Source organism: Megascapheus bottae, chromosome 22 (genome assembly GCF_031878675.1).
Source record: "Megascapheus bottae isolate mThoBot1 chromosome 22, mThoBot2.hap1, whole genome shotgun sequence".
Lineage (NCBI taxonomy): Eukaryota > Metazoa > Chordata > Mammalia > Rodentia > Geomyidae > Megascapheus > Megascapheus bottae.
The window spans coordinates 4,064,395-4,122,140 of record NC_143530.1 but is presented as its reverse complement, the minus strand read 5'-3'; the positions used below and the strand labels follow the sequence as shown (position 1 = coordinate 4,122,140).

General features: G+C 45.1%; 4 protein-coding genes across 6 annotated transcripts; all 4 read right to left on the bottom strand.

Annotated features, from left to right (window-relative positions):
• Positions 1-6,037: 6,037 nt before the first annotated feature.
• Positions 6,038-19,221, bottom strand: Rhag (Rh associated glycoprotein). The gene is made up of 10 exons (XM_090355292.1): positions 19,039-19,221; positions 15,599-15,782; positions 14,678-14,828; positions 12,611-12,758; positions 11,878-12,044; positions 10,203-10,340; positions 8,995-9,116; positions 8,215-8,288; positions 7,810-7,883; positions 6,038-6,940 (listed from the first exon to the last, which is right to left on the bottom strand). The coding sequence occupies exons 1-10, from the start codon at positions 19,184-19,186 to the stop codon at positions 6,866-6,868; spliced, it is 1,281 nt and encodes a 426-aa protein (XP_090211418.1). The 5' UTR covers positions 19,187-19,221; the 3' UTR covers positions 6,038-6,865.
• A 4,343-nt stretch (positions 19,222-23,564) lies between these two features.
• Crisp2 (cysteine rich secretory protein 2) lies at positions 23,565-34,395 on the bottom strand. Of its 3 annotated transcripts, none has more exons than XM_090355505.1 (9): positions 34,277-34,395; positions 33,106-33,142; positions 31,361-31,460; positions 30,481-30,597; positions 29,032-29,119; positions 27,588-27,733; positions 26,993-27,090; positions 25,061-25,149; positions 23,565-24,107 (listed from the first exon to the last, which is right to left on the bottom strand). In XM_090355505.1, the coding sequence occupies exons 3-9, from the start codon at positions 31,427-31,429 to the stop codon at positions 23,980-23,982; spliced, it is 735 nt and encodes a 244-aa protein (XP_090211631.1). In that variant the 5' UTR covers positions 31,430-31,460; positions 33,106-33,142; positions 34,277-34,395; the 3' UTR covers positions 23,565-23,979. The 3 variants fall into 3 exon arrangements, with proteins under 3 accessions (XP_090211631.1, XP_090211630.1, XP_090211632.1); XM_090355504.1 differs by having other exon boundaries at positions 31,361-31,431; XM_090355506.1 differs by lacking the exon at positions 33,106-33,142 and having other exon boundaries at positions 31,361-31,431.
• Positions 34,396-36,883: 2,488 nt separating this feature from the next.
• Pgk2 (phosphoglycerate kinase 2) lies at positions 36,884-38,501 on the bottom strand. Its single transcript, XM_090355503.1, has one exon. It carries the CDS (start codon positions 38,381-38,383, stop codon positions 37,130-37,132), a length of 1,254 nt encoding a protein of 417 aa, XP_090211629.1. The 5' UTR covers positions 38,384-38,501; the 3' UTR covers positions 36,884-37,129.
• A 2,566-nt stretch (positions 38,502-41,067) lies between these two features.
• Positions 41,068-49,065, bottom strand: LOC150047592 (cysteine-rich secretory protein 3-like). Its single transcript, XM_090356514.1, has 8 exons — positions 48,998-49,065; positions 48,512-48,581; positions 45,688-45,804; positions 44,739-44,826; positions 43,659-43,804; positions 43,214-43,308; positions 42,337-42,425; positions 41,068-41,618 (listed from the first exon to the last, which is right to left on the bottom strand). The coding sequence occupies exons 1-8, from the start codon at positions 49,063-49,065 to the stop codon at positions 41,470-41,472; spliced, it is 822 nt and encodes a 273-aa protein (XP_090212640.1). The 3' UTR covers positions 41,068-41,469.
• Between the last annotated feature and the right edge of the window lie 8,681 nt (positions 49,066-57,746).

Genomic DNA, 57,746 nt, shown 5'->3' with positions numbered 1-57,746 from the left:
CCCCTTGGACTATTCAGCAAATGTCACAATCACATCACTACCTTATGTCAAGAGAGCGCCTATCCCCAATAAACCCTTTCTCCACAAGTCTGCTCACATTTTACATTCACACCATTTAGCTCCTATTGTTGTGTATTGTGTTGTGCTCAGTGCTAAAACTGAGCACAACTCTTGAAAAGAAGGAAAAAGTTTTTATTAAAAGAACATGTCTGCCCATGCAGAAAACTTTGAGGAAATACTGTTTTGTGAAGGAAAAGAAAAATAAGATGAAAGAAAAACTTAAAAAGGTTCTAAATCTCTTCTAATATTTGTTATGCTTTCAGTATGTTTTTTATATTTTATTCTTATATGTATACATACTTATATACTTATCCTAAATATACAGTTAGACCAAAGCTCTGGTACATTTTCTGAGTATATAAACTAACATACATGTCAAGTATAGTTTTGAACCAATGGCAGTGGACATTTTCAGCAAGGCTTTTAGAAAAGTAGAATTTCTAACTTACCCTAGATCTCCTTTGTCGGAGTTTGTATGTTGAAATCCTCCCTGGATTATTCACATCCAAGTTTCACCTGCATTCACATATTTTCTATATTTAGTTCTATCTTCACTAATGATCAGAACTAGAAAGGATTTTTTTCTGTATTCTCCATTCTTTAGAATTATAGAAATCTTTAAAGCGATCACAATTTGTAAGAAGGAAAAAGGTTCTCTAAAAAAGGATCCCCATGTCTTTGTGAACAGTTTTATTATTATTATTTTCCCTGACCTGTTGATTGATGATTTCAAACTAATGCCTATTTGTAGTTCTTTCATTCTCCAAGAATGTGAGATAATCTGCTCTCTGATCCCTGAGGGGAACTGTGGCAGGAAGTTATTAAAGAAGGCGCTATTGCAACACTTGTGGGGGCTGGGTTGGAACTTGTCAGCTTCTCACAGTGAATGGGAAAGGTGGAGCCTGCATTGCAGTCAACTGAATCAGGTAAGAAAACAGTGGGGTTGTGACTCCTGAACAGCCTGACTTCCTAACCACAGTCAGTACTCTGCCCTTTAATTTATGGACTTACCTCCTCTAGATGAAGATAAGAACCTGGATTACTTTGGGGAGAGTCGGGAGTTAAGAGTGCCAACACTCACCAGCCAAACAGAAGACTTGGTCACATGTTTCGGGTCAAGAATTAAAGTGGAATGAAAGATTTCCCCATTTAAAGCAGAATAAGAGTATTTCAGGGAGACTGTAGAATTTGTTCACAGACTAGGGAGAACAAAGGATGTGTGTTCAGAGCTTGTATGTCAGGGCGTCGGCCTGCATCTCTGGCAGGTTAGGTGAACCTCTGGAAAGCAAAACTTTCCTCTGGTCACAAAGGTAGATTCCATACTCACCCTGGGCTCTGGGCTTCCTCTTAGAGCTTGCGGAACCATTACATGGGGAATTGTCTGCTCCTTTGAGGTATAAATCTGCTTTCACCTCTTCCCAGCCCCTCTATCTTCCTCTGGGGTTTATGATGCTCTTCAAAATGGAATCACCAAGGAGCAGAGAAACTATGATTCTCTGGATTCCATGGGAGACTTAGCTCAGTGGTGGAATCATTTTCTGACAGGCAAGATGTACTGTGTTGAGAGCTTAGCACTGTACCACTGCAAGAGCTGAGAGAGAGACAGAGAGAGAGAAACAGAGAGACAGAGAATAGAAGGAGGTTTAAATAGCTACACATTGGATGTGCTTCAGTTGCACTGTCATACCTTACACATACAGGGCAAATTAGGGAACAATCAGATGTGATAATTTTTTAATATAAGTGTGAGTATGTTTCATAGGTTCCTTATTTTACCGGATTTGGGTAGCCTTTCACTGAAATTTATTTTTTGTTGGTCTTATTTGATTTTGTTGTTTTTACTTGTTTGTTTTGGTCTGGGGCCTGAGGCTTGAACTCAGCTTAGGTTCTGTTCCTGAGTTTCTTTGCTCAAGGCTAGTGCTGTACACACTTCTGGCTTTTTAGTGGTTAACTCATAGCCTTTGCTGCCTCGATCCTAAAATCTCAGCCTCCTGAGTAGCTAGGATTACAGGTGCGAGCCTCATACCCAGCTCTTGTTGTTGTTGTTAATTATTACTATTTTTTTTGCCAGTCCTGAGCACTGTCCTTGGGTTTTTCTCAAGGCTCGAGCTCTACCACTTGAGCCACAGCACCACTTCTGGCTGTTTTCTATGCATGTGGTATTGAGGAATCGAACTCAGGTCTTCGTGCATGCTAGGCAAGCACTCTACCACTAGGCCAAACTCCCGGCCCTGTTGTTAATTACTTTAAAAGTAAAGGACCACATCAAGAACAGGCTTTTTCCTGGATACTACAATTTAATTTTAATTTATGCATCTACAGTCATTTCTGTCCTATTGAGGTTTCTTTATTTCTTTACGACTATGTACCTAGAATTATGCTGATACCAGACTTTAACCAAAAGTTCATAGTTACTATTTGCTAACTTTCTGATTCGTAGTAAACATGATTTTCTCCTCTGTTTCTGGTAACAGACATATCAAGCATGCCACTGCCCCCCTGTAATCATGTTATAAAACTGGAAATGCTGATAGGGTTGTGACTGAAACTCATACTTCCTGATCTCTAATCGAAGCCACTAATATTCCCCAGGAAAGAGAAGCAAGTCTACCAATTAACTTTAATATTGATTTCAGAATCAGATGATGTATTGCCTAATCTTAAGCTAAATGCAATTAGAAACATAATGCAGCTACTCCTGAAGTGTATTCAAGCAGTAAATTAAGGTTAGTGGGTCCCATTTCTTCATTATTTATGATTTTATGGCAACTCCCCATTTGCCTTATTCCCAAGATGCCTTAAGGAGAATAATGGCTCAGGACTGACTGACTAGAATGGTTTATCTTTCCTCCTAGACTTGTTTTTCTCCTGGCTTTACCTTAGAAAACTTTGACTTGTTCATTCTTTGACTGTGAGATATATCTTTTCGTTCTATGGTTTCTTTTAGCTTTCACAGATCAAAACTATCTTTTATAAAGACTGTGGACTCCCTTTCCATTTGCAACGGAAGCCTCTAAGAAGAGAGCCCCTACCTCCTCATTTCTGTGGAAGGTAGAATAATAAATCCACCTGTCGTAATCAGTAAGCACAGAGGACCTGGCTTGGCACTGGTGTCAGTTCAGGAGTATGTCAGTGTACTGGTCAAATCCCACCCTCTCATCTCCTCCAGTGTCTTCCAGTGCTTTTCTGAAAAATCCCTCGTGCTTGAAGTTGCAGTGAAATGGAGTCCCAACCAAGCTTATTACAATACCTTTAAATAAAGTCTTGCCTGACTATTTGTCTTGGTCCAGTATAAGTCCTACTTTGTTGAGTGTTGGGTAAGACCAGGGAGAAGTACTTAGCAGATGACTTCATCAAGTCTAAAGATGCTTTTGTGTGTCACAGGTTTACTTTGCTAACAGTGCCCCTTAGTATGACTTCACTGGGATTTCCAAGCACTGGACACAGGGCTGTTGGGTTTTCACATCGCCATTATGCCAGGGGCTCACAGCACTCATCTGCCATTAACCCCTGGGTGCTTAGTCACTGCAGGAAAACGGCGCTCTAAGTGCCATTGCACTTAGCAGGAGAATGTCCTTCATTGTTTTGATGATGATCATCAGTGTCCCAAAACAAAATAACATCTAGTCTCCTGCACGCAAACAGCAGTTTGAGCTCTTGGTTGGTGGTATGCAGAAGTCCTGTGTAGTTCGCAGGATCCTGTCAGTTTCACCTTTGAAGGGAAAGCTCACCAAAGCAGCAAGCAGAGGTTGCTTTCCTGGAATGTCCTGGAATGTTCATGGGCTGTCTCGGAAAATCAGAGTGATAGGGAGGTTTCTCCTAAGCAGTTGGCACAGGACCTCGGTCTAATCTGGCCTCAGACCCCCTGACATGTTTGGTAGAACATCATGGCTGGCAAAATGCAGGCAGGGGAAGAAGAGTTTCCTAATACTGCAAGCCCAGCCCTGAGGCCTGGGCTTCAGCAAGCTCAAAGGCCAATCTCATGACACAGCACAGGCCTTACACGGCGCCAGCTGTGTGATGAATGTACAATCTCTAATACTGGAAACATAAATTCTGCCTTCCTTCCTTTGCCAAGACTCCACACGTCTTCATTTTCTCCTTGGTAGGTGAAACAAACTTCAGTCAACCTTAATGCCGTACAGTTTTTCACATTAACCCACGGGCACACCAGTGGCCTCTAAACATCTTTACACCTGTGTCTGAGACCACAGTACTCTGAAAGTTCTATTTGTAACAAATTCTGGAAATCATATGGTGGCCATGAGAAATTACCTAGAACCCACCCACGTTTGTGTTTCTTTGGTAGCAAATCTATTCACTTCCTTTTCCACTCCAAAGATTCCTCTAAAATACTTGTACTAGGTACTACTCATAATCTTCTATTATATTCATTCACCAAATCTATTTTTTTCTGCTCTATAATTAGTGTTTGAATCTTGCTGATGGGAAGAGTCAAGTATTGCAGTCTTATTTTTTCTGACAATGTAAAACTGACATTCTGTTATTTCTCTACTTTTCTTTTAATCTAGTTCCTTTTTTATGTAAATGTCTGATGCCTTGAACTTTCTATAGCTGATAGTCTTTCCTCTTGCCATGCCTCAGTCTTTAAGCAACAAGTCTATACCTTGTTTGCACTACATGCTATAACCCTTTCAGAGCGTGTGCCTGTATTCTTACCACACGTCTTCGTATTTCTCCCCCCTAACTGCAAGGGCCAAACCTAAGGCTCGATTGATGTGTAGTAAAAATTTGTAAGCAGCCCCACAATGTTTCTCCAGTTTCTTTGAACGTGAATCACAAGGGTTCTGAATCCCAGACAGAAAACTACACATAGGGAAAATTTTTCTTACAGTGCTTCATGACAAGACAGCTCTCTGCTTCAAGTAAAGTGAACTCAACCCACAAGCATGTTTAATGTCAATGAGATGGAGTATGGAGCTTGAGGAAGACTGCTGTTATTATCAAGGATTATCTGTGCAGTGAGGACTCCAACAGGTAAATGACTAACTACAATGAAATTCACAGGCACCAGAGCAGCTGCGGGAGGATCACGGAATCTAGGATTTGGGATTCCATGCTTTCACCTGCTCAGGAATAAATGCACAATCGTAGAGCTATCTAACTGGATGATAAGCAAAGCACCCAGGCTATCAGTTACGTACTTTATATTTCAGCTTTAGTAAATTTCCTGGTGAGATGTTAGCTCTCCAACAAGATAAAGCACAAATTCTGATAGTTTACTCTTAAGAATAGGTGAAAACAGGAGGGTAATCTTACTTATTTTAGAAAGAAATGCCCCATGCAAAATTGAGAGTGATCTTGGAAGGCAATCAAAGACATTTAGGATCCGATAATCCCTGCACAGAACTGCTCTAAGTTTAGCAGGTAATTAACACATGGTAAGGAAAATACTTTCAGCACAAACAGCAGTGGGGATGGGAGGATGTGGGGAGGTGGTGGCATTTGTGGTTGATACAGAATTGATTGAATAATGGTTTTCTCGTGATGACGATTTGAAGATTGTTTTAAGAAAATAGTATTGCACCTTCTGGGTTTCCTTGATGAAGTCAGGTAAGAAAGTGTAAAAGTGTAACTCCTGCCGTAAATGAGGTGAAGACCTTTGAGATTAGGTCATTTTCCTAAATTCGGAATATTGTTACTTATCTTGGCACCCACTACGGTCTCCTAGGTCCAGGGTGAGAAAAATCAAGCCCCAGTCTGGGTACAGAGTTGGTTGCAGCTCAAGAGGAGGAGGAGTGATTAAGGCACAGAGAGCATTATCATTGGGACAATGGAATCCCTCTACATTCCTTGAATCCTAACAGCAGGCACAAGCTGCCCACTGATAATCAGGTCTGAGAGCTGAACTTCTGTGTGATAAAATCATTGCTCCACTTCTTCTCCTTGGAGAAGTGAGGCTTGGAGTGAGACATAGTTAATTCAAATACATTCCAGAGACCATGGCATCCTCCAGAGACTCTCCATGAAAAGATAACAAAATGTCTAGAGGAATTGTTTTTCTTTAAGTCTTGTTCCAGATATGATATTGTAGTTGTAATTTAAAGTCACGATGATAGTAACATTTTCTCAGAAGTCATTGGTGTGGGAGGGAGGGGAGAGACAGAAAGAGAATCAGAAGAATGATTTGTACTAGACTTTTTTCTATCACCCGGCCTGGAAATGACTTTTGTGAGTTTAGTCAAGTAGCATTTGTGCTTTTTTTGGAGATAGCAAACATTCAAAAAGGAATTCAGAATAAAGATATTCAGGCAAATGTATAATGTTACTAACTTGACTAGTTTTAAAATACAAAAAGTGCTCAAAGAAAATGATACTACTTCTTTATATACACACATCTCTTCCATTTTCCATAGTTTTCTTGCATACATTGTTTCATGAACTTCATTTTTAGAGTCTTTGGATTAAAGACCTGATATATACATTAAAACTCTGATAAAGCTAGCAGGCACGGTTTTCTATGTAAATCTGTATACTTTCTATGTAAATCTATATACTGGGGAGACATTTTTTAGAATATACATCCGATGTTCACTCTGAACCTACTCACTGGCAAAATTATTCTTGAAGTCTTGGGAAAGATTCCATTTGACCATCTAGATATATGACTCCCATCCCTTCAGTGAAACAATTCAAGTGTCAAGAAACAGCACAGGATATAAAGACATTTTTTTCTACTGGCTGTTTGGAACCAATGTGTATCCACTTCTGGATCCTGCCCTTTTTGTTTATTTAAACTTGGCTCTTGATGATGGTGAAGGAAGTAGGAATACAGGCATGGGATTTAGACCTCGGGCTTCTGCTGCATGTGGTCCTCAGGTTCAGGGAAATGACTGTCAAGTTCTCTGTGTTTAGGGACCTAGGAGGAAAACAAGATTGGGGCATGTCATAGTTTCTGTTCTTGGGCCTGTTTGAAGCTAGTATTGAAAGAGATATTTTCTGATAATTGTTCTCTAAGCTTAGAATGGCTGGGAGTAGAAATAGTTTCAGCTGAGGAGAAATAAAAGAAGAAGAATATTCCTTCACCTTGCCTACAACCTATAATCCCTGAAGATTTGGCTGAAAGCTCTTGTGAATTTACCCCTCTCAATCTGTGCAGGAAATCCCTTTTGAGAAACGGCCAGTGGAGTGAAGCGGCAAGAAGGGCAGGACAGGAAGAGACTGCTGCCTTGTTATTGGGGGCACCCTTTAAGATGTCCCTCTCTGCTCATTTTCAACCTTAAATATCCCATTGCTTTTGTCTGTTAAGTTTGGAGTCATATTTCATGCTGTTTCTCAGGACCCCTACTGACTTTAATGATAAGATATTTTTAAGGATAGGAATGAAATGACTTTTGTCAACTGAGTTCTATCTTTTCTTCATTGGATTGCCGCTTTGGGGAAGTACCATGAGTAACTCTCTTACTAGGAAATCAATTATTTGATTGCATGTATATAAAACCAGGGGGATTGAAATGAAGATAGTAAATCCAAGTTCTACCATCTTGCCATCTTAATAGAAAACTCCATCTTCTATCAGCTTCTGTCAAGATGGGAAGATGGCTGTGCTTAGATTTCGTATCCTTGTTTCAAATTCTGCAGTTTGGCTGACAGGGCACATTGTGTTCTGTCTCTGAATAGGAGGCTCGTTTCCTTTCAACATTCATATGCCACACAGGTGTCACGGTGAGTACAACTGTCACCAGCCACACCCTCATCTACATTGCTGTTTGGAATTCTGTTTAGTACCTTCCAGTAAATAGAGTCATCATAGCAGTATTCGTCAGGTGCCTGGTCCCAGATAGGTATCCTTAGAATCAAACCTGTGAAGATAGAGGGAAGAAAACAAGTCAGAATAGGATGCTGAAGTGGAAAATCCACTTGCATAATAATGAAAATAGTCTATGAACTCATCCCCTGGAGCTGTCATGTTTACCACCAGAAGTGTAGAACCGTTTTTGAATCTTCAAGTGACTTATCATTCATTCATTATTCTGTCAACATGAAGGTGCAGGGGAATGTTCATTTTTTTCTTCTGTCTTTGAGACAAGGTCTTTCAGTGTGGGTGCAGCGGACCTGAACCTCACAGTGTTCTCAGTCTCCAGGGTAGCTGGAAGGAGAGCCACGTGCTGCCTCACCCAGCTAAGCATTCACCTGTAATCAGGCCCCCGACAACTGCTGTTCCAATGGAAGAACCCAGGGCAGCTGCCTGCTTGGCCATGGAAGACCTAAGAAGCCAAACAAGAAAGAATGATTGATTTCTTGAACACTAAGGATGAGAGGACAGCCCTGCCCACGAGCCAGCTTGTAGCGTGGTGTCAGAATGGTTGTCTTGATTATATTTTTTCCTTGAAACACCTGAGTGGAGTTAGAAAAGGTCCTAGACACAATCAAAGAAAGAACCATTTTTTTAAAAAAAAGGAATGTAGCCTCAGGACAAAATAAGATCTTCCTCACAGAGAAGTTAACACTCTCCAAAAATCGATCATCTGAACTGCCTCCCTCGTAAATGCCATTGAAGACAGCTGTGTGCTGGCCTCACTCCTAGATGAGGACAGTGGAGAGATGTAAAACACGACAAGCTGGTTTCACACCCACTGAAAAGATGCCGTTATTACAAAATTCAGATGTTATAGAGGAAGAGCAAATTACCAGGCTATTTGACAACTCATTAATGATGTTTTTGTATATTCCTAGTGCATTTCAGTGGGATAGCTTGAGGTGAAGATTTTCTACAACTGAGGGAATGGTAGGATGTAGTACAAGCTGAGAGGCATGAAATGCCCTCCCACAGCAGATAATTAATGGAGCTGCGGAAGCTGAAGTAAATGGGGAGCCGAGGAAAGCAAGTGTCAGCAAACGTTAATTCTCTTCTCTCTGATAGGCGAGGAAATGGGGCAGGAGCAGTGAGAAGGGAATCCATTTCTTACTCACCGGCTGGGTACGTTCAGAGCTATCGCCACAATGCTAGCCAGGCCGCCAATCACACCAGGTAAGCCGTGCAGGTTATGGACACCACACGTATCTTGGATCTTCAGCTTAGAAGCAAGCAGTGGCTAAGAAGGTAAGATGAAGTAGCCTCATTATTTTGGTAGCTATTCAGGGTTCACCGACGGAATCATTTCAGAAGCTTTTTTCTTTGGGGGTCAGGTAGGCTATGGGGCTTAAACTCAAGACCTGGGAGCCATCCCTGAGCCTTTTTGCTCTGGGCCAGTGCTCTACCGCCTTAAGCCACAGCACCACTTTCAGTTTTCTGGTGGTTAATTGGAGATAAAGGAGTCTCATGGACTTTCCTGTCATGGCTGACTTCGAACCACCATCCTCAGATTTCAGCCTCATGAGTAGCTAGAATCATAGGCCTCCTATTATTATTTTAAAAATAAATTGAATTTCATTGTGGGTATACAAGATAGGTCACACAATGTTTATTAGAATATATATATATATATATATAGCTTCTCTAAAGAGATTCCTACAGTGAAGCAATGAATCATCTCTACATACATCTTTATTAGTTTGGGGGCTGGAGGAGCTAAAAAATACCCACTCAACATGAATTCCATACATTGAAGAGACCCTATGAAATGCCATGGAACATTTACAAGATGTGTATGTGTGTTCCTCACGCCCTACGTTGCTTCTCCTAGGTCACTTCAACTTCACATTTTCCCATTTCCATATTAATCCCAAAGAACAGAATTTCATCTGCAGCCAGCTCTCCTTCATAGCTGAGATGCACCCGAACCAAATGATTGGAAGACACGGATGGGAAAAACTGTTGTCTCTGCCCATGTAGCTGCGTTTGGGGTGTTGTGATTTTAGGTTTTATTCCTGTTCACCAATAACCAGGCCCCCCATCTCTTAAAAGATCACAGAGCCCTTTATTATACAAAGCTAATACAACATCTCCAGTAGGACATCCCTGGAAAAAAGCGGCACACATGTACTTACCACTGACTTCGTTCTGGTCCTGTTGCCCACAAGTCAGTTTCAGCCACTGACCAAGATGTTGGGTGGGACCTCAGAAAGGGACACAAATGGTGTCCCCACAGGAGAGCTTCCTGGGGCAGGGGATTGATGGTCCTGCGAGAAGAAAAGGCTGCAGAGGCCAGACTGGGCTCAGAGCATGCGTCCTCACTTACCGTCAGGAACCTGTATCCAAGCACGGAGACTATTCCTGCCACGCTCCCGATGGCCAGGGCGACGTGCGGCTGGATAGCCATGTCTGCGCAGGTGCCCACGGCCACGCCACCAGCCAGGGTGGCGTTCTGGATGTGCACCTGTGGGGAGGAACCGCCTTGTAAGTCCACCCCCGGGGACTGGAAGAAGGCAGCGCTCAGAGGACCACCGGGGCCGGCTTTCCATTAACTACCCGTGCTAAATCATTTAAAATTACAAAACCAATGACCTCACCAGAAGATTGACACTCGCCATCTGGCTTTCCAGGATGCTTTAGGAGTGAATTAGTCTCCAGATTAATAAGATCACTGGTGAGAAAAATGAAAGAAAGTGTCCCAGGAAGAGAGGAGTACCCAGAGAAATACAGAGTAGTATAGAGACTGTACCTAACAGGGTCTACCCACTCGTGCAGCTCTCAGGCAACGTGGGGCCCATGATAATCCAAAAGAACACCCTGCCTGAGGTGTGCTTTTTGAAGTCTATGATAACCCAACAGTCAAAGAACAAATGTCAAGCCACAAAACAACACTTGAGGATGGGGAGCAAAGAATCCATTCCTGACAGCAAGACTCTGAGAAACCAGGCTTAGGAGGGGATGGTCCCTAATTTTGAGAGAGAACCGCAGATCTGTAGATGAATGACTTTATTCATTTACTTTTAGTGTTCCTAGTGCTACAGCTGAAAGGGATTTGAAATGCATGTCCTCAACCATGCTTTTCTTTCCCACAGGAGAAGAGGAGAGTGATTTCTTTAGCTCACAGGAAAGAAACTCCAAGAGACCAGCTGGGTGGATTTTGAAAATAGGTTGCACTAGACATAAAAGTTGCAAAAATACTAAAGTTTCCACATATTTCTCATCTATTCCCCCAACTGTTGTCATATGTTACATAACCATGACAGAGGGAATTAGAGTTAATTCAGTACTATTAAAGACACCAGTTGAATCTCACCATTATTCTCACTCGTGTTCTTTTTCTTTTCTGCAACCCCGCCCTGCATTTGGTTGTTATTTCTTTGAGGGGAATACTTCAGCACGCCTCATCTTCTTGTATTTTCCTCCCCGCCAAGTCTTGCATCTAGGGAAGATTTTCTAAGACCTTGGGAGCAGTGATCGCCCAGTGGGAGCTTGAACTCAGGGCTGGGCATGGTCCCTGAGCTTCTTTGTGCTCAAGGCTAGTGTTTTACCATGGGAACCCATTTCCAACTATTTTTTTTCCTGAGTAGTTTATTGGAAATAAGAATCTCACAGAGTTTCCTACCTAGGCTGACTTCAAACCGTGACCCTCATATCTCAGTCCCCTGAGTAGCTAGGATTACAGGCCTGAGCCACCAGTGCCTGATAGCTATCTCTATTATGAAAGAAAGAAGCTTTTATCTCTGAGTCTCCAGGCCTACATTCTCCACAGGACTGTAAATTCTATAAATCTCTCAAGAGCTCTTCAGTTTGTTAGAATGCAAATCTGATGAATGAATGAATGAATGGATGGATGAAGGAATATTGTATGAAAGTCCTCTCCCCACATGGTTTGTTTTGTGATGTTTCCTGCAGATCAGCAGCAATGCAGCAATGACCTAGGTATCTCAGCAAGTCTCAGCCATCCTAAGTGAAGCGTTCATTGGATGGAACAGAATGCTTACCATATCCAGCTTGCCTCGGCGCTGAATGAGGCTGGACAAAGCATAGGCTGTGACCACGCAGGCAGCAAGGGAGAAGTATGTGTTCACAATGGCCCTGTACTGCTCTTCTTTGAGTTCAGCGATGGCTGAGTTGAAGCTCGGCCAAAATATCCACAGAAAAACAGTCCCTGCAAAACATCAGAAGGGACATTAATTCTGGGGGAAGACAGTAAAAGAAAGGCATGGATCATATCTATAAGAATGCTCAATTATGAGCTGGGCATGGTGGCTCATGCCTGTAATCCTGGCTACTCAGGAGGCTGAGATCTGAAGATCAAGGTTCAAAGCCAGCCCGGGCACAAAAGGACCTGAGACTCTTATCTCCAATTAACCCCTAGAAAACGGGAAGTGGGGCTTGGCTCAAGAGTAGGGTGGTAGCCATGAGCTGAAGAGCTCAGGGATAATACCCAGGCCCAGTTCAAACCTTATGGCCCCCCCACCCCCAAAGAAAAAGAATGCTTAATTATGTAACAGAACAGAGGAGTGCTCAGTCACCATAACAGTTTATATTTCCTATTTTTCTCTCTTTTATACATTTATTGGTACTTGATTGGAATACAGGACTGTACACTTGCTTGACAAATGCTCCCAGCCCAGAGATTTCCCTCTGGGCATCTTCAGACCCATGCTGAGATTAACTTTCCTTCCAGGTCCCATACAATAGACAGGACATAGGCAAGTTCTCTCCACTCACCAATCATTGCAAACAAGTCCGAGTGATACACCGATTCTTCATTACAATGTCCTTTTTGCAGGCTAGAACGGTATAAGATGCCGGTGACCGCCAAGCCAAAGTAAGCCCCGAAAGCATGGATTGTCATGGAAGCTCCCACATCAGAGGCCTGCAGGAACACAATGGCTCTCATGTCAAAAGAAGTGGAATTGAGTCTTTGTGCAGGAGGAAGGAAGATGTCAAAACAGGTTTGTAAGTAAAGAGGGATAGGGAAGGGGGGGGAGACTGTCAGAGAAAAAGAGAATAGTAGTAGTAGGGTAGAAAATACCACAGGGTGCATTTTCAACTGAGGTCTGGTGCTCCCTTGAAATGTGGCTAGGAAAATGATGAACCCTGGATCTTCGGGCTGTGAAATGGGGCTACGCCCAGTGTAGGAACCCTCCTTTATTTCATCTTGGTTTCAGGAGATTGAGAGGGGCAATTAATTGTGCTTGACTTTACAAGTGCCATGTAAGTCTGTGCTTCTCTTTAAAAGTTTGAATATCTGTAGGTGAAACATATTCTTTCCTTCCTCGATCGCTCCTCCTTTCCTCCCTCCCTATCCCCCCATCCCTCACTGCCTTCCTTTCCTTTTCCCATCTGCAGCCCTTTGCCTAATCTGAATTCTTGCCCTGATGACTTCATCTTGTTCCTGACAACTCATCTCAGCTTGCCTCAACTGGATTAAGATTTCGTGAACGGGTCAAAGAGGGGTGAGAATATCGAAGGGCTTGACATTGATTAAGATGCATTGCATGCAAAAGCTGCCTTATTAAATGGCACCTCCTTTGTACAACTACTTAAAGATAGGAAACAAACATTTTAAATGATTTCATGAATGAATTAATCCGTTGGTGGATTCAGACTTGAAGGGATTATTGGGAAATGGTGGAAACCATAGGTGGTGGGGCCTAGTTTCCGTCCGTTACTAGAGGTATCTCCTTCCAGGTTGTATCTTTTGCTTTGTCAGTTTCTCTTGCTATGCTTTTCTCTTGTGGCGAGCTGCTCTCCTCAGGATGGTTAACATCAGGGTGAATGTGTATTTGCTTGATTTTTCTGCCCCTCACTAGCTGACAAGCTCTTGTGAAAACAGGAACTTTAACCTTAACTATTTTGTTGATTGTCAAGTCACCAATACCACAAATGCTAAGGTATTCGTACTCCAATTAGATGCAAATATAAATAACAAGATGGTGGAGAAAGACTAAGAATTCCTCACTTTCCATCCTTGGGATAATCAATGACATTTTTAAAGAGGAGGAAGAAATTTGATCTAGTCCCCAACAATATCGAATAGGGTTATTTACCTTTATAAAAAGGAAGTAACCATTGGTGGTATAATAAAGGTTTGGGTGTGTTGGAGACTGCCTCTGGGTCTCTTAACTTGTTGCCTAGGACTTTAATATGATAGGCTTAGGAATGATTTAAGTTGCTTTGATCTGCGTTAAGAAACATCTGGACTGCTATCTTTCTCACAGACCTGCTATCTTTCTCACAGACCTGCTATCTTTCTCACAGATCCATTATCTTAGTGACTAAATTGCCCATGTCCTGTTCCCATGGACTCATGCTGAGGAAAATTTTTTCTACTGAACCTAGCCCCTGCTTTAGAGCCCTATATAAACCCCCTCTGACTTTCAATAAACAGACCTTGATCAGAGCACTGTCTTGGTCTCATTCTTTGTGTTTGTCTGTCCCACTCATTTAGGTACGGTTCCCTCTTGGGTCTCAGTGGACTGAACCCCGCGGGCCGGGGCATGGGTGTTCGGTAAATAAGGGTTCAAATGAAGACTGAAGGGAGTCATTTAGCACATGGGCCATCAGTTCTCTTGCACGAAAATGCCACCTACAATAATTTTTTGCCAAGATGACATAAGGTAATGTATATACACTTCAAGTTTCCCAGTAGGTACTCAGCAATTGTGGTCATTTGCTTAATGCTGTGGTATCCTCTCACCAGGTTCTCCCCTGTGTGCCCTGGGCATCCCTAATGTGGCATGGCCAGAACTGATGCCCAGAGATGGATGAGTATGCGCTCTCTCCACGTACCTTAAATATCTCAACAACCAGATACTCATTGCCAGCAAAGACAGCGATTTCCAGAACTGTCATGATCAACATTTGAATGGGACTTGTTTTTCCCAAAACGGCTCCAAAAGAAATCAGAACTGTGGCGGTACTGAAGTCTGCATTTATCATGCTGAGGGAAAGAGAAAAATAAATGGAAGAGGAATGCACACCGAAACCAAAACTGTGCAAAATAAGTCTGGCCCCAGCCTCAGCTAACCCAGAGAGAGGCCTCTGCTCCTGCTAGGTCTCGTCAGGCATCTCCCACAGGCCTACTCTTACCTCCCCCGCTTCCTTCCCCTCTCTTTCTTCCACTTCCCTTTCTTCTTCCCTTCCTTCCTTCTTCTCTATGACAAAGAATTCCTTGCACCCAGTCAGTCAGACTGGAAACGTTCATAGGGAGTCCATGTCAGTGAAGCAAGGCATTGAGTTGGATTCTTGCATTTCAACCACTCCTGGTTGTTTGAGGACACAGTTTTCTAGTCAGTTCAGAGCCTGGATAAGAGTGGAAGAACTAGGAAAAACAATTGCTAACATGACCCCTGGTTGAAAAGTAGAGGACTGACCGTCTTTTTTTTTTGGAATGCAGTAGCATAATGCCACACACCGGGTAGCTTGTAACCGATAGAAAGGCATTTCTCCTCACGTGGGGCTTGGAAAGTCCAGGTCATGACACCGATAGAGGTGGTGTCTGAATGTGGGGAGAGGCGTCAGCATCTCTCCCAGACAACTTTATATAGACCCTGAGCGCTTGACGGGAGCTTCTCCGTCCTCATCACTCTATGACCTTCGGAGGGTCTCATTCCGTAGCTTCACCAACATTGTGAAGATCGGGGCACCTAAGTTCAGAAGAGGGGGTGTAGGAGGGTACACCCACATTCACAACTCAGCAAAGACACTCACTTTTCGATTCCAATGGAGAATTTCTGCATGCCATGGTGAAGGAGCCCCTGTACAATAGTGCCCCACTGGAGACCAAAAGCAGCAAGGAGGAGGTTGAAGCCCACACCACTAAACCCATATTTCTTCAGGAAGGTCATGAGAAAGCCAAAGCCAACAAATATCATCACATGCACGTCTTGAAATACTAAAAAAAAAAAAAAAAAAGGTCAGTCGGCCATACATGGCAGCAGCATGAGAACTTAGAGTCAATGTTTAAATCTTTTCTTGGAAAGTTGCATAGTATCATCTGGTGGCCTTCAATTTTTATGACTTTCTATCTGCAGAACCCAGTACAAGTTTCACCTCTTTAGTCATTCTCCCAGTACTTTCTGTGTATTCTCCAGCTTTATCCTGTGTCATGAAGTAGTACCATTTATTTAGAATGCATCACACTATAATAGTCAATGAAGTGGGCAGCTTTTGTTTTGTATTGAGGACACATACAAATATATGTTTGCACATATCCACTCCACATTATTTTGTATATGCATGTAACTACATACATGTGCACTTATACATTGTGGTGCGATGGCCTCATCACACGCTAAGCAAATGTCGTACCACTGAGCTACAGTCTTACGCATGTTTCTTGATAGAAGGGGTTAGGACATAGTCATTTAAGTCTGTAAGAAACAAAGAAATAAATGTTTGGTGGGTGACTGAAGAGCTGAATGAGTTATTCTCCATTGATCAAATATGTGTAGCTGTATCAGCTCGGGAAGTCACACCAGATTGTTCACTGAGCTGAGAATGATAATACCTTTGTTAGTACTTATAAGCCAGGAAGCACTAAATACGTGTGTGTGTGTGTGTGTGTGTGTGTGTGTGTGTGTGTGGTGAGCTAGCCCCTACGACTAAATCATGTTACTGCTTTTATCCACAAGGGGGCATAAGAACCCCATCTATTTTTTAATTTGTTGAACCAGCTTGGGGAAATGCCTGAGCTCCTGGGTTTGAATAAAGTGTTTACAATTAGCTCTTTTATTTTTGTAGTGTCAAAAAGAATCACCATCTTTCTTCCCTGAAAGTACAGTAACACAAAATACAATTCACCTCGATTTATCAGTTATAAATATTTTCTATAGTTATTGGCTCTTTCTCTCACACACATTTTACTAAATCACTTGAAAATAGGATGACGCTAGGTCCCAGACTACATTAGCCTGAGTCATCTAAGTAAAAGACCATTCTAAATAGCCACTAAATCATCATCACATCCAAGAATACAGCACAGATACAGATACAATATCATACTATCTTATATATAATTATATGCAAATTTCATCTGTCCACAAACTACCCTTTTATACAACTTTTTACTTTATTTTTCACTCAAACTTTATGTGCTTTTTATTGTCAATGCATCTTTTGACATGTCTAAAATAAAACAGTCTTCCATGCGTTTCTGCCTTGTACTGTTTCCCCTTCTATGTAAATGTTACACCACTTGGGATTTGTTTGGTTGGTCTTGCCATGATGGGTTCACGATACTGTTGTTTCACTTTTTATGCAAATGTTAGACTTTGGGTTTGTTGGACTGGCTCAGTCTCATACTAAACATTGGTCAGGAATACTCTAAGATGGTATTGGGTACTTCTTTGGCTCCACTGGGTGGCCTGTACTTCGTCTTTCCCATTACTGGTGATGGTGTGTTTCGTATTGGTTTCGTGCTCGAGTGGTGCTCTGCTCTTTCTCCACGGCCAGTGTCTCCCTTCTAAAGGACAAGGGCTCTCCAGTGTGATGCCCTCAGAGCCTGCGAGGCTGAGCGGTCTGCTCATTTCCATCCCAATGTTCTTGTCACACATTCCCGAGTGATGTCCAAATGACTCACTTGTACGCCTTACTAGTCACAGGTAACATTCCCTGGTCATAGAGCTGTACACCTGATCCCAGAAACTACTCAGCCATTACCAGGCTACTGAAAAATGACCATTTTAGTGATTCCCCACCAGTTTTTTTTTGCCTCAAATTTCATGTTTTACCAAGGGGCTTTTATATTGGGATTTGTGTGAACTAGCCTGAATTATGCCAGTTATTCAGCTCTCCAAATCTTAACATTAATTTTGAGTCACACTGATCTTAGACCAGATTTATGGCATTTTATTATTCTGGGTTACATCTCATTCTTTCCATCCATGATGATAAGCCTTGCCACAAAAGGGTTATGTTTGCTTCTTTTCTTTTCCATTTTTTGGGGGGAGGGGCAGAGCTGGAGACTGAACTCAGGGAAGGCAAAAGCCCTTCCACTGAGCTAAATCACCAACTCTGTTGTGTTTGTTTCTATCTCTGAGTAAATTTACTGGAGCAAATGCTTGGTACTTAAAAAAAAGTGTGTGTGTGTGTGTGTGTGTCTTCTGGTTTATTGCTAACTTTCAAATTATAAAATTTATTTAATTAAGAATCTTTTTATATATCCAATGTAAAGGCAAATGGATATGGAGTTGGAGTGTGTGACTGATGATTCTAACTTGGTTCTGATCATCTCTTCTGTGTTTTTTGCTAAGTCACCCTACTTCAAAATTTCTGCATGTGAAGGTTCCCTATTATGTTATAGCAGTCAAAAATGTAGGAATGAAAACACAGTGTCCTATCATTAATAGGTGACATTGTATAGTAATCATTGCTACAGTTTTGAAATTGAGTCTTGTTTTAAAGAAAATAATCTATGAAATAATTATGTCTTACTATTTCCCTCCCTCATTAGTGATGAAATGAGTGGGTCTGGCTCACAATTAGCACACAGTAAATGGTAATTACTATATAGTTAGAGTTTTATAGCCTGTCCTTCTAAACTAGAAACTCAATTTCTCTCATTTTCTCAGCCACCATTTCCAGAGAAGGATTCTACTTTATGATATGTAAAGTGTACACAATCTTCTTTATATCTCGAAGAAACAAACTGCTTTTGCTTCTGAATATTATAACCCCCCTGAGTGCATCCTTTTCAGTGACCATCCCAGGAACTTCCCATATCCTCCTAAGCACCCCTTCTTCTCTTTTAAAGTGTCTAAAACCCTCTTTCCCTTTCTTGCAACCCCATTCACTGTCTTGGACCCTGAGAATCCAAGTTTCTCTTCCCATCACTCAACTTTGGTCTCCATTCTCTCTCTTGCCAAGTTACCATTAGTGAGTAATCAACTCAAAGGAAAAAAAAAGACAATATAGCAGTGAGTAGGCACCCACCGTACACACACGCACACACACACACACATGCACACACATGCACGCACAATTATTTTAACTAGACATGTTCAGTATCCAGCACTTCACAGTGAGAAATGCACGGTGCCCAGAGCCTACACAGTTAGCACTCCCAGCTGTTCCCTAACCCTGTTCAGAGCTCCAGACCCACCTGTCCCTAGGCTTCACAGTGCACATAGAAAAGAAAGGTGCCTACTCACGAGGATATAGCAGAAGGAAGCTGTCCATTTTTGTGGCCATCTGCTGCTGAGGTACATTGGGATCTGTCTCATAGACAACAAAAGTTGCAAATAAAATGATCATAGTGACCTCCAGGCCTATGGCCAGGAGAGGGAACTTGTACCTCATGCTGCTGGTGAAGGAGAAAGACAGACTGGAGGCTGCAGAAGCTGCGGGAGGTTGATAAGAAGAGAAGGTGGCTCAGGGTGGCAACGGATGGCATGTTCAAACTCCCCGGTGACATCACCCCAAACGGGCTGATGGGCTACAGTGCCCCGCCCACTGGGAAAACTAGGCTGTACTATCTCAGTCATGTTGGTTTAAACAGTGGAAGCTACATGTATGAGTGCATAATGGGAGACATGGAGTGGTCAACTGCAAAATGGTATAGGGTTCTATTTCGTTTGGTTCAGTAGACACTTCTTGAGCGGACATCTTCTATGTCAGAAATTCTGTCAGAGTCTGTAGGAATTACAAATCTAATAAGCTTCATTGGCTTCCTTGATATTGTTAAAGCTTTCGTTGGGAAGGCAAAATATATGCAAATGATTATGTAGAAACAAATCACAAAATGGTATTTATGTGATACATTTCCAAATGATAAGAAAAATGTGACATTTCCCTCACATAAAAATGAATAATGGTTGAGGAGTTGAAAGAGTTAATATATATTAAACACATGTATTAAGTTACCAAAATGCAATCCATAAAAATATACAAACTTTTTTAAATATCAGAGAATATTTACAGGATAGAACATGCTTGTATCTTTAATCCATAGATAATACAATTGTGTTGGTGATGTAAACTGTTATAGAGCAAAATTTTATCTTTAACACTTATAACTTTGGGCCAATGCCACTGCCTCGAGGAAGGAGAGATAGAATGGAAAACACAAGTTGTGGGAGGCCAGAGCAGGTTTGACTAGTAGCAAGCAGTTAGGAAAAACTAGATCAGAGGTAAGATTGGGAGGAAAGCATTCCTGGAGCTAGAGCTGTGTTAGCAGCTGGGCTGGGTGGCTAAAAGCTGTTCACTTAGGGTGAGAGGTGCTAGATATGATTCTTCTCCTGACAATGGAGAAGAAAGTAGTGTTGTCCATTTTTAGCTAATTTTCTTGACTCCTTACTCAGATGTACACATATGTAAATATGCAAGTAAACAAATACTTTGGAATATACATTCCAATCTTAGAAAAGGAGAGAAAGAATTTAAGTAGGACCAGGGCCCGTCCATTATCTGGACAGTGTTGATAAACAGATACACTCTTTAAGAAGACCAGGTTGAATACAAACTTCTTCCCTCCATCCTGGATTGGTTCTCATGGCAGTACAGATCGACGCTGAAGAACTTAGTGCTAGCCCTTAACTAAAATTCCTGGCACTGGACCCATCTCTGCAAGTTTCTACTCAAAATATGAAGGAGACAAAGTGCAAATGACTGACCAAAGAACACCAAATGTTTGTGTGTGGCTTATAGATCAAAGCAGCAGCGTGTGTGTGTGTGTGTGTGTGTGTGTGTGAGTGTGCGTGTATCTGTACATCTGTCTGTCACGTGCTTTTCCACAACACAATACGGGCTTCGTAGGAGGACTAAATGATTGCTGAGATTTAAAAAAGTATACAGTTCAAACACTTGGGAAAAACACCTCTTCCTTCTATTCCTTAGGGTAGGCTTCTTGTCACCGTTTGTTGCATTTCCTCTAGCTTGGCCATATCATTGGTAAGATGCTATCACACTCATTGTTTCCCTAGCAAGGACCTTCTGCCCGCAAATCCAATCCCAGAATCCTCTCTGCCATTGACTGATTGTGTCTTCCACCATGTGTGAGAGCCCTTCACTCCGCCCTCCCCCGTCTCTCATTATTGTGGTTTAATCCTCTCAGTGGAGAATTAATGATGATTCTCTAATCAACACGTGCCTGGTAGCCACTGTACGATGTTAAACTGAAGGACAGAGGAAAAGGTGGTGCTAGAGGAGGGGAAGTGGCAGTGAGTGCTTAGCTCTGGCCTGGCAGCTTGGGAGTGTGCAGCTTTCCCGGCCTGGAAGCAGCAGAGTGGACCCGCCTGCAGCAAGCTGCCTTTCAAAGATAAGACTGCCACAGAGGGCTTCCCGGAAAATACGACAAGCTTTTACTTTTTCTCCTTCTAGAGCTTGCACTCACTCCCTACCGCACTTTATCAATATGCGTCAGCTGGCTGAGCCCTAGACATGCATGTGGCTTCAGAGACAGCATTCGAAGGCCTTTCTCCATCCGCTGGTAGCCTGATAGAGGTCAGTCTCTTGACATTTGCTGCCTCTAATCAGTCCTCCAAGGTAAAAAATATTAGATTATTATTTTGCAAAGGGGGAAAATTCATAATGGAAAGGGTTGCATCACGGAGGAGGCCAGATCTATTGGTATTGAGGGTCAGGAAAAGTCTTGACTTGAGAATGCCTTGAAATGTCTAGAGGCATATCTGTGCTCCACGTGCTTGTTACTAAATCTTTTAAAACCAAGTAGAAACGTGGCCCATCCCATCTCATTGAGACGGGAAGTGAATGGCACTGTAACCAGTTATTGGGATGGAGTCTTGCATTTAGGCCTGGGCTGGCCTCAAACCACATGCTTCCCACTCTCAGCCTCCTGAGTAGTTAAGATTAGAGATTTGAGCCAATAATGCCGCTAGCTTCTCTGAATTATTTTTTTTGTCGGTCCTGGGCTTGGGCTCAGGGCCTGAGCACTGTCCTTGGACTTTCTCAAGGCTAGAGCTCTACCACTTGAGCCTCAGCACCACTTTTGGCTTTTTTCTATGTATGTGGTATTGAGGAATCGAGCCCAGGTCTTTGTGCATGCCAGGCAAGCACTCTACCACGAGGCCAAACTCCCGGCCCCTCCAAATTATTTTTAAGAGTATAAAATGTCACTACACATTGTGTTCAACATACTGTGCAATAGATCTCTCAAGATTATTTCTCCTGTCTAAATGAAATGTGCATTGACCAATGTCTTTACAACCTCCTTGGTCGACATTCTGCTGTTTGCTTCTACTCATAGTTTGATGTAGTTTATTTCTGTGGTTTTGTCTCTACCTTGGGGTTCATGTCAGAAAATATCGTCACTAAGAGTACTGTTATGGCATTTTTAGTCTTTTTTTTTTGGCAGTAGGTTCATAGTTTTAGGTCTTAGTTTTAAGTCTCATTCCGTTTTGTGTTGATTTTTGTATCTTTTGTGAGATGAACATCAAATTTGATTCTCCAGTATACAGTGACCCATTTTCCCAGCATGCTTTGTTGCAGAGACTGTCTTTCCTTCCTTGTGTGGCTGAGATCTTTGTGGAAAATCAGTTGCCCTGACCCTAGGGAGGGACTGGCGGCAGAGTCTGTGCCTTTGGATCTGATGACTGGGCCCCACAAGGCAAGCTCATGCTCGAATTCACCTAAAGCTACAGGAGCAGCCTGGACACTGAAAGTGCAGGCCATCTTGGTGATGGGACAAGCTTGGAACTTGAGTCAAAAGTTGGTCATAGGGCCGGGAGTTTGGCCTAGCAGTAGAATGCTTGCCTAGCATGCACGAAGACTCGGGTTCAATTCCTTGGTACCGCATACATAGAAAAGGCCAGAACTGGTTCTGTGGCTCAAGTGGTAGAATACTAACCTTGAGGAAAGCCCAAGGACAGTGCTCAGGCCCTGAGGTCAGTCCCTAGGACTGGCAAAGAAAAAAAGTTGGTCATAGGTTTCAAGCCAGTGACTCATGCCCTCTAAATGTTCAGTAAGTTTGAAAGAACCGGCTTTGATAAGTTGCTTGTGTGGCATCTAAAGCAGTGATTGACTTAATCTGTTTTCCCCTTGTACTCTTCTGTTGTGAGTTTTGTAAGCGGCCCGTTCTGTCTTGGGAATGCCAAAGTGTAAGGGACCAGCCCTGAAAACTTCTTTCTCATCTATTTTTTGAAAGGAGGATAATAGGGATGGAACCCTTATAATTCTCTTTTCACTTATTTAAACCAAACTCGATTATACACTTGAAAAAATAAAGTCACCTGTATATTAGTAATCCGGGGGAAAACTTGAACAGGATGCAACTGAAAATTTAGAAAAATAAGTTTGATTTTGTTATCTGCAGCACTCCTAATTCTAGAAATCTTTTGGAAATGATGGTTTTAGTAGCTGGGTTGTGTTGAGTGGGATGCTGTGATTTGAACTTATCCAGTCAGAAGTTTTTACCAGTGCTACTTTAATGGTAGGCTTGAAATTCTATAGATAGCAACCATGAGGCCCTGAGTTCAAATCCCAAGAGTGCTAACCATGGAGGTAGTTAATGTCTCTAAGATATATGTTACTGTTTTTTAAGTCAGACATCTATATCGTGTGTTGTATAGGTAGATACATATCAATCAGGAAACACAAGGATCACCACTAATTTCTTCTGTCTGAAAACCTACTTTTAAAGGTGCCCATTGCGGAAATTTTGCTTTGTGGTCATTATTTGGACTTATTATGAATACAAGAAACCATTGCACGAGAACTGGACTCCTGGGGCTGGCCATGTAAGTTCTTTATTTGACAGTCTGACTACTCTCCCTTAAAAGGCAACAAGCTACCAATGCCATTTTTGTACAGGCAAAGCATGTGTCGTAGGGATGACAAGGACATTGTAGTCTTTTCTTCCTTTAGCGTGCTGTTTCCGATTAGAGCTTCTAGCCTGCGGTTAGTGAACTTCCAGACTTCTCAACTTGCTTTAACTCATGAAGGCAACCTGTGTATATCAAAGTCTACATCATCATTATTGGTGGCGCCACGTTAGTTAAAAATTGCGGTACAGCATTTCTTTCCAAATCCAGAAGGTGTGATCCGATGCGTGCCTAGCATCCCTCCATTTCCCCCAGCCGTCCTCAGCTGAAGGATGCAGCCCTCGTTTCCATGGAGACGTGACCACTCTGGGTCACCTAGTGGATTTTGTCTTCACACAGGCAGGTGGCCTTGCACTTTTCTATCAGAAGTTCATGCTGACAGCCCGCGGTGTTCTTCAGGGATTCGCAGTTGCTCAGGAGATCTTCATACTCACAACCATTGGCTGCACAGTGAGAACAGGCTTGATTACTGTTTTGCCATTCTATGTAGTCAAAGCATATGGGAGAAGGTAGGAGTGGGAAGCCAGAACCCCTCGGCTCTGAAGGCCCAAGGCCATGGAAGATGGCCTGGCTCGACTTCCTGACTCACCCAACACTTCTGTTAAATTCAGCGACCAAGTTTTCAAATGGGTCGACCAACTTTCATCCCTCAGCAAGTGGTGTGACACCAGTGCAAGCCCACCTCTACATGCACAGAATCCAATATGGAAAGCCAGTAGTCACAGGCAGTGGAGGTAAATGTGTATTGAGTAGGCTGGGTGCCAGCGGCTGCCTGCCTGTAACCCTAGCTACTCAGGAGGCTGAGGTCTGAGGATTATTCTAGAAAGCCTGCTCAGGCGGGAATGTCTGTGAGTCTCTTAGTTCCCATTAGCCAGCAAAAAGCAGGAAGTGGAGCTTTGGCTCAAGTGGTAGGATGGCTTGCTCATGGCTAGCCCAGCCCAGCATTTTGCTGATTGACAGTAGAACCACAGTTCTCTAGGTCTCTGTTTTGTAAGTAGCTGGGCTATAGGTGTAAGTCACTGGCATCCATCTCTACTAGTTTCCTTTTTCTTGTTTCGTTGCTGACAATGAATAGATATGAGCTGCGTACTAGAGGGCATTTTGTCCTCTCCTTTGCAGCAATTTGGGTGTGGTTTGAGCCAAAGCTATGTACAACTTGGCTCTTGTCATTAAAATGTGCTCAGACTACTACCAAACTCCACAGCAAATGTGGAATTGTTAAGGCAAATGCTCTGGTTCTAATTACACTATAGTAGACCAGTGGAATGAGTCCACGGGTACAAGAGAAACAGTAATATTTATTGAGATATATCATCATCATCATCCTTTGGATTATATCTTTCGATTCTTTAAATGTCACCTTTGTCATATTAATTTGATAACATGGTCTACTTACTGCATAGCCCGTTGTCACAGTTATTGGGGCAGCTGCCGCAAGGCCTTCCTTGTTGGTAAGGGTTATTCTTCATACTTAAATTATTACCACTGAAATATAAAACACAAATGTCTTCTTACCTTACTGTTTGGTTTGTACGCTAAGGCAGCAGTCAGCAATGCACAGAGGTGCTGATTCCTTTGATTTTCTGGTGTGTGTACTGGGAGGCCATCCAAATGCAGAAAGAACCTCACACATGGACCTGACTCTGAGCACACTTTCACAGGCTGGTGACTGAGGGGTTTCTGAGCCCATTGTGATATTGCAGCACCCTTCTCCTCATCCAGTAGTCTTACTAAGCCAGGGCACCCACAATTCCTGCTAGGGACACAGCCCGTCACCCTTAGAAAGGAGAAGGCTCTGCGGGAATGCGGGTGTAGTACAGGTCAAGACTCAGCATTACCCACATGCCATATTCACCAGGTGGGGAAAGGCCATGTAAAGATAAAGATTCATCAACTACAGACTTTGCTTTTGATGAGCGACTTTTAATTTGATAGCTGTGCTCTGTTAGGAATATGTGCTTAGGAAGTCATTTGAAAGGTTCAGGGTGGCATGTGTGAGGGTTTTTTTCTTTAAAAAAATGTTTATGAACACAGGAATAATGTTTGCTAACCAAAAAAAAAAAAAGGTATGAGTGGGTGTGGTGGCTCACGCCTGTAACCCTAGCGACTCAGGAGACTGAGATCTGAGGATCAAGGTTCAAAGCCAGCCTGGGCACAAAACGACCTGAGACTTTTATCTTCAATTAACCTCTAGAAAACGGGAAGTGGGGCTTGGCTCAAGGGTAGGGTGGCAGCCTTGAGCTAAAGAGCTCAGGGACAGCACCCAGGCCCAGAGTTCAAGCCCCATGACCTCCCCCTTCCCCCCCCCGACCCAAAAGGTGTGATCAACACAAATGAACCTGTGGATGAACACTGTGTGCCACCGGCCGAGTGTGGGCATGGTGAGAGTCTAAGTCTCAGGGGCACTGCGTGCACTGAAGCCCCTGGGCAATGCCCTCACATCTCTGTCCTCTGCACGGGACACAGCAGTGTGAGCACGCGGGGAGAGGAGGCTGGAAAGCCCAAGGACAGTGCCCAATCCCTGAGTTCATGAAGAGGGGGCCGGAAAGCCCAAGGATAGAACCCAACCCCTCAGTTCAAGCCCCAGGACTAGCCAAAAAAAAAGAAAAAGAAAAAGAAAAAGAAAAATAACAGGCACATTGTGACTATATATTTATACAGGGCTTTTTGTAGTATTAAACATACTGTTTGGTAGAAGTGCATGCTTTAATATAAATTAAAACCTTAGGAGAAGGTGGATTTTCCTTGGGGCATTCTCAACAAGAAAGACTTAAGATGACACTGTTGGAGGTTTACAAATAAGTGTATCCTTGGATATCTTTGAAATACCAGAGGATGGATCTTTCCTAATGGCAGCCATATAAATATTTAAATATATAATATATGCATATATACATCTATACACATGTATGTCTATAAGTACACACACATATATATACATATTATATATAATCGTGAAGACATAGCTGAAAGTAGTGTATGTCACCCTCCCTTTTCAATCTGACTCTTTCCTTAGACTTCAGGATGACATTAGCACAAATGGATGGTGGGAGGTCTAGAGAAATGTACAAAACACAAGTCCACCCTGGGCCGCAGGGAAAGACGATGGAAAGAAATAACCCCATTTTTAAAATGAGGAATGAGAGCTAATGATTTTATAGTCCAGTCTCTGAGAAACTAAAGGTGTCTCAGGTCTTGAAAGCAAATGTCCCACAAAAGTATCCTCCCCCTTGTCCCCCCTTCCACTCTGTCTTCAGTACATGGGGACATCTAAACATTGGGTTGTGGATTGGATTATGGCCAGTCGACTCTATCAACAGACACTTACGCAGGGCAGTACTGACAGACATAGTAGTATTTCAGAGTTTCTTGACCGGGACAGTAGGCAATTCCACATCCAACTTGATAAGATGAGTACCAGACAAGCTAAAATGAGGACAGATAGATAAGAGAGGGGGAACATTGAACATGCAAATAGTAGCAAATATCACATTAACATGTTCCTGTCACATGTCCTGAAGGCATTTACATTATTGAACCAGTCATAAGCTTTTTAAAACACTCCATTTGGATTAAGATGCATTGTACCCATAAACTGACATGGCAGACTCTGTCCAACTGCTTAGTGATAATGAAAATACAAACATAAACAACAAAATGTAAACAACATAGCAAAACGCTACGTTTTTCAGGTCTGTTCACCATGGTCTCCATTCGGGGAATAGGTAAACAGTGGTGTGTGTATTTGACTCTGTCAAGAGATTTTCAGACCATGGACTAGAGTGCTAGATCTAGAGGAAGATCAGCCAGATGTCAAGGCAGTGTGCTTAGCCTAGTTCTCCAGGCTGAAGTTTAGCATTGCTGGCAGGAGAAGCCTTACATATTAGCATGATTCAGGCCAAGCTAGTTTGGGACACCCTTACCTGAGTATAATGCCCAACAGGTGTATTAGAGGTCTTAGGTCCTGTGCCATAGACAAAGCCATCTCCCTCGCTGAACCAGTTTTGGACCACTTCTGTCCATGAGGTCGGGTCACTTGACATGTAGAGATTCTCACCGCATTTTGTATCTGTGAAAGAATGGGAAACAAAATGGTAACCTATGCAGGAAGGCGAAAGGCATTTCAGAGAGAGGCTGTAATTGCTAACTGTCCTCCCATATGTAATGGCTGGGCTTGATTCTTGATCCGTTCTGAAACATCTTAGAGGATGAAACTGCACTTTACATAGAAGGTGGCTGGTTCCAGAGACTCCACTCTTTAAAATCCTTATACCTCCTTGTATTCACCGTCTGATCTTTCCTGCGTGATTTCTTGTGGGCTTTTATTTTTCTTTGTATTGTAGGTTTCCTAAAAGAAGGACCAACTTGTGCCCTTTTTCCTCCTGCCCTCAACACCTTTTCCAGATATTTTTCACAAATAGGACCTTGATAACAGTGTGCAGTTGGGAATATGGAGCAAAGGAGTTTATTTCAGGGAGCCTTTAAGAAGCCCATTGAAGGTGAGTGATACCAGGAGAGCAAACCAATTTTCAGAATGTATGCATCTTCCCTTACCAGGACGTGGGAAAGTCACAAGTCTGCATCTTAGTTAACTCCCCCGAGATGTTTGTAGTCTCATACTTAAGGTGTACATTTCAGGAGACTGCAACGTAGGCTCTGCTGTGCTGCCACTTAATTGCTATTATCTCCTTTAAGAATTAGACAGATTCCTCTTGGCTCTTCTCCAGTCTTCCTGTGAATGGGGTTGCCTCTTTTTGTAATTCTATCATGATCACCTCAGCATTAGCTGAAATATTCATCAGTGATTATCTGCTTTCCAGTGGGACTTGCCCAGAGAGATTTATAAAACTTGACATATTTTGTGTAAAGTTCATGTATCAAAGTTTTTGATCCCATGTATTTTAAAAGATAAGTCATGTTTTTAGATTATCCCTCTAGCATTCCTTGGAGTATTTATGTATTTATTGTATGAATGAATTTTGAGTATAGACATAAGAATTTTTTTCCAGTCCTGGGGCTTCAACTCAGGGCCTGGAATGCACTGTCCCTGAGCTTCTTTTGCTCCAGGCTGGCGCTCTACCATTAAACCATAGTGTCACTTCTGGCTTCTTCTGTTTATGTGATACTTAGGACTCCAACCCAGGGCTTCATGAATGCCAGAGGCAAGCACTCTACCACTAAGCCAAATTCCCAGCCCTACATGTGAATTTTTGTTATGATCATTTTTGGTATTTTAGATTATGGTCAAATGACTTTAAAGAGAAAAAAAACATAATCAGCCCTGATGCATGAAGCTTTCTTAATCTAATGCTCTATATAAAGCTCTATTATTGCATTTATTCAACAAGTATTTTCCAATTTACATACTGGTTTTTCGGTCCTCTGCATTGCTGTGCTCTAAAGTACACTTATTTGCCCACTTTTGTGCATTTCCAGTTGCGTCTATGCTCCATTGCTAGATATGAAAGAAAAAAAATTACACACACTGATCCAGCTACTAGGAAACATATAATCTGGTTGATAGGCTCTTTAGCAGTATTTTAAAACTTTGGAAGTGTTTTCTAACTTTCATTGCTATTAAAATACATTTTGCAAACCAGTGACTGCTAGGAAGTTGGGTGGGAAAAAAGGCAGCGGGAAAGGGGAGTAAGGACAAGTCGAGAGGTGAACATGATCAAAACACATGTGCATGTATGGAAGTGTCAACATGAAGCCAGGCACAGTGGTCACACCGTAACCCTAGGTACTCAGGAGGCTGAGATCTGGGGATCCCGGTTCAAAGTTAGCCCAGGCAGACAAGTTAATGAGTCTCTTATCTCCAGTTAATTACCAGAAAATGGAAAGTAGTGCTGTGGCTCAAAGTGGTAGAGCACTAGACAATGCAATATGAAAGTACTTACTGTGCAATATATATATATATATATACATACATACACACACACACACACACACAATAAATTGCAGGGTTTTTTTTTTTTTGTGGGTCATGGGGCTAGAACGCTGGGACTAGAGTGCTGTCCCTGAGCTCTTCAGCTACTGCCCTACCTCTGAACCACAGCCCCACTTGCCATTTTTTAAGTGATGAATTGGAGATAAGAGTCTCATGTTCTTTAGTGCCCCAGCTGGCTTTGAATGTAGATCCTTACATCTCAGCCTCCCGAGTAGCTACGATTATAGGTGTCAGCCACAGTGCCTGTCAGTAAATTACATTTTTGTTAAGGTTGTTTTTTTGTGTTCTGCACAGGTGGCAGTTTTCACACAAGGAGAAGGCTGTAGGAAACATGTCCAAGCTGTCACATATCTAAGACAACAATCTGACGGTGGCACCACACCTAGCTTTTGATCGGTGATACTTCTCTAAATACTAATGAAAGTCTGAACTATTCAAATTGTTCATTGTAGACTGGTCTGGATTATTCCAGCTTCATCAAAAGCCAATTTCTTTCATGTGAATAAGTTGAGAAGCTTTTAGCGATAGGCCCTGGAAAGTGAGATTTTTTTTTTTGCCACTAATAATGACATTAATCCTGAAGAAAAGGGGATAGTATCTAGAGTTAACACTCAGACTGACAAAGAGTAATGGCTTCCCATTGCATATTCAAAGATTGACTCCTAATTCTGCATTTCCAGTAAGATAGAATATAACAAAATGTAGCTCTAATTTGGTAGTCATTTCTTTTAAAGGAAATATAGTTCTCTCCATAGATGAGTTCAAATAAAATAGCATGTCAGAGGCAGAACTGTTGTAAACCACAAAGTTCTTCAGAAATGTCATCTATGTGTGTCGTGCTCCACCCCTATCCTTCTGCCTCTTACCATCTTCAGCATGTTGCTGGCCTGGGGTTTAACAGATCTCCTCAAGTCATTGTGTTTGTTTATAATCTCCCTTTGCACTTGTGGCTGAGTAGTTAACAAAGCAGTAAAAGCTGGGTCCTGGAGGAAAAGAAGATATCGTTGTTTGGGGAAAATTATATTGTTGGAAATGGCAAACAATTGTCCATAAGAAAATTCACAAGGGAAAAAAACAATCTCCTTAAAAGTGTGTAATAGGCTTGAACAAATGACTTTTACATTATCCAAGGAAATGAGCATCTGGTCAGACGGTGGTGAAGGGGCATTCCCGCGGTGTGAGTCCTCGGAAGGACTGAACAACAGTTGAACAGAATGAATGCTGGAAACCTGCAAGGCATTTTGTCTGGGGGAAGGAGCGGGAGAAATCCAGATGAGTGCAAAGAAGGGGGGGGGGCAAATAGAGCCATATTCTGTGTCCTCGAGTAAACACGGAAGCATGGAACTTGAGGGTGTGGGCAGGATTAGAACAGAGGGGGGGAATCACAAAAGGGGTGACCTTAATTGAGATGTACTATACTCATATATTGAAACACCTTTGTACCACTACTTAAACATACTAGTGATCATGATACTAAGTAGTTGTAGAGAGGGGTTTCGTTCCCAGTCGGTGAAGTCTGGTGAGTGTCTCGTACTTGCCAGATCCCTGTCTTGGCTTTTCAAGAGCCCCGTAGCTACGTGGAGCTGCTGGCCTGCACTCCAGACAGCACTTCCCTTCCTCTCTCAATCCCTTGGCTTGGGGGACTCACCATCCACTTGATGATCTTTCCGCTTCTGCTTTCAGAGCGGCTGGCCACCCCACAGAGTTGTCACGCAGCCCCGGAAGGGACTTCCACTTGAACCTTACCTTGGCCTCTGCAGGTAAAGATGGAAGCAGCATGGTAATGAGCAGCAGCACCACTGGGAGAGAAGCCATGGCTGCCAATCGAGGCAAAGCAGACAAAGGGCTGATGTGAGCACACCATGAGACAAGGAGGTAAGAAAACACTGTTGTGTCTACATTTTTCCCAAAGAACGCGTGGGGGCCAGGCTCACCCACAATGCAGTGAGAGTAGGGCAGTGCGGGGTGTGCAGAGCCAACCCTGCCTTCAGTAAGGGCAAGAAGTAGCCAGTGCAGAAGGGGTGGACTGCGGTGGGGTACAGCTGGGGAGGAGGGCAACTGACACCTTCTGTTGCCTGTGCTGTTCTGCTACCATTTTCTGTAGCAGAAAAGAAATGTGGTTATTTTAACCACATGCTGGCCTTGGTCCTGCTCCACTGTGTGGGGGGACGTTTCTTTTGGTGGGCGCCACCTCTTGATGTAGAGCCATGACTCCCTACACTACTCGAGTCAAGACTGCTGTAAAATACACAGGAAGAAATACATGTACAACCACCTTAGTGATTAGAAGGGGAGTTGTTTTCCTTTATACTCGTGTGTGTGGTCAACAACAATGAGCAAACTGAAATCCTAATCTATTCCAATTTGTCCAGTCCTTGAAGGACCGCAGTGTCAAGGCAGTTGTAATATTGTTAGTATTTTCAAAAGGCATGCAGCCCTGCCCTGTCCACGACTTTGCTCAGTCAGAAGAGCCAGAGGCCTGTGAGATGATTCACAAGAACTTTCAGGTGCCGGAAGTTCATCTTCCTGTCATCTGTCAGAGAAACTTTCCTCCTTATAGAGTTGCTGGGTGCCTTGTTTCCAGACATTTATCTCTTCTGCTTTCCAAGTAGCTTGCTGTCCTCTGAAATTGGTGGCCCGCTTTGAAAAGACTTTCCAGATCGGCACCCTTTAACTTTTGGAGGGTAAAAAATCGAAACAACTTGTCTGTCTACTTCTCAGGGGTCACTCATTTTCAAACAGAGTCATAATCCCTGTTGCTAATAGCCTCCTGATTCTCAGTGATGTGGGAAAGGAATGAAAGAGAAAGGAACATGGCCCTTTTTATTTACCAAAATCATCTGTGAATGTTCACTCCTTTCCCCACATCATTGAGAGGACTACCTTAGTAGGTTTGGTTATATTTTCAGGTAAGAATTTTATGGCTTGGACTTGTTCACCTGTGCTTCTGGTTAAGTTTTGAAATGGTTGTCAGAAATCAGGCTTTTCTGAGTTATGACTTTAAAGTCAATGCACTTTCAAAGAGACTTAGACTCAATTAGGAGAAGTGGTCGTGGCTGCAACGTAGTAGAGATCCCTGCCCTCATTTTATTCTTCATTCTGACCTCAGAAAAGACCAGATCTATATTACCACACAGCTCTATATGTGAATAGCAGAGAGAAAAGTCAATGATGTATGAAAATAAAGCTTATATAGAGAGCCATGGACCTTTTCAGTTTCTCTAAATGTAGTTATTGTCATTATAAAGTCAGGTGGATGCAAAGTATTATTATTTCATTCCAGGATGAATATAAAAATCATTTAAGTCTAGCTTGATACAATTCTTTGTACAACAGAATTATGGTTTAACTTAAAATACTATTGCTATTATTCTCCATAAAAAACTGTATCCATTTTACACCATTGATAAGCTCAGTGAATATCTTTTACTCTTTTGCAATATTAAAATGATAAGCATGATAAACTAGTCCCCTTAGATTGTGTTACTCACTGTTAGTTCTCAGAGCAGGATGGAATGTCTGCTTTCTCTATGAGAAGGGGAAGGTGAGGAGACAGAGTTAGAACAGTGTATACTTTAAGTTGTACTTCTGATTGCACAACTAACTGCCAGTCAACACTGTCCAGAAATGATCTTTTTCATACTCATAGTCTCTACTTTTATTGTCCTTCAGCTGATACATATTTTCAGTTATTTGGTTCCCATATTTGTTTTTCCTTTTGGGGGGGAACTGTGAATCAGCGTTCTACCAGTGAGCTATATTCTAGCTCTACCACCATAAGCTTTGCTTTCTTATTTCCCATCACCAACTTTTACTGTGTGTCCATAAGTCTGATAGGTAAGCCGGTTCCTCTGCACATTAATATCTAGACATTGTCTTCTGGTCTTGTATTTCCGTGCTGACCTCCCTAAGACTGGTTAAGGACTCAGGAGATAGCCAGTACTAAATATGGCTCGGTGCTCCTAAGTCCGGCTTCTATGGTGTCTGCATCTGACTTACCGCCATCCATAGCTTATGTTGGCCTGGGGTACAGCCTTTGGGGTCCCAAGTCTGGGAAGCCCTCCCTGAGCTTCAGGTTTCTCTTAGTGTTAATAGGTTTTGAATACTGAAAGGTGTTAATGAACTTAAAACCACTAACAGACTAATTCATAAAAGTGGTTATTTTACTATTATCCATTGATATGCCCATGAGTTTTGGGGACCTCTTAAGACCTATAAGAACTATGTGGCTTGACTGAACTGACAATTTCAGAAGTGTTCATGAGATCAGGGTCTCCTTTTGGTGTCATTAAGAAAAGGAGCACAGCATAGTGTAGTCAGCAATCAAAATTCAGGGAACGTTTCTGGTTAACTTTAGGTAAAATGATGCATCTGTATGGTTCTCACTAGCTCACTGAAAAGCACGTACACAGTCCTGGAGATTCTGAATGTTCTTGTTGCTCAGCATGGCTGCATTGAATTATCCACAGTTCCACAGTACAGTGGACTCTTCTTTTGACACCTTCATGTAACCCGTATCTTGGTTGCATTCATGAAAGCAAATGTCTCCAGCGTATTCATGGACTCGTATTTTATCCATTCCTTGCATTCATATTTTATTCCTTCAGCTCACATTTGGGTATAGTGAAAGAGTTGCTGATTGAGTGTTTCCTTGGTACTTACTAGTGGAAAAGTGCCGTCCCTCTCTTGCAGGTGTTCTACGATGACATGGTCCTCTCAGGGGACGGGGGGGGCCGGCGTGGTGAACTCTTCCATGACCCTGTGAAGAAGGGACAGCGGAGCATTTGAAATGAAGACAGAGAGGACATCCTTATCATTCCTTGGTTACAAGCTCAACATCGGATGCTAGTGTTTTCCCTCTAACGTTGTCCTGGTATTGATTTGGGCCTGCCAATAAGACTACGATCTTCTCCAAGACAAGAGTTCCTTCAAACATTAAAAAGTAGACTTTAAAAAAACTTCAGGTCAATACATATTGGTTGGCTAAATTCCCTGAAATGTTGGGGTATGTTTTAAAGACTGCTGCCCTGTTAGGGAAGACTGTGCTGGGCCCCACACAGTGAACCTGCTCGAGGTGGATTTGGGGGTCACGTCTTCAATGTGTTTCCCCAGGATTCAAAGGATTATTGATCCTTCCAATCAGAAGATCTCAGCCCTCTCACTTCTGGGGGTGACATTCAGTTTCTGGAACCTGCACTCCAGACATTATCAAGAAGATGAGAGGGCTTCATTCAACCTCGGGCGAGGCGCGACTCAGCCGCGGCTCAGCTTCCACGGGAGTCGGCGGTGGGCTGAGGACTCTCACCTGCCTTTGTCCCGGTGCTGCGCTGTGAGGTAGTGAGTGCCTTTCTTGTGGGGCCCGGCTCCCCCCTCGTTTTTCTCCCGTTGTCCCCTTCCCCCCCCCCCCCAGCTGTGGTGTTCATCTCCCCCTCCTGTCTTGTGAGTCTTGCAGCAGTGCACCCGTGTCCCTTGTGTCGCCATTCTGCTGCAGAGCAGCCTGGGCACAGGGACGCAGCCTGACAGTCGGGTGGACTGGTCCTAGGCCACCTCCACAGCTCGTTTTCTCCCCAGCCCCCCTACCTACCCCTACTCCAGCGCACAGAGGCGGTGCTCGGGTCGGGGACGGGGTGGCTGCGCTGGCTCTGGGTGGCCTTGGCTGTAACCCCCGCCGCGCGCCCGCACCGTTACCACTGGCTGTTGGCCCCTGGATTCCCAGGGCGGACCCCGCCCCCCACGTCCTGGAATGTCCTCCTTCTGCAGGAAATGGCCACAGGGCCTCAGCCGGGTGGCTGACAAGGAGGCAGCCAAGTTGTTAAATCACCCGCAGATGGGAGAAGTCCAGAGGAGCCGCCCCGGCTGCAGAGCAGAAAGGACGCAGCCATCCTTTCCGACCCGGCCTCTCTTGCGCATCCCCGGACTTCATGAGCTTGCTTCCTCCATTCTGGCTCTGGATCGGAAAGGGTTAAAGAGCATCCGGGGTCCTGGGTTCCAAATCTCAAACAGCAGTTCTGACTGGTTTTCCCTGCTCTCTGCTTCTGCCCACTGCGATAATTGTTTCAGCACTTAAAGGAGTATTTCCCATCACTCTTTTGCTTTCTTGATTCTCATTTCTAAGGAGTGGTCGACTGTCATTCTCATAGCGACAATGTCTTCGTAATAATGCGACCTTGATAAATTTGCTTGGCGGGGTGTTTTTTTCTGTTAAAAAAATCATTTTGATCTATACTCAGATGAATCCTTTTTTTTTTTTTGACCAGTCATGGGTCTTGAACTCGGGACTTTCTCAAGGATAGAGTTCTACCACTTGAGCCACAGCACCACTTCCAGCTTTTTCTGTGTATGTGGTACCCAGGAATCGAACCAGGGTCTTTGTACATGCTAGGCAAGCACTCTACCACTAGGCCAAACTCCTGTCAAATCCTATCTTTTTAAATGTTTCCAATTTTCCTATTTTTTAAAAAAATGTTATTGTCAGATAGAGGGGTTACGGTTACATTCTCAAGCTAGTGAATGCATCTTGACTTTCCCATTTTATTATATTGGTGGTAGTGTAAAAGGTAGGATCAATTCACATCTTCATTCTTCCAGACTGACAAAAATTACAGTTTATACATTAGTGTATACACGTGAAAAAGATCATCCATATCCATTTTGGTTAGTAGTGTCAAAGCGAGGCACTTTGAGAAGGACTGAGTCCTAGCTAACATCCAGCAGCATAACTCAGTCTGGCTTTGGTTTTCCGATGTGTACCTGGCAGTTCCTTGAGACGGACAGGTGTTTGGTGCTGTGTTCTTGCATGGTTTTGTTGAAGGTATTGGAGTCTAGGAAGTCAAAGCTAGGTGACAGGAATGCATGAATAGTACGGATCTCCCAGAGGACAGGCTGAGACATAGGATCCAATCCTCTCCCTCAACTAAGCCAAAGGAACCAGGGAATTTAATGGCAACCATAAACAAAGTAGTTCTTCACCAGAGATGGCATTCTTTTTAATATTATGTCATTTATGTGACAAGGACACATTAGATTGTTATATAAGGACTTGGAAATCACAGACGATATTTTGTTTGGCTATTTGTCTTGATTAAAAAAAAAATTCCACTCTGAAGGGCCGCATTGTGAATCTTGCTGAAATAATGGTGCTTTCTATAGAAGCACTGGTGAACCTCCATCTATTCTTCACCAATTACGCATTGTTTTCCTGTTTTCAGACAAGGAACCAACACATAGAGATAAAACAAAACAAAACAAAATACAGCCACCAACTCCACACTTATTCAAACGACTACTTTAATAGGCATTAAGGATGGCTCCCCCCTATGTGGCACGGTGGTGAGGTTCCAGGGAGACTCCAGGATGCAGGAGACACGGTGACAATTGCAAGCTTGACTTGAATTTCTGTGCGGGTGTTAAGATTTCCGCACGGTCCGCTGAGCAGACGGACGGAGGACTGAGAAGAAAGTCATTTGAGTCTAAGGGCTGTGCGCGCTTGAGGAGAGAGGAGACCCAGGTCGACGGCTATAGATGGTTCAGGGCCTCCACCCCGGGCAGGACTTTGCCCTCCAGCAGCTCCAGGCTGGCCCCTCCCCCGGTGCTCACGTGGCTGACCTTGTCTTCCGTGTTCCACTTGGCACAGCAGGTGGCCGTGTCGCCGCCCCCGATGATGGTGATGCAGCCCTTGGTCGTGGCCTTGACCACTTCGTCCATGAGGGCCTTGGTGCCCTTGGCGAAGGCGTCCCACTCGAACACCCCCAAGGGGCCGTTCCAGAGGATCTGCTTCGCCTGGGCCACCACCTCGGCGTTCTTCTGGATGCTCTCGGGGCCGCAGTCCAGGCCCATCCAGCCGGCGGGGATGCCCGATTCCACCGTGGCCTGGCCCACCGCGGCGCCCTCTTCAAACTTGTCTGCGGTGACGAAGTCCACGGGGAAGGTCACCTTGACGCCGTTCTTCTCCGCCTTCTCCATGATGTCCTTGACGATCTTGGCGCCCTCCTCGTCGAACAGCGAGGCCCCGATGTCCATGCCGCGCAGCACCTTGAGGAAGGTGAAGGCCATGCCGCCGCCGATGATCAAGTGGTTGACCTTGTCCAGCATGTTCTTGATGAGCTGGATCTTGTCCGCCACCTTGGCGCCCCCCAGGATGGCCAGGAAGGGCCTCTCGGGCTTCTCCAGCGCCTTGGCGAAGTACTCCAGCTCCTTCTTCATCAGGAAGCCCGACGCCTTCTGGGGCAGGTCCACGCCCACCATGGAGCTGTGCGCCCGGTGCGCCGTGCCGAACGCGTCGTTGACGAACACGTCGCCCAGCCTGGAGAGCGAGGCGCGGAAGGCCTTCACCTTGTCCGGGTCGGCCTTGATCTTGTTCCCGCCCGCGTCCTGGCCCTTGCCCTCCTCCTCCACGTGGAAGCGCAGGTTCTCCAGCAGGATGACGGAGCCCGGCGCGGGGCTGGCGCAGGCCTTCTCCACCTCGGGCCCCACGCACTCCTTCAGGAACTGCACCTCCCGGCCCAGCAAGGCCTGGAGCTCGGGCACCACGGGCTCCAGCGAGTACTTATCGGGCATGGGCACGCCGTCGGGCCGGCCCAGGTGGCTCATGAGCACCACCGACTTGGCGCCGTGGTCCAGGCAGTGCTGGATGCTGGGCACGGCGGCCTTGATCCGCTGGGTGTTGGTGATCTGGTTGTTCTTCATGGGGACGTTGAAGTCGACGCGCATGAGAACCCGCTTGCCCTTCACGTCCAGCTTGTCCAGCGTCAGCTTGTTTGACAGAGACATGCTGGCTGGCCGCGCTCAGGCGAAGGTGTCCCCTGCGGGGGGTCTCGGTGCCAGGGGCAGCGCTGTCCCTGCTGCGCCCAGGGAGGAGGACGCGATGGCAAGGCCTAACGCCTGTGCTCTGGCCCCGCCCCCTTCCTCCCTAGGCCCGCCTCCGCCCCGCGTGGCAGCCATTGTGAGCCCGGGGGCGGGGAAACCCCGCTCTGCGATTGGTGTGCCTTGCCGTCACTCTGCACGGGGTGTGTGATGATTGGCAGCGGATTCAAACGGCCAGGAAGAGCTTCCCGAGCCTCTGCCTTTCCTCTCTCCTTAACCCCAGAGCCCCTCAGCAGGTACATGTGCAAGTGTCCTGCAGGCCCCTCCCACCCTGCCCCTCCCGGGTCAAATTATATGGGTATGGACGCATTGGAAAGTCTGTGTCCGTGATAGCACGTAGATCCAAAATAATAGAGCCAATAATAATAATAATAATAATAATAATAATAATAGAGCGGCATTCCACTGTTAACTTACTCGTATTTATATTTTATTTCTGAGGAAGGCACAGTTTGGTGTTAGATTTTTGTCTTTCTGGGATGGGGTTGGAGTAGTGTCATATTTTCATTCCATCTATCTCTCTGTCTGCCTGTCTGTCTGTCTACATAAGTTTTAATTTAGGACCATGAAAGAATGATCATCAGTTACTTGTACAGTGGAATCCCATAAGACCACGCCAAAGAAATGATTATTGTAAACACAGAAATGGGTGCTGGCTTTCTCCTAGCTAGTGACATTATCAGGAGACAATGACCTCTTGTCTCCTATCTTTTTTGACTATCTGTGTCAGCTAGAACCGGAGCGAAATATGGTATGCTTTCCTTAAGGACAACAATTTCTACTGGAAATGAAAATAAGGAGTTTTTCAGAAAGATACATACACACACGCATATATATATATATATAATTGGTTTAAAAAGTATCTCTGTCTGTCTATAAATTAAATGACTTAAATATGTAGAAGAAAAATTTTGGCTGAAATATATTGTAGGCATCATCATATGGCCTTTATAGTTTTTAAAAGTGATCTGCAGTTATTTTTGCAGGAATTTTTCTGAAGTGGAAAAAAGAAACCTAATCTCTCTTTCAAAGTGTGTTTTTCATTAGTTATGAAGTGATACACCTCACCAAGGAGGCTAGCATGCTAACAGAGAACTATTTTTACATTTACTATTATTCTGCCCATAAAATTGAGGATTAATCTAAAAGGTAGCTGCATACTGGTGGCTTCCGTCTGTAATCCCAGCTGCTCAGGAGGCTGAGGTCTGAGGTTCATGGTTCAAAGCCACCTTGGGCAGAAAAGTTCATGGGACTCTCATCTTCAGTTAACTATCTCACCTCCTCTACCCCACCCCAACAAAAGCCAGAACTGGAGCTGAGGCTCAAGTGGTAGAATGCTAGCCTTGAGCAAAGAGGCTCAGTTGAAACCTCCAGGCTTTGAGTTCAAGCCCTAAGACAGTAAACAGGAGTCAGCATAAGGCTCTGTCATTTATTAAAGTCTAGAATAAGTTTGGAAACTGTAATGTGTCACTAGATAACATTATACATAGATTAGCCAACTTAGACATGTTAAAGTATCAGTCCTGGGCTTGAAATCTGGGCCTGGGCATTGTTCTTGAGCTTACCCCTTGAGCCATAGCACCACATCTGGTTTTCTGATGGTTAATTGGAGATGAGAGTCTCACGGACTTTGAACCGCAATCCTCAGATCTCAGCCTCCTGAGTAGCGAGGATTACAGGCATGAGCCATTGCGCCCAGCCAAGTATCTCATTTTTTAATGTTATTCTATTTGACTTTCCATCTGTTTATCTTTGCTTTAACTAATGTAGCTCTGTTGCATAAGATTTTTCTATCTTTATATTTGATTACTAATCTATTTTTAGAAGCTAAAAGTATGATCAAAATCAAATGGCAAACTTCTCAAGTTATAAATAATTTCTTTAGAATGATTTCTTAGTCCATTCCCACTGGCCTCAGTTATAGATTATTATTTGAGCTTAGCACTAAATAGCAAAAATTCACTTATGAGGACCAGGACCTTAAATGTTATGACAGTGTACTTTGTAACACATATTATATGGCTATTAAAGAATAAGTGTCATTAAAAAAATCCTGAGATAGAACTAATGGATTGCTAAGATTAAATTTTATTCCTAAGAGCCATTGTTTTATGTAGTCACAATGAAAAAGAAAGTTATGCTTCATGAATTACATTTCAATAGGCTGTTTTCTAAGGGAACACACAGATTCAAATTGAATAGAAAAAACTGGCATTTAAATCAGCTGGTTATGATAGCATATTTCAGAGTTGTCCCTAGTAACTGTTTTCCCCTTTGCAGTATTTTGTCTTTGAAAATGAGTCTCTAACTTCAGGGTAGATGTCAAGAATGCACACAGACTTCTTATCTCTTAAGGAGAGCGTATACATGTGTACAAATATATGATGGTTGTAAAGAAGATGTATTCAAGAGAAGGTGTGTGATGATCAAAGAGACGATCCTATTCTATTGGGCCGTTTATGCATGTAAAGAATCAGATATCTCCATTGTCTCTGGCAGGAGGAATTATGGGTTTCTTTGATAAGTTTCACCTGAAATCCAGGTGAATGGGTAAGAGAATGAATTGGCAAAGAACACCTACAGGGAGCATTTCTTTGCAGATATTCAACTCAGTGGAGTTAGAATTGATGCTTAGGGTTCATAGCAATGATATAATATATTCTGTGATTTTTGTCCCAGTTTTAGTGGAGAATTGATTCCCCATTTCAGTTTACGATATTTATGACCATAGTCATAGGAAAATACGAGTGATAGAATCGTCTGTTTCATTCAATTCGTATCATAAACTTTACATAGAAGAATCCCAGGAGATACACGGGGATCTTGTTTTTCTTCAGTCCTTTGTAGGGAAGTGATTTCTATAAAAACAAGAAGGAAATGCAGAAGAAAAGGAGAGACTTTACAGTTTTGAGTCAGATCTGTCGAAACATGCCTATAACTGTCCAGGTTGTCCATGTGAAGGCGTCGTCTGTGTGATCATCTTCCACAGAACTCTAGTTTACTGTAATAGGTTCATTGTAAATTTTGTCAGAACAATTGCAGGAGGCACAACAACTTTTTTTGACCATTGGCTCTTCACAGGTTGCTAGTTGTTTTAGCTCTTTACAGTTAGAGTAAAGGTCTTCGTAACTGCAAGCGTTGGCTGAAACACAAACAAATGAATCTGTCACTTCAAGATGACTTTCTCAGCAGTGACACAAACTCATTGTTAACTAGGAGAAGGAGCTAAAAATGGAGGCTGGTCTCACTACACCAATATCACTGTCTCACGACCTGTGGAGCATGTAAGTGTGTGTGTGTGCATGTGCATACATGCATATGTTTATGTCAGTCGTAGGGCTTGAACTCAGTGTCTAGGCACTGTCCCTGAGACTAGTGCTCAAGACCAGTGTTCCTACCACTTGATCTACAACTCCATTTCTGTCTTTTTGGTAATTATTTGGAGATAAGAATCTCATGTCGGGAAATAGGGCTGTGACTCAAGTGGTAGGGCGGTAGCCTTGAGCTGAAGAGCTCAGGGACAGCGCCCAAGCCCAGGGTTTAAGCCCCATCATCCACCCCCCCCCCAAAAAAAAAAAGGAAAAGAAAATAGAATCCCATGCCCATTCTAGCCTGCGTCGGCTTCTAACCCTGAGGTTCAGATCTCAGCCTTCTGGTGGCTAGGATTATAGGTGTGAGCCAGTAGCACCCAGCAAGTCCTCATTTATTTTTTCTCAGCACAGAATAAGCTTAGGCAATAAAATGTTTACTGTATTTTGTTTTACAAGCCTGTCTCTTTTTGCAATATTTTCACTAGTTGCTAAAAAGAAATGTCACATTATTGTTTATCCTAGTGAGTTAGTTGATTGTGCTAGACTTACTGCAGAGTCCACTTTCACAGTCATTTGGACAAAGGCCACAGGGTTTTCCTTCTTTGTAGGGGGTATATCGTCTCTGATAAAAATTACCACTGAAATTAGAAAAGCAGGATGTCAGTTTCTTGAAAAATCAATCTTATCTAATTTACCCTCTAATTCTATTATAATCAAATACTGGTAGATATCTATGAAATATTGTAATTATTTCAAATAACAAAGTAAATCATTCACCTATCCACTCCTTTCCTGGACTATTATTTTGGAATGTGAGCATTTACAACAGGATAACTAGGGTTCCTCTCTCCATTGGGAAATCATGTGTCAAAATGAGACTAAAAGTAATAGGTCGGGTGTAACCAGAGGTTAATGAAATGTTTAGGATTTTGTTTGAGCACTCAGACATAACATTTGAGAAATGCGGAGGTTTCTGAATACCAATGGAGGATCTCGGTACCAGCAGGTCACTTGGGTAGAAGTAGGACTTTGAGTGGAAGTGGCTAGAAGGACTTTTCTATTCAGTTTCCATTTGCTACCCATTTTCTCCTTGGGCCTAACATCAACTTTTCACTTTTTTTTTTTCATCTAAGCCTATGAAAGCCTGACCACACACACTGCACATCCTCATGGAATAATCCTGGGTCTAGGGAATGGCTGTGGAGGTATGAGGGAAAAGTTTCCCCAGAACAGTATGCTTCGGAAGAAAAAGCTGAGAATTTGATTAACTTTCTGAGAATTTGGTTAACGATGTCTCAACTAAAGAAAACCACTTATTCCCCTCTCCTGTTCTAAGATACATTCTGAGCCTGCTGTTCTAGGATCACTTAGTAATATTAAACTGCATTTGGCGTTATTAAAAGCAAAGTCATATGAGTGTACTTACGCAGGGCAGTAGTGGCAAACCATGAAGAATTTATAAGGTTGTTGAGGGCAGTGGGCAACGCCACATCCAACAAGGTAAGATGCGTACCACACCACCTACATGCCGCATGCAGAGACAAGAACATGCAGAGAACAAAGGAAGAATCTCAGCATCAAGGAGCCCTCCCAGACGTTCTCTGGGTGGAGATGTAGTACTGAATAAACCTAAAAGGACGCTAGAGACTGCACAACTCAGTACATATCCATTCCTGTATTCATTTAGCCTATTAGAAAAGTACAGTGTGTTTCTTTGCCAGTATCCATACATAGGACAGGGCCTAAATACCCAACCAATGCCAGGCCTGTTGGAGACCCCTAAGTTCAAATTCAAACACCACATGAATGAACAGAATCTGACTCTTTCTTGGAGGGCGACTCGGGTAGTGGAGGTGTCATGGTCTTCTCACCTGAGTATAATGTCCCACGATCGCCTCAGGAGTCTTCGGCCCTACACCAAAGTTGAAGTCAGCGTTCTCATCGTACCAGGTTTGGATTGCAGAGGACCATGTGGTGGGGTAATCTGACATGAAGAGGTTCTCGCCACAGCTTAAATCTAAGGATGAAAGAACGCTTCAGGCAGTGGAGAGATCTAATAGGGAATGCCCATCCATTCCCAAGCACTGGGGAGCCTCTTCTCAGCACACAGCACCCCAACTCCCATTTCTTCTTAAAAGCATAAAGGTAGAGCTGCAGATTTTAGGAACTCAACATTTGCCAGGTATGTTGGACATAGGCAGTCCAGATGCAGCCCTGCAAAGCTGCGCACAGATGGAGAAGTCTTCTGTCTTTGTTATCCCCTGAGTGTGAATGCACTCACTAGGCACTCATTCACATAGCACTTTTTCCATATACACTGTTTCCTGAATGCTTAGTGATGGGGGGAAAACAAGATGAGGTTGGGGGTGGGGGGAGGAAAATGGGGACAAAAACATGAGAAAGGGTATCAGTGTTTGTGAAGTAATGCAACTTCTATCTGGTGAATATAATGTAATCCTTCTATTAATTACAATACAAAACGGAAAAAAAATTATCATCAAGAAAACAGTAAACGTGAATGCTATCATTCAGCCCAGTTTTTTAAAATTCAAGAACAGAAACTAAAAAAAAAATGGTTTCTATAATCCTAATAAAGTACACGAGCAATTGTGAAAGCAAGATTGTTAGCTGATAGGAATTAACTGTATTTGTCCCTAATGTCTCATCTGTTTTTTCCTGACAGTTTGTTCTCACAATTTAAAAGTAGAGGAAGGTGTGACGAAGGATTGCTGTGTTCCTAGCTGGGTGTGAGATGGGTGAAGGACGTGGTGCGAGAGGCTCTTTCTAGAAAATTCCAGCCACTCCAGAAGTGCAAGGCAGAGCTCTCATGACTCAGGCACACAGGAAACTTCGCTGAAGAGCTCAGTGTGAGCCGCAGGATGAATTTGCAAAGGGTCATAGACTTCCCCGAGCTGTCCCTTCCTGCCGTAAGTGCTTATGCCTGTACGTACTGGTTTTCCTGAAGTCGGAGTCACTGTGTCTGTAATTGCACTGCTCTGCCCACTTTTGGGCATTCGTGGCCGCCTTGGCATTCCAGGACTGGGAAATGAAAACAAGAAATGAAGATGTTTCCCTTCACCATCATGCAAAATTCACAGGTGCATAAGGGCCACGATCAGGGTGAGGGGAATACCGTTTCTGTGGGGGTGGGTACTTTCTGAAGTTTCCCCACAGATACATCCTACCTGTTTATCACATATCAGCTACGGTACATAGGATACATGATCTACAATGAAAATCAGTTAATCATATATGTTATAATATTATTTGAAATACGTTTTATGCTCTGAAGAAATGTCGATACTAGATTTACTAGCTCAGGTCAGTGACAATTCTAAAATGATTATTTAATTGACTAAGTATGTCTACATAAAGACATTAAGTATTTGTTTTGTTCTAAATATTATTCAATGAGTAGACCTATTGAGGTCCCTCCTCACGTGGTTAAGAATCTGCTGTTCTAGTTCCCTGTCCCTCTTCTTTTTCTCTGTCTCATGGAATACATGATATTCAGGGAACAGTGGATTGTTATTGAGAGACAGAGAGACAGAGACAGAGACACAGAGAGACACAGAGGGAGAGGGAGAGCAGAGGGGGGGAGAGGGATTGCAGAGGTGGGGATGGAGTGCAGAGGGGGGGATAGAGAGCAGAGAGGGGGGGTGGAGAGCAGAGAGGGGGGATGGAGAGCAGAGGGGGGGATGGAGAGCAGAGAGGGGGATGGAGAGCAGAGGGGGGATGGAGAGCAGAGGGGGGAGAGAGAGAGCCGAGAGAGGGAGAGGGAGAGCAGAGAGGGGGGTGGAGAGCAGAGAGCACGCTGGCCCTGGCTTTCCGCTTCTCGTCTGTTCCCAGCCCAGGTGACCAGGCCACAGGTGGTAGTGTCAGGGTACAGGGGCTCCGCACCATCTTGAGCATGTTGCTGGCGCTGGGGGAGACGGCCTTCCGCAGCTCGTTGTGTTTGTCCACGATCTCCTTCTGCACCTCGGGCAGGGCCGTGGACAGGGAAGCCACCCCGGGGTCCTGAGGCGAGGAGGCCGCCGTGACTCTCCGGGGCCTGGCGATGTCCGCCGGGGTCTCCGCTGACCTCCTGGCCGCCCGCAGGGACAGGGACGGGGACGGGGACAGGGATGGGGACAGGGACAGGGACAGAGATGGGGACAGGGACAGGAACAGGGACAGGGACGGGGAAAGGGACGGGGACGGGGACGGGGACAGGGACAGGGACAGGGACAGGGACAGAGATGGGGACAGGGACAGGAACAGGGACAGGGACGGGGAGGGGGACGGGGACAGGGACAGGGACAGGGACAGAGATGGGGACAGGGACAGGAACAGGGACAGGGACGGGGAAAGGGACGGGGAGGGGGACGGGGACAGGGACAGGGACAGGGACGAGGACGGGGACAGGGACCGCAGGGACAGGGATGGGGACAGCGACGGAGACGGGGACAGGAACGGGGACGGAGACAGGGACAGGGACGGGACGGGGACAGGGACTGGACTGGGACAGGGATGGGGACAGGGACAGGGACGGGGAGGTGGCAGGGACCTCATGGGGATGGGGACAGGGACAGGGAGGGGGCAGGGGACAGGGACGTGTGTGTGTCCCGGCGTGTGTGTCCCCGTGTGTGCCCCCGCGTGTGTGTGCCCCCGCGTGTGTGTGTCCCAGCGTGTGTGTCCCCGCGTGTGTGCATGTCCCCGCGTGTGTGTCCCCGCGTGTGTGTGCCCCCGCGTGTGTGTGCCCCCGCGTGTGTGTGTCCCCGCGTGTGTGTGTCCCCGCGTGTGTGTCCCCCCGCGTGTGTGTGTCTCCGCGTGTGTGTCCCCGCGTGTGTGTGTCCCCGCGTGTGTGTGTCCCCGCGTGTGTGTGTCTCCGCGTGTGTGTGTCCCCGCGTGCGTGTGTCCCGCGTGTGTGTGTCCCCACGTGTGTGTCCCCGTGTGTGCCCCCGCGTGTGTGTGCCCCCGCGTGTGTGTGTCCCAGCGTGTGTGTCCCCGCGTGTGTGTGCCCCCGCGTGTGTGTGTCCCCGCGTGCGTGTGTCCCGTGTGTGTGTCCCCGCGTGTGTGTGTCCCCGCGTGTGTGTGTCCCCGCGTGTGTGTGTCTCCTCGTGTGTCCCCGCGTGTGTGTGTCCCCGCGTGTGTGTGTCCCCGCGTGTGTGTCCCCCCGCGTGTGTGTGTCTCCGCGTGTGTGTCCCCGCGTGTGTGTGTCCCCGCGTGTGTGTGTCCCCGCGTGTGTGTGTCTCCGCGTGTGTGTGTCCCCGCGTGTGTGTGTCCCGCGTGTGTGTGTCCCCACGTGTGTGTCCCCGTGTGTGCCCCCGCGTGTGTGTGCCCCCGCGTGTGTGTGTCCCAGCGTGTGTGTCCCCGCGTGTGTGTGCCCCCGCGTGTGTGTGTCCCCGCGTGCGTGTGTCCCGTGTGTGTGTCCCCGCGTGTGTGTGTCCCCGCGTGTGTGTCCCCCCGCGTGTGTGTGTCTCCGCGTGTGTGTCCCCGCGTGTGTGTGTCCCCGCGTGTGTGTGTCCCCGCGTGTGTGTGTCTCCGCGTGTGTGTGTCCCCGCGTGTGTGTGTCCCGCGTGTGTGTGTCCCCACGTGTGTGTCCCCGTGTGTGCCCCCGCGTGTGTGTGCCCCCGCGTGTGTGTGTCCCAGCGTGTGTGTCCCCGCGTGTGTGTGCCCCCGCGTGTGTGTGTCCCCGCGTGCGTGTGTCCCATGTGTGTGTCCCCGCGTGTGTGTGTCCCCGCGTGTGTGTGTCCCCGCGTGTGTGTGTCTCCTCGTGTGTCCCCGCGTGTGTGTGTCCCCGCGTGTGTGTGTCCCCGCGTGTGTGTCCCCCCGCGTGTGTGTGTCTCCGCGTGTGTGTCCCCGCGTGTGTGTGTCCCCGCGTGTGTGTGTGTCCCCGCGTGTGTGTGTCCCCGCGTGTGTGTGTCTCCGCGTGTGTGTGTCCCCGCGTGTGTGTGTCCCGCGTGTGTGTGTCCCCACGTGTGTGTCCCCGTGTGTGCCCCCGCGTGTGTGTGCCCCCGCGTGTGTGTGTCCCAGCGTGTGTGTCCCCGCGTGTGTGTGCCCCCGCGTGTGTGTGTCCCCGCGTGCGTGTGTCCCGTGTGTGTGTCCCCGCGTGTGTGTGTCCCCGCGTGTGTGTGTCTCCTCGTGTGTCCCCGCGTGTGTGTGCCCCCGCGTGTGTGTGTCCCCGCGTGCGTGTGTCCCGTGTGTGTGTCCCCGCGTGTGTGTGTCCCCGCGTGTGTGTGTCTCCTCGTGTGTCCCCGCGTGTGTGTGTCCCCGCGTGTGTGTGTGTCCCCGCGTGTGTGTGTCCCCGCGTGCGTGTGTCCCTGCGTGCGTGTGTCCCCGCGTGCGTGTGTCCCGTGTGTGTGTGTCCCCGCGTGCGTGTGTCCCCGCGTGCGTGTGTCCCGTGTGTGTGTGTCCCCGCGTGAGTGTGTCCCCGCGTGTGTGTGTCCCCGCGTGCGTGTGTCCCGTGTGTGTGTGTCCCGTGTGTGTGTGTCCCCGCGTGTGTGTGTCCCCGCGTGTGTGTGTGTCCCGGCGTGTGTGTGTCCCCGCGTGTGTGTGTGTCCCCGCGTGTGTGTGTCCCCGCGTGTGTGTGTGTCCCCGCGTGTGTGTGTCCCCGCGTGTGTGTGTCCCCCCACGTGTCCGTGGCCCCGCGTGGCGGGCGCTCCCCTCCTCCCGGGCTGGGGCGCGGTGGGTGGAGAGGACCGGGCGGGGTAGGGTTGGGGGGAGGCGTGGCCGGCGTACTTACCGCGCTCGCCCGGGCCCGCTGGGCAGGACTCAGCTCAGCAGCAGCAGCAGCTCCGCAGGCCCGCGCATGGCTGCGAGACAAGGACGGACCGACGTCGGGGTGGGGGGGGGAAGGGGGGCAGCGCCTCTGCCCCCCTCCCTGCTCGCCCTTCTCCCCAACCCCCGTCCCCACCCTGCCCTCCCCACCTTCCCTCCCCTCCCTACCCTGCCTCCCCTGCCCTCCCCTCCCTGCCCTCCTCTCCCTGCCCCCCTCCCCCCTGCCCTCCCCACCCTGGCCCCCTTCACCCTGCCCTCCCCACTCTGCCCTCCTCTCCCTGCCCCCCTCCCCCCTGGCCCCCACCCTGCCCCCCCACCTCCCTTCACCCCCCCAGCCCATTCCAGCGGGCCTTCCCAGGCCCACGCCACCCCTCCGTTGGTGGCCTGGGTGGACAGGCGCCTGGCCCTGTGCGTGTGCACGCGTCTATCCGTGTGTCACGGGTGGAAATACGCGTGTGCATGGACACCCACGCGCGGGTCTGCGCTCCGTGGGTCCTGTTGTTCGGGATGTTGTGTCATTAAGTCCTGTTTTAGAGGAGCTGCAGTTTGACTTGGGAATCCTTGCTGAAAAGCAGGGAACGGTGGATTTAGTGTTCTTTTTACTGTGCTTTCTCCCCACGTGATGAAGGGTGATGGTGACATTCGTCAGGGCGGGGCGCACTGCTCCTCATGCGGGGACACCCGCGGGCCTCCTGAACCACGAGCAGCGCTGCTGCAGCCCACAGGCCAGGCTGGGGACCCTGCCTGCCCCTCCCCACCCCGCCAGGCTGGGGACCCTGCCTGCCCCCCCCCACCCAGCCAGGCTGGGGACCCTGCCTGCCCCCCCCACCCAGCCAGGCTGAGGACCCTGCCTGCCCCCCACCACCACTCAGCCAGGCTGAGGACCCTGCCTGCCCCCCCCCCACCCGGCCAGGCTGGGGACCCTGCCTGCCCCCCCCCCACCCGGCCAGGCTGGGGACCCTGCCTGCCCCTCCCCACACCCAGCCAGGCTGGGGACCCTGCCTGCCCCCCACCACCACTCAGCCAGGCTGAGGATCCTGCCTGCCCCCCCCCCACCCAGCCAGGCTGGGGACCCTGCCTGCCCCTCCCCACACCCGGCCAGGCTGGGGACCCTGCCTGCCCCTCCCCACACCCAGCCAGGCTGGGGACCCTGCCTGCCCCCCACCACCACTCAGCCAGGCTGAGGATCCTGCCTGCCCCCCCCCACCCAGCCAGGCTGGGGACCCTGCCTGCCCCTCCCCACACCCGGCCAGGCTGGGGACCCTGCCTGCCCCTCCCCACACCCAGCCAGGCTGGGGACCCTGCCTGCCCCCCACCACCACTCAGCCAGGCTGAGGACCCTGCCTGCCCCCCCACCCGGCCATGCTGGGGACCCTGCCTGCCCCCCCCCCCCCCCCCGACCTCCCAGCCAGGCTGAGGACCCTGCCTGCCCCCCCCTTCACCCAACCAAGCTGAGGACCCTGCCACCCCCCACCCGGCCAGGCTGGGGACCCTGCCTGCCCCCCCCACCACCCGGCCAGGCTGAGGACCCTGCCCCCCGACCCGTCCAGGCTGGGGACCCTGCCTGCCCCCTCTCCCCCAGCCAGGCTGAGGACCCTGCCTGCCCCCCCTACCCAGCCAGGCTGAGGACCCTGCCTGCCCCCCCTACCCAGCCAGGCTGAGGACCCTGCCTGCCCGCCCCCCACCACTCAGCCAGGCTGGGGACCCTGCCTGTCCCCTGCTCCCCCCTTTCCTCTCTAGGGACAGCTTCCTCTCATCCTTCAGCAGTCCTGAGAGCCGCTCCGGCCCAGCCTGGCTCCCATCTTCACCCTGTCCTAGCATGTCCTCCCGTGGGGGGGCTGGCATGGTGTTTCTCTCCTGCTCGGGCTCTGGCGATCGGGGATCCCAGTGAGCCTTGCCGGGATGTGCTGCTCTCTCAGGTCCCCGCAGCTTGTGTGCCACGGCACCCACGGTGAACCCCGAAACGCTGTGCAGTGAGTGCCATGCTCCCCGACCCCGGAGTCCCACCTGGGAATTTCCTTACCAATTTACTTTCTTAGGCCCCCAAGGGGTGAGGAGTTTTATGGTATCCGCTTTGAACTTATTTTTTTTTTATTGTGTTAGTGTACAGTGGTAAATTAATTCCACGAACTACAGTAATGAGATAGATGTCTAAATAAATTAGAATTCTCTTATAAAGGATTCTTATTCTAGAATTCTAGAAAGAATTCTCTTAAAAAGATAATAGAATCCTTTTATAAAGGGTATTAGATATGAAAGCTACTATGTATATCTGATAGTTTGAAATAAGAAAAATTCCTACAGTTAAAAGTTAAGGACTGCAAGCCGGGAGTTTGGCCTGGTGGTAGAGTGCTTATCTAGCATGCAGGAAGACCTGGGTTTGATTCCTCAGTACCACATACATAGAAAAAAAAAGCCAGAAGTGGTGCTGAGGCTCAAGTGGTAAAGCTCTAGCCTTGAGAAAGCCCAAGGACAGTGCTCAGGCCCTGAGCTCAAGCCCAGAACTGACAAAAAAAAGTTAAGGATCAGAAGTTTGGCCTAGTGGTAGAGTGCTTGCCTAGCATGCACAAAGACTGGGATTCAGTTCCTCGATACCACATACATAGAAAAAATAGGAACAAAATGAATTATTTTTGATTATATCTCCAGAATAGACTTTGCTCTTGCCTGTTTTTTTGCTGGGAACAGCCGCATTTCTCTCCACTATAAAATATACACACAGACACACACACACATCTGTACACACAGACACATGCACACATACTCTTCTTTTTTCTCAACCTGAGAAACAAGTCAAACACTTTTTAAATAGAATGCTTGAAAGTAAGCACAATTTTTTCCTACTCACTGCCTTTAAGTCCTTTTCCCTTTATAAACTGGGACTATTATTATTCCCTATTATGAGTATCCAGTTGATTCTATTCTTTACATTTAACTTTAGGGTGGGAAACCCCAGCATTTGGGGGAGTCAATATCAAGCCAATAATGGCTGCCAGTGGTGGCGATTCTGAGTCTGATGGCCCAGTGTTGTCACCTGGGTGTTCAGAGAGGAGGTATCCCGGGAGGGCCTGGGTAACATCTGAGGGAGGCAGGCTGACTGAGGGGGCCTGGGGTCAGTTGAGATCACTGCTCTCTGAAGGGACAAGGTGGTTGTCTCACCGTCTTGGGGTTCCACAGCCCCACTGTGGCTCTGATCTGGGGACGGTCCTGCTTCCTGGGCTATGCTCCTGACAGAATGAGAGGCCAACTAGACTGCCCTCATGTCGCCACAGCTGAGGTCCTCCCAGGTCTCTGAATGGGGGAAACTGTGAGCTACCTAAATCTTTTTCTTTTTCCTTATAAAGTTGCCTTGCATCCTGTATTTTATTGTAGGCATGCACAGAACCTACGAAGTGATAACTAAGGCCCATTTCATAAATGAAACACAAAATAATTCCTCACAGCATGGAAACTCAACGATTCCCAAACCACAGCCGCCTGGATCTCCGTGCCCGAGCAGCTGGCAGGTTCCTGGCTCTTGTCCCCAACAGGTATGTGCTCACATGAGGAAATGACCAACCTTAATTAAACAAATGTGGTCAGTATTTATAATCCAAGTAAAACTTCAGATTGGCCCATTAATAACTAAGTGATCTCTTAAAGTTTTATTTTTTTTGTTTTCATATTAGGGATGAGACCACAGGCCCCGTGCATCACCAACTGTCCTTCCTCTCGAGCCTTCCTCCAGCCCCCACACCACGTTGTGAAAGGTAAGTGACCGAGTGTCTCTCTATTATAGCTATTGTGATGGATCTCGCCTCTCTTGGGATGATGTCACATTACCATACAAGCAGAGAAGCCACACAGACTGACAGAAGGTGGAAGACATGCGATAGAGCAATCAGATGGCATTAAAAGCTTTGAGGAAGGAAGATTACCACATAATATTGGGAAAACTGGCTTCCTAGCTAGAAATACAGATGGGAAGATGAGGTGCCATTAACTTTTGAGTGGTCAACTTAATGGATAAGCTCAGCCTGTTTTTCTCCAAAGTCCTCCATCCTGACAGCAGGAGATAGAAATACTCTACATGGATAGATGGACGAAGGAATCGTTGGAATTATTAGCACCAGAAAGTATTTGGCGTCTAGGTTTTTTAACTTGAAATACGACACCCAATTATTATTTGGATAGCTTTTCTCTGTTGAAACCATCTCAGCATGCCAGCTTTAGTCGCTAACGTATTGAACTGGATCACTGGAATTCTTAGAAGTACTCGATTTACGTTACTCAATTTGCCTCTGCCTCTGACAGTTCTGAGCTCAGTCCAGGAGTCCAGGTGACTCACAGGTAGCTTTATAGAGTAGCTCCTGGGCTGGAAACTCACCAACTTTGCTTCTTTTGATCTGCCTTCAGAAGTGTAGTCACCCGAATAGACGCCCGGGTTGTTGATATCCACCAGTAGAGGAGCTGGCCCTGATCTCTAGCCGATAATGCTAACTTGGATGGACTTTGTAATAAATACATTCTGAATGTAAGAATTCTCCAGTGGAATAGCTCCTTTTATTTTGATATTTCTTTTTTTGTATACTAATCATCTCCAGAGTAATTTCTTATTTGTCAAAAATATAAAGGTCTCTGTGGAAATAGCTATATAAAATAGACACAACAGTCACACAGTATATAAGTAGACATAATAGACTACCTCTGTAGATTATCTACATCAGTATAGCTTCCTGAGTAGATTGTTTAATTGTAAAATAGTTATTTTTTCCTTTTTTGTCATGAGCATGTATATGTGGTAAATTATATTTTTAATGAATATAATTTTAAAATATACTTATCCAAAGATCCCTGTTATGAATTTGTTTAGACTGGTTTAAACATTTTTAAATGAATAAGTTCTTATTTTTATTTTTGCAATGTACATGTATATTAGCAAAAATGACTCCTTATATATAATTATAGTTTTTCAATTTTCTATTAAAGATATATTTATTTGTAAAGCTATAAATATGAAAAATCTTTTGCAAGTGTCACAGGTTTAGAATTTTAAAAAGTCATATAAGTGTCATTTTGTTTTTTCTTCTTTTTAAAAATAAGTTTATTTTTAAGTAGTTGTACAAAGGAGTTGCCATTTGAGAAAGCAGTTTATGAACAAAATATATCAATATATCAATATTTTCACCCATCCCTCTTCTACTCGCCCCTTCCCCGACTCTTGGCAGGGGACATGTATATAGGACATACATTGGATTTATGTCTGCAATAAAATGCTTCTGGTATAGTAGAGCTAACTAAATGTTTTCCCTCTTAGATTTAAAAGAGCACATTAAAATAACTACTCTGCATAAAAATCATCAGAAGAGACTTCACAAAAGCATTCAAATCATTTAAAAACTCATCAAATTTGCTAGATAAATCCTCTTACTACTGACAAGTTTTGAATGCATAGGCATAATGAAATGCTGGTCTTAAAACAAAGAAAGGAGCAGTTGCTTACCGTTGTGTTGCAGAGCAGATCAAGTGTCTGCTCACCTGCTGGACGGAGGGAGGACAGTGGATGGGAGAGCTCAGAGCTGCATATATATTACATCTATTTCCTGTACTGGCCAAATCTGGTTGTGCAAGTCAGTCTTGGTCAACAAGGTCAGGAACTGGATTTGTCATAGCAATTGACTAGAATTGCATTGCTAGTTTGTTGGACTGAAATTTTAGCATTATCTGGTGATGTTGCGTGTGATTATGAAACTTTTGTGCTTATGTGCACAGATTCTTCCGAGCACATCCTTTCCTGTGATATTTTCTCCCAGTAAGGACACTGAAAATTTCTGACCAAGCAGTTTGTATTACAGTGGCTGAGTTTTCAGGATTACTTGTGGAAGAGTAAGCTGAACTTAGAGTTTGAACAAACTAACAAATTCAAGGTTTTCTAACAGTGATTTAAAATACTGATTTGTTTAATGTCCTGAATTTTGAAAAGGTTCTTTTAACCTGATAAAGCTAATGCCATTGTGCACTTCAGAGCAAATGGCAAAAAGCACCAGATTTCCGTAGTACGATTTGGATTCTCCTGTATCAGCTGTTATTTTCTGGGTGTATGGAGCTGAACCCAACAATGACACGTGTCCTAAAGTCTCACCATGGAGTGTGAGTGTCCATGGAAGGCTCTAATATTCCCAGGCTTCATTTCCATGACAAAAAATGATACCAGACTCTCTCTGACTATAAGACACAATGTTCCCAGAACTGTGGCTTTTCTAAACAAACAAATATAAGTGAATGAGTGACAGCTGGCCATTACTGGCTCTGGCAGGCATTGTTGGATGCCCATTTTACGTCATTTTTCTTTTCTTTATTAAGTTATGTGACAAAAATATCTAACAGATTAGTGCCTAATCAAGCCACCTAGCATTTAATTACAGTCATTCATAAATAAGATAAACCCTTTAAATGTACTTTGTAAGGGTACTGAGAACTCAGCGTGGTTTTTGCTGTTAACAACAACAAAAATAAGCACCAGTGGTTTTGCTACCATGTCTCTCTGTCAAAACCTGGCATCTTTTGACTCCATGTACAAGCAAAGCATTGAGCTCTCAGAAAAACATGCTCAGCATCAGTGACTCACGCCCATAATCCTAGCTACTCAAGAGGCTGAGATATGTCCATTGTGGTCAAAAGCCAGCCTGGGCAGGAAAGCCCAAAACGCCTTGAATCTCCCGTCTGGACTGCCATGTTTCCGTGGAAGAATGTGTTCCACAGGCAAGTATTCCATCCTTCTCTCTTCCTAATAATGTAGAATATTGTGAAGATCTTGTGATTTTTTCATCTCATAGACATCTGTTAACTTTCTAACCACTGTGCACTGGAAAATTATTTTTCTGTCTATCGAATTGACATATGTAAAATAATTTTATATGCAATTGTGATAAAACGATAGAACTGTACAGCTAATTGAAGTTATGAGCACGATCTCCAGCTCTATTCATTCATCCTAGAAATGACATAATTTTATTTTTCTTTGTGGTTATAGAACACCTCCTTTTCATTTCTTTCTTTGTTGTCAGTCCTGGGCTTGAACTTAAGTCCTGGGCACTGTCCTTGCATTTTTCTCAGGCTAATGCTCTACCACTCAAGCCACAGCACCACTTTTGGCTTTTTTCCGTGTATGTGGTACTATTGAATTGAACCCGGGGCTTCATGCATGCGAGGCAAGCACTCTACCACTAGGTCACCCTCCGCAGCCCCTCCTTTGTCTTTAGGAACCACATTTCCCTAATCCCCTTTCATAGGATGACAAGAGATGAAATACATATGCTAGTTGCTATGATAGCAGCACCTCATAGAAATTTAATAACTATTTGTTTTTAAAAGTCTGAATAAAATGTATCATCACTAGAAGAGGCAGAAACAAAGTTCTCCAGGCACTCATTGCTTCAATTTACTCAAGTTTTTAGTCATTATCACAGTATTTTCACACTATGAAAATGCATTGGTAAGAACATTGTGTATTTTTTTTTTAAAAAAAACTTACGTTTTAAATTAAAAGGATGCTTTGAGAATTTTTTAAAGCAACTTTTTGTATATTTGTTGTTACAATGTTTTTTATTCCCAAGTGGAATACAGACTTTGTCTCCAGAATTAACCCAGCAACATTACATGATGCATTTAAAGAATCAGAGACAACATTCCAAATCTGTCCATCCCAGGATGACCTTGGAGACACGTGTGCTGTGGGGAAGAATGACAGCTACATAGTACATCTGTCCTGGTGGGGAAGGATTTGTCCCTGGCAGAACTCACATGAAGGACTGGAGACAGGGCTTGTTAAGAAGGAACAATGCTTTTGTGACAGTCATGAGTTGTTGCCGTGTCCAAAGCCCATCCACTGTCAACAGTGTCTTGTTGGAAAATGAGCATGATGTTTTACTCCCTGCCTCCTCTAACCTGCAGTCCCTTCTGTTCCTTCTCTTTTCAACCTGGAGGGATCTGACCAAAAATCTGTGGACTTCCAGCTTCCACAAACACCCATGAACCCACTGTATTGAGCAACAGTAGCTATCTCTAATAATCACATTTGTATGTGTGTGTGTCATTAACAAAGATTAAATCGCCACGGTATAAGAAAAACTATGAGGAAGGACGGTGTATCTTTTGTTGCTTGAGCAGGAAGTTTATTGATTTTAAATCCCTTGAGCGGTTAAGCGATGAACAGTGTGGTTTACAAGGATGTCTTTTACCTCTGACAAATAAACTGTGAAGTGTTTGCATAGGAATAAAGCATGCAGAAATCAGAGGTTAATGATGTGCAATTTGTAAATAACCTTTCAGGCAGTGTTTTCCTAGGAATAGTGGTGACGTTTTCCAATGAGTAACTGCTTGGATTAATGCTATTGTCCTTGACAGTAAATTTAAATTTATGAATGCAATCTTTGATTCATGTTACCGAAAGGGAAATATTCTTTATCTTTAATCATGAAGTTGCACTGTATGCCACATGTAATATGTACTATTAGTTTGAATAATAAGAATTTGTTCTAAAGTATCATTTTGTTCTTATTCAATATTTCCAAATATATATGTTATATAGTATATAAAATGAAAACCTATATATGGTGAAAACATGTTTTATATGTAAATATATAACACATATATTATATATAAATATCTGTTTTCACCATATATGTGTGTGTTTATATGTAAGCCTTTACCCAGGCTGACTTTGAACACCAGTCCTCTGGCTCTACACATTCGAAACTTTTATCTTTGTAGCAAGTTTAACTCCTGACTAGCTGATTTTTCATCAATTAAGGTTTTTATCTTTAATCAGCAGTATCTCTTCTGAATGTTACACAAAATAGCACCATAAATGAAAATCTGTATATATGCCATTTTCATACATTTCCATTTTTCATAACTATAATTCCTCAAAGAAATCCAAATACCAAATTGGAACCTGCATCTGGCTGAAAAATCTGAACACGTTGAAGCCGTGGTGTATAGTTGAGCTTTGCTTTCTTCAGTACTGGGGGTTGAACTCGGGGCCTCCTACCAGCTGGGCATGTGGGCATGCTGGCCAGGCCTCGGCCCTTTCTTGGGGCTGGCTGTGTTTGCCATGGTCCCGCTTCCTTGCTGGGTGAGCAGTAGCCTGCAGTGCGTCTGTCTCAGCCTCTGCTGCAGTTGGTATATCTGTATGATGTTCCCATGGAGACGGAGACTTG

Coding starts and splice junctions, on each gene's coding strand:
- Rhag (XM_090355292.1), bottom strand. CDS start 19,186: ATGAGGTACAAGTTCCCTCTCCTGGCCATAGGCCTGGAGGTCACTATG. Junction 12,759..14,677: donor TGGTTGTTGAGATATTTAAG/GTACGTGGAGAG, acceptor GTGTTCCTGCAG/GCCTCTGATGTGGGAGCTTC. Junction 10,341..11,877: donor GCCGAGGCAAGCTGGATATG/GTAAGCATTCTG, acceptor TCCTCCCCACAG/GTGCACATCCAGAACGCCAC.
- Crisp2 (XM_090355505.1), bottom strand. CDS start 31,429: ATGGCTTCTCTCCCAGTGGTGCTGCTGCTCATTACCATGCTGCTTCCA. Junction 27,091..27,587: donor CTGTTGGGCATTATACTCAG/GTAAGGGTGTCC, acceptor TCCTCATTTTAG/CTTGTCTGGTACTCATCTTA. Junction 25,150..26,992: donor GTCTGTCAGTACTGCCCTGC/GTAAGTGTCTGT, acceptor TTTATATTTCAG/TGGTAATAATTTAAGTATGA.
- Pgk2 (XM_090355503.1), bottom strand. CDS start 38,383: ATGTCTCTGTCAAACAAGCTGACGCTGGACAAGCTGGACGTGAAGGGC.
- LOC150047592 (XM_090356514.1), bottom strand. CDS start 49,065: ATGACACAACATCCCGAACAACAGGACCCACGGAGCGCAGACCCGCGC. Junction 48,582..48,997: donor GTGGGTGTCCATGCACACGC/GTATTTCCACCC, acceptor CTTGTCTCGCAG/CCATGCGCGGGCCTGCGGAG. Junction 41,619..42,336: donor CTGTGAAAGTGGACTCTGCA/GTAAGTCTAGCA, acceptor TTTGTGTTTCAG/CCAACGCTTGCAGTTACGAA.